Raw genomic sequence first — 72,089 nt, 5'->3', positions numbered from 1 at the left:
GTTTCTCCGTGGATGTAGCCCAAATTTGGTGAACCACATATATTTGTGTCTCTCTTGTTTTATGTGTTTATATTTCTGCAATATTTCTATGTGTTCCATTGCTCTGTAATATATAATTTTCTAACACAATAACCATCATGATGGAATCATGTGGTCTCACTGTTGTTGCCAAACCTATGATGAATTCCATGGAAATGACCTCCCATTTCCACTCTTGAATCGCAAGTAGTTGTAGCAGTCCACTTGGATGTTTACACTCTTCCTTCACACACTGACAATCAAAAAACCTAGCCACAAACTCTGCTACATCCATCTTCAGGTTCGGCCAATAATAAAATATATTCACTGTTTTTAGTGTCTTCTGATAACCTAGGTGAACCGAATATGGTTTCGCATGAAACTCCCTCAAGATCACCTTCTTGTGCTCATTAATATCTAGCACATATATCTTGTCTCTGAACCTAACCAACCCATCTGTTGTAAGGAAATAGTCCACATCTTATGCACCTGCACCTATACCTACACTTGTACCTATACCTATACCTATACCTATACCTATACTTGTACTTGTATATGTACATGTACCTATACCTATACTATCACCTGTACCAGTACTCTGTTGCAACCTGTACATAACATCCATATATCTAACATCCTGTTGACCTGGCTGCAAGATCCTATCCTGTAAGTTTATCACATAGGAGTTCATAGCCGCCAAGTGATTTACCTATATTCGCCTACTAAGAGCATTTGTTCATTTTTCCTTTGATGTACCTGACATAAAAATCGAACTCACTGATCATAGCCAATCACTGAGCTTGCCTACCATTCATATTTGGTTGGTTAAATAGATACCGCAACCCACCATGATCACTCATTAATATAAACCTCCTGCCCAAAATATAGCATATCCACATATTCAATTCAGGTATAATCACATCTAACTCAAGATCATGTGTGGCATAGTTTTTCTCGTGCTCATTCATTTTTTACGACTCATAGCATACCACTCGTTCATCCTCCATAAGGACTCCACCAAGTCCTTTCTTGCAAACATTTTTGCATACTACAAACTCCTTATTAGAAGCTGCAATATTTAACATTGGTGCATGTGTCAACAATTGCTTAATCTGCTCAAAACTAGCTTCACACTCCTTTGTCCATTCGAACTTCTTACCTTTCCTCTATAATGATGTGATAGGAAAAGTAATTTGTGACAAGTTCCTAATGAACCTCCTATAATAGCCTACCAACCCCATGAAATATCTCACCTCATCTACATTCCTGGGAGCTACAACATCAACTTCCACATGACAACATCACTACAATAACAACATCAACTTCCACATGACAACATCACTACAACCATGGTCAACATCATGCAAATGCAATAAGAACGAGGAATGCAAGCGTATGAGACACACATGCAGCCGACATGCATGCATGACCAACACACAACCCATCTAGTCTGAGGGGTGAACCATTCTCTGATACCACTCTGTGGTATCATATATGACCCAAAGAGAGCCAACTCGCTCTGATACCTCTCTGTAACACCCTCCTCCCACATCTACCCAAGTAACTGGCCAGCTAGGGTAAACATGCAATGAGAGGCCACTATGATATGATTTGACCTCCTAAGTCACATTAAGGAAGTGGAATCGATAGAAACACACCATGCAGACATTCAACATCAGCATTAGGACCCTCAGGAACCAATCCAACCTTTATGCCATCCAGCCCCTGGGTCCCACTGAGATTTTGGACCACTTGACCTCTGGACACTATCATGTTATGGGCATGCCTGATCCGGATTTAGACAGGAATGCAATAGATTACAGAGATAACCATAAATACAGAGATGCAATAACCATAAACACATAGATGCAGCGGAAATAATGCTTCATTTAATTAATGGAAAATACTGAAATCTGCTTACAACCAGAAATGGAAAGAAACTAGCTAGGGCGATGGTAGCTTATCTCTGAGAAGAGATGTGCGGCTACATGCCTCTGAACTATTCCGAACTGAGTTACAATGAGGCTCGAAGGCCTATTTATTGTTGAGAAACAATGGAAAACCCTTCACATCCCGAAACCTAACCCTAGAAGATGAAACGCCAAATTGTGGGCCCCGTTTGGGTAAATTGGTACATCAATTTCCCGGGGTCGTAACTTTGGCATACGATCTCCGTTTGACGCGTACAATAGCTCGTTAGAAAGATCTATCCGAGCACTACCACTTTGGGAAGGGCAACATCGGTCTATAGACCCATGTTGCCCCCAGATTCCCAAAAAAAACGTCGTTTAGGGCCTCAAAACAGCTCCGGAAGTTCAGGACCCGAAAAACTGCTAAAAATAGTAAACTGTGCTACAATTTAGGAAACTGAAAAAGCTGAAAGAGACAGTTGTGGGGGTCCAAATGGGATAGGTGGGTGGCCACCAACATCCACCTGGATCATTCCTCCCCCCTTAGGAAGCAATGGTCCCCATTGCGTTGAGTTCCTCCATCTGATGAACTTGTCCTGCAATCTCTGATGTGTCCAGTGATGGTGGGAAGCATGGTCGACGACAGGCCACATTGAACACTCGGTGCAAGCCAAGGAATGGAGGAATGCTGTGCTTCGAAGCATTGTTGCCCGTAGCCTTGGTATTGGTGTACGGACCATGTCGGAGTTGCCTGAGTTTCTGATGGGTTCTGGTAAGGCGTTCTCTCTGCAGATGTAACCAAACTTTGTCGCCCACCTGAAACTTGTGTGGTACCCCTGTGGATGAGGAGAAGTTGTTCCTGTGTTCTGTCATGACCGTATCCCTTTGCTGCTGCTGTTGCATGGAGGAACCCTTTGCAGGGGTCATGGATGTAGCAACGATCTTCCCCTTACTTTGGGAGTGAACCAGACAGATGAATTTCCTGGTCTGTGATATGAGCTTGCTGCCTTTCTTGGTAGTGATCAAGGATGTGGCAGTAGGTGGGGCTACCTATGGTATCCTGTATAATGAATTATTCAAAGAAATAATGACAGCACGAGGCCTTGACTCATACACAGCATGTCGCCTCCACAAGTATGGTTGGCCTAATAATACATCGCAAACATCCAGAGGTGTAACATCACACAATACCTCGTCTGTGAATGGTTTGATACTGTAGGGAAGGCGGCACTGCTGGCGAACTTTGAGATCTCGTCCTTCATGAAGCCACCCAATACTTTACGGCTGTGGGTGTGGTGTAGTCGGTAGGCCCAACCGCTTCACGACCTCTGCTGAAACCAGGTTCTTTTGGCTACCACTGTCGACAATGAATCGCAGCGGTGAACCCTTCACCCACATCTGTGAGTGGAAAAGACGCTCCCCCTCCTCTGGATCTTCGGGCTCATTTTTCTTGATCTTGGCGGTGGCAACAATGGCACTGGGATCCGCATCAATGATCTGCTTCCCTTTGCCATTCCCCTTGTCGGGTTCTGGCTCAGGGTCGGAACATGCATCTGATTCGGAAGCCTTCAACTCGACCACCAGCGACTGCTTGGTCCGACACTCACTTGTGTTATGAGTGGGACTCTTGTGGAACTCACACCACTTTCCTGTGTCCTTCTTCGGCTTCGTGGTGTTGTTCTTTTCTTGTGGCTTCAACGGGTTGTCTTGGGTCAGCCCGTCTTGGCTTTGTCCTTTGGGCTTCGGATTTGCAGATCCAAAGTCTCGCTTCTTCTGTTTGAACTTTTGCTCGATTTTGACCGCGTATCGGTATGCTGTGCCGAGTGAGGAGATGTTCAAGAACACCATCTCTTCCTGAATGTATCTGTGCAAGCAGCCACGGTATTTGAGTACCAGATGCAGCTCAGAATCTTTGATACCCAACTGTGTGCGAAGGGTATGAAAAATGTTTGTGAACTCCGGCACATCTTGGTCTCGTCCCTGCCGCAGTGTGGTCCATTTGATGTATTTGTCCTCATAGCTTCCGACAGGGTAATATTGCTCCTTGATGGCATCCCGAAAGTCATTCCAAGTGGGTGCGGCTGAAAATAGTGAGCCTGTACTTTCATCCTTCTGCTCGCAGTAGGTTTCCCACCAGTCCTTGACGTGTGGGGCTGCTTTGAGAAGAGCGAAAACAATCTTTTCCCGACTTGAAAATTCGTGAACAGAAAAATACCCATCTAGCAGATTTAACCATTTATCTACGGCATCTGCGTCTATTTGTCCCTCGAAGACGGGGATTTCAAAATTAACTTGTACCTTAAACGGTGTGGCGTTTCCAGAGTAGCTGTTGAAAGCCGACGCGTCGCCTCTGGGTAGCCGCTAAAGGATCTGCACAAAGCTATCCATCATCGCGTTCCTTTGCCGCTCGAGTGCTTCTTCGAGCAAGATTTTGATAGGATCTCCCGCCCCCTCGTCTTTCTTCTCATCCGCCATGGGAGGCCGTCGGGATTTGCGAGGCTGGTCTTGCAAAGGTTCGACCAGTTCAAGCCCTAACTCCTTATATCCCGACCTCGTTGGGGACATGCAAAGAAAAACAGAGAAAAAGCAGACCGCTCTGATACCACTGATCCAGATTTAGACAGGAACGCAATAGATTACAGAGATAACCATAAATACAGAGATGCAATAACCATAAACACATAGATGCAGCGGAAATAATGCTTCATTTCATTAATGGAAAATACTGAAATCTGCTTACAACCAGAAATGGAAAGAAACTAGCTAGGGCGATGGTAGCTTATCTCTGAGAAGAGATGTGCGGCTACATGCCTCTGAACTGTTCCGAACTGAGTTACAATGAGGCTCAAAGGCCTATTTATTGTTGAGAAACAATGGAAAACCCTTCACATCCCGAAACCTAACCCTAGAAGATGAAACGCCAAATTGTGGGCCCCGTTTGGGTAAATTGGTACATCAATTTCCCGGGGTCGTAACTTTGGCATACGATCTCCGTTTGACGCGTACAATAGCTCGTTAGAAAGATCTATCCGAGCACTACCACTTTGGGAAGGGAAACATCGGTCTATAGACCCATGTTGCCCCCAGATTCCCAAAAAAACGTCGTTTAGGGCCTCAAAACGGCTCCGGAAGTTCAGGACCCGAAAAACTGCTAAAAATAGTAAACTGTGCTACAATTTAGGAAACTGAAAAAGCTGAAAGAGACAGTTGTGGGGGTCCAAATGGGATAGGTGGGTGGCCACCAACATCCACCTGGATCAATGCCAGTGTCTAGGGACCTCTAGACTCTCTCACAGTCCTACAAGATAGTGTCTAGGGACTATTTTGCATATTTTTGTGCCAGTGTCCTTGGGATTTGAGCCACTTTTTTAGGCCTAGAGCCTAGCTCACTTTCTAGAAATGAATGACATGTTTAGAATAGTAAAATAACAAAGAAATGATAGTACAAATGTAATTACTTGAATAAGACCTTAACTGGACCCCTACTAGCCATGACAAGAATTTTTTCAAACATACCACAAATATGTAATCTGCAGGTGTAAATAACAGATCTGAGCATAGGGGTCTCATAAGTAGCTGTGAATCGCTAAGAGACATTGATTCCTCAACACACTAACTTCCATTTCATCCATTAGATCATAGATACATTGCTCACTCATTGAAAAGTAAAAAACATGATGTGATCCATACATAGCTACTGCCATAAAACACATACATAACCAACATAATATCAATAGGAATACCAATGAAATCACAACCATATGATCCACATATAAAGTAGTATAATACTCATAGAAATATAAGCAGAAATAACCTCATATTGATGATGCAAAATCCAAACCTGGGATGGGACTTCCACGTTCCACCTGACCGTAGAATGGTTGAGCCAAATCTCTTCTCATCCACTCACCCTCATGAAATATTCCAAGCATGAATGTGGGATATCACAAAACACATCAATCAAAACCATCTAGGGCTTCTAGAGGTCAACCACCTCAACCCATCAAATAATTATTCCACCTCATGGTTAGACATCACAAAACCATCATCAAATTGGTCTATATCCAAGCCTTCTAGGGCTCCTGAGCATTTGTTCCAACCAAGGTCCCAGGACTAGTAACTCAACCCGCCAAGGGCTCCAGGGCATTTGTTAAACCAAGGCTACGAGACTAGTAACTCAACTGAAGTTGTTACAGGGCTCTAGAGTGTTTTTCCAACCAAGGCTCTAGTAACTAGTAACTCAACCCAAGCTAAGGAAACATGAGAAACAACCAAAACAAAACAATGAAATAAACCTACAATCTCCATGACTATCTGAAAATGGAAAGGCTAGATAATCCACTGGTAATCTCGACCATCCTTTATGCCAATGACGAATAATAACCAACAAACCACATGCATATGCCATGCATTCCAAAACTAGTGAGGAAAACATACATGAAACTCAACATCTGCAAGAAAAATCCACTATAGTTGTTGATCCCAATGTCCTCTTGTGCTTTCCTACTCTTACTTTTCCTTCTTACTCCAAAAATTCAAGTATGCCACACTCTCCAAGAGTTCTCCAAGAAAACTCTAAGTATCCAAGAATGACAGAGGGAGAGAGAATAATGAGAGAGCTCCAAAATTGAACTGAAAAAAGTTTACCAACTGATCCTCAGAATCCTTTTTATGAATGAGGCCTCGATTTTCTTCGTTTTCCATTATTTTCTTTCATTTTCCTCCTCACATGAAACCTGTGACCTTTCACCTCTCTTTTCTCCTAATTTCCATTATTTTCATAAATAAATGTGCCAAAATACCATTTTGCCCTTCTAAATCCTTAGCCATTTCCTTTCACAATTTCCTTAGCCAATAATAACCAAATGAACACCCACACAAAGATGTCTTTCCCAACATTTAGCTTGGAATAAGTGTCCCATCAACCGTGGTTATTATTTTGCCTTTATTAACCTTTGTTACATGGAATTTTCACCAAGGTTTTTATAGAAGCACATTGGAACATTAAGTACCCCTACAAATCTTCCTTTGTATATTTCATTGTTAAGTAAGAATAAGACTCTCTAGATGAAAAATAGACGACTAAAAATCAAAGTTAAAACCATAACAGATGAGCTGAGACAAAAATAATCTTTTGATAGATTAAATTTTTTGGCCCAAGTTGTAGAGTCCCTAACCATTGGTGTCACAAATATACCTTCTCCAGGGGTCCAAGAAAATATATCCCTTGGAAAAAAACAGAACGACGACATTGTCATGCAAGAAAAGGACCAAAAGGTAGAGATGAAATTGACCAAAAGCACAACTATGCAAACAGAGGAACAAGAATCATAGATGAAACTAACAAAAAGAAACGGTTGTACAAAAGAGGAATAGGAACCAGAGATAAAAGTAACAGAGGATCAGGAACCAAAGATCAAACTGACCAAAGACATTATTTTGCAAACAGAGGATGAGGAACCAAAGGATAAATTAGTCCTGTGTATACCCTCTTATAAGAAACTAATACCTTTCCATTTTCACGAAAACTTGATTCATGACCTTTGCAAGACATGGGAAGAATATATAAACAAAGTTGAAGGAGAACATAAAAACACAGTGGTTGAGTTGTAAAGCAAGATGAATCATATGGAGAATGATAAGAAACTCAGACAAATAATGAACAATGTTCTTAGTTTTAGGGCTCCTTCAACCAATTACAATGTGTACTTGACAGAGAGATTATTGATGTTTAAAAAGAATACTATCATCAATAATAAGCCTTTCCAGGTTGAATACATACATGCTTTCATAGAAGCATATAGGGCTTGAACAAATCTAGAAAAATACTTGCTCTATGAACTATACCAACATATTTTTCTGGTATCTCTTAACAAAAAATGGAATCCGAACTCTGATGTAGGGGATGCCCAATGAGAGCCTTTGTATCGTATTTGAGAAATCAGGCCAGTTGTGTGGAATCTCTTATAATTTATAAACGTAATTCCATGAGCATTATGTGGGTTGGAGGAGAATATGAAATACATGTAGAGGTGATAAAAGAATAGCAATAGTTTGCTAGTTCATTAGAGGTAGCATAGTATATCGCCAGGAATAGTGTAACGACCAAAAGTCGTAAACATAGTGGAAATATTTAAAATACTTCGTAGACAAAGACATCCATCATAGGACAATAATTGTAATTTTATATTGTATAAATAATTGCTATAGGATGATTACAAATGAGAATGAGGGTCATGTATATATAGACAGGTAAGTACCCTTTCATAAACAAGCATGTCTCTAAGACATTTATTTTCATTATTAACTAACTACCCATTAGTTAATTTAGTTATTATGTATTATTATATTTATATTATTATGATTATTATTTATTATCTATTTTTTTAAATCTATTTTTACATAATTTATGTTCATAACATTTCCTTCCCCTTCAAAAATCTTTGTCCTCAAAGCTTGTTGACAAAAGGACTTAAACTCTTGTCTGTCGTGAATGTCTTCTCTTCTTGGGATGGTCATTTTTTTTTATACAGTCTGATAGGATCCTTGGAGTGATATAAAATTGTTTTACTAAGAACGGATTGGACCATCCTAGATTGATCTTCTGCAGAATCAATTTTTGTGATGAATCATTATCGTGGCACTCAATTTTGTAAACTTTAGTATTCCTGGAAACATAAAATTGTGATTTATTTTCTGAGTGATATTGGTACATATATTGATTGTAAATTCTGCTCTTGTCATTCAGATGTTGATACATAGTTCATTTGGTTGGACTTCCCCTTATCATGTTATTGGTTGATTCCTGATTTTCTTCAGGCATTGTTGTTATTGAGTTGGTGACTGAATCATCATTTGGAATGTTCATCATTTGAACATCAACCTCTAAATACATCTTTACTTCAGTAGGATTTGGATTTTCCTGAACTGTGAGATTAGTGGGGTCGATGTTTGTTTCTTATTCCCCAACTTGGAATACTACATCTAGCGATTTTGATGCTTCTTTTGCGACAATTTCTTAGAACCTATTCATAAATGATTTCTTATCATCCTTAAGTTTTTTAATCTGTTTGAGCATATTTTGGTTATGATAAGTTTTGAGACATAAGCATTCCTCATTTTCTAAGTTAACTTTATTTTGGCTTTCAAGCTTCTCGTCTTTTAAACACTTGATTTGTTCTAATAATTTTTTTGTTAAGGTCTTTTAATCATAAATTCGCCTCTTCTTTCTTCGATAGACTTTCGTTGAATTTTTTGTCAAAACTTTCCTTTTATTCTTCTAACTTGTCCTCTTAATTTTACACTTTTTGACTTGTGCAAGAAGTTTCTCATTGTGATTCCTTACATGCCAAATTTCTTCATTGCTTTCTGTTGACTTTTCATGAAACCAATCTTACAAATCTTTATTTTTCTTTCGAATGTTTCATTCTTTTTTTGGAGTTTGGTAATTTCTTCTTTTAACATTTCAATTTGTGTCTAAGTGCTATGGACAATCTTCGACATTTAGGATAAGGTATTATGCGATTTTTATAAATCAATAAACATTGATCTCCTGCTCCACAAAATGGACATTTGGTCCAAAATGTAGAGTTGTGTATGCAATCCATAGTTTCTCTGCTCGTCTTCAAATTAGACTTTATCTTTCATATTGAAATGAGCTTTTAGGGTTTTTAAGGTAACCCCCTTTTTTTTCTTTGACTTTCTCTCTTAATATACCCCCACCAAAAACACTTTTTTTTAATTAATATCTTCTTTTCTAATTTAATTAATTAATTATTTTTAATTAATTAAATTATTATTATTATTAAATAATATTTTAATATATAACTATATTAAATTGTATATAATATAGTTTATATTAATCAATTTTATTAAAACTATATTAAGCTTCTATAATATAGTTTCAATTGATGTCAAGGAGACTAATAATAAAAAAATAGGTGATGTTTTTCTCTTTGATTTAGAATGGTTTTTGCGGACTGACATGATGGTCACGTGCTTGACCACTCTGTTAAATGTGGATATGTTGTGAATTGATGACATGTAGTGGAAAGGACATGGAGAGATGATGGGCGGAAAACAACTTGAGTGGTTCAGCCTTGGACGAATGAGTGGGCAGTGTGACATAGGAGTAAGATAAAATTGTGTTATGCAACTAATAAGAGGTAGCGACAATGACGTGTGGTGGTGTATGGCGGCCATGTGCGATTTGTGACTTCTTGGACGACTGTAGAATTTTGATAAAGGGCGGTGGTCGGCTGGCAGGTTTCGTTTAGCAGCAAGGGATGCAGTGGTGGAGAATGGCCATTGTGGTAGACTGCAACCGTCAGTTTTGGCAACTTCCACGTACTTGATGACAGGAAGAAGGGACGACAGTAGAGGGGTTTTCAATGGTTGTTGTCGTCGTCTATTTGGAAGATTCTACAGCGGCCCACAGCGACTGACAGGTAATTTTTTCTTTTTGATTCTCTTCTATATGTAGATTTGTAACTTTTTAATTGTTTTCTATTTTTATTTTTTATTTATTTATTGAATATTTTTTAAATATAATTTTAAAAAATTAATCTCTAATTTTTTTATATGATTATTTTTAATTGTTTTTTCTTATAATTTTTTTTATTTTCATATATATATATATATATATATTAATTTTAATTTATTTTTAATTGTTTTTTTTTATAATTTTTTTGATTTTCATATATATATATATATATATATTTTAATTTATTTTTTTTTGGATGGCCAAAGGCCTTTGACGAACATCAAAGGGAGAAACTCCAATTTTATTTTTAGCAAAACGTTTTCAGTTTCTTGACAATAAGTTTGGTGCAAGGTTGATTACCAAAAGTTGGATTAAACGTGGCTCTGATACCCCTATAACGACCAAAATTCATATACGCTGCATAAATATTTAAAATACTTCATAGACAAAAACATCTATCGAAGGACAATAATTGTAATTGTATATTGTTTAATGAATTGATATAGGATGATTACAAATGAGAATGAAGGTCCTGTATATATAGATAGGTAAGTACCCTTTCACGAACAAGCATGTCTCTATGACATGAATTTTCATTATTAACTAACTACCCATTAGTTAATTTAATTATTATTTATTATTATATTTATATTATTATGAATATTATTTATTATCTATTTTTACATAATTTATGTTCATAAAAATAGGCAACATACCATTTCATATTGCACAGCCCATATTCAAATATTGGAGACTGTCACACAAGAAGGATGTAAAGCAAGGTGGGATGGCTCGAGAAAACAAACTCGAAATAAAGATCCATTTAACTACCTAAACTTAAATATATCCTTAACAAGGGTTGCTCAGTATATTATTTCCATGGAATAGTGTGGGAATAACTGGATCAGTCTTAGATTTCGCTATCCAATGATCTGGCTACCAACAAGGATATATAAAAAGTCCTATACCCTCAAAAAATAAAAATAGTTTGAATGCTAGAATGAAATTATGGAAATAGGAGGGTACCTTCATCTTGGTGAAGCATGACACAGTGATTATTGTATCAACAATATTGTAATGCCCCACTTAAATCTTATCTTACAAATTGTGTTAATATTTACATTATCTGAAAATATTGAGAAATATTGGTCTAAAATAAATTTATGATTTCCATTATTCAAATTCCCCACTTACCTTCTCAATTTGAATATTGTGTAGGATATGGTCTCCTTCCATTAATTCAAAATATATTTATTCATTCACACACCCCAATGTACCCTCACATTTAATAAGGAGAAGACAAAGTCCTCTCCATCTTATCATCAATATATATATTTATTCATTTCACATTCCCCAATGTACCCTCACATTTAATAAGGAGAAGACAAAGTCCTCTCCATCTTATCATCAATATATATTTATTCATTTCACATTCCCCAATGTACCCTCACATTTACTAAGGAGGAGACATGGTCATCCCCATGTAATTACACTTCACATTCCCAAATGTACTTCCCCATTAAATTCTCAATTTTAAATTCATATCACAATTCCAAATGTACTCTAGCTTGGAAGAGAAGTCAACCAAGGATGGGTGAGAGTTAATGACATTAATGAGAGGTGGTTGAGGAAAGAGGGTATAAAAGGGAAGGGGGAAGGAAGAAGAGGGGGAGTTGGAGTTTTGCTTAGGATTGTCGGGGTTGGTTGTGATTGTTTGGCCTTGTTATGATTTTTGGGAGACCTTGGAAACCTGTGGAGGTTTCTTGGGTTTGAGAGGAGGAAAGTATCATTACCTAGTTTTGCACATTCTTTTTGAGGACACACTATATCTGGTTGGACTTGGGCACGGAGGGCTAGGGAACCTGTGGAGGTTTCCTGGGCTAGGAATTTATTTCCTAGTTGGTTGGGAGGTAAATCCGGTTGGGTCGGCCAGAAGGAGCGTTCAGCTGGAGCTATAAGACAAAGGTATCATCATCAACCGCCGGAACAGGTATTTTCCATGGATTACTCTTGTTAAGTTGATATCAATGGAATGCACACCATAATTTTTGTTGATTATAATGTAAATGACAAAATTTTATTTGTTTAAAAGCCCTGTAAGTAAGTAAGTTATCACCTCTTGTCGTATTTAATTCAGAAAAATTAGATCCATTACCAGACCTTAGGATAGGGCTCTTACACATGGTATCAGAGCTTTGGTTCAAAATCTGGACCCAAGGCCCTTTAAACCTACAATTTATACTTTTAACAAGTCTCCACTGCTCATTTTGGGCATGAATGCGCCGAAAATCACACGAGCTAGTAGTAGTGAATACCACTACCTGTAGCTAGAGCAGCCCATATGAGAAAGCCCATTTTGTATGCATATAATTTAGTACTTAGCTTGTGGTGGAAATCCTACATGTTTTTGAAAACTAACTCCCTTCATTTCACTCACATTGAAAACAATAAGCATAATTTAATAACTCTTCACGCTAAGTATCTTAGCGGTCATAAGATATCCAAGCTTCCCTAAATATCCAACTGAAATTCCAATGGCATTACCATTTTTCCACAGCAGCCGAACGAACAATTTTTCCATCATTTTCTCTTCTAGCCCTGTCTTATGCAGCTTGAGACATCTTTATCAAAATCAGGTATAAATATCTGTCTCTTGCTTTCGTCATATGGAAGTTCAAAAACTATTTAGCAAAAAGACTTAATCAAAAGAGTTGCATGGCTCAACCTTGCAGGGCCAAGGTCATTCTTTGTCCTCTCCTTTTATCTTTTCTGGGCTTTCTGCTATCGCGCCTCTGGCGGGTTTCCTTCTGCATACATTGCAGATTTGGCGTTCAATTCGCGTCAAAGTAGTCGACTATGTTTCCCCATCGCTTTCTGTTTAGTAGCCATGGTTATATGAAGCAAATTTGAACTGAATCCGAGCATCATGGTAGGAATATCTGTGGCAGACTTCACCTATGTAGTTGCCTAATATAGCAGATACCTTGAATTTCGCCTATATGCAAGTTTAGATTGATACTCGCGGAAACTTCAGTAAGAAAATCTGCACAACTCTTCATTTATTTTAAGAATTTCTCAATTTCTTCAAAGCATCAAAATCAAGATTTAACAGCCGACCTCATGACCGGTGAGTTTGGAGGCAAAATGCTACGAGACAACCACGGCTGAACTGTTGTGGACGCGAAACCCTTTTGCTCTGCTCCAGGAAAAGGGCGCAGGGAACCAAAGCCTGTCTGCTGAGAGTATAAACCAAGGTGGGTGGAGACATTTTCCTCATTTACCGGTTTCGATCCTTTGACATCCTCTTTCCCGTTACCAAGGTAAACGTTTTTTTTTCCACGGCCTACGGCAGCGTTGCCGATTCTTTTCTCGTTCAAATGTTTGCTAAAAAGGCTAAAAGCCTGCGAAAAATTCATTTTATTAACCTCAGCAGGGGCGGATGCAGTGGGACTAGTCATTTGCTCAATAGTGAGAGGTTCTTGTTTTGCCTGTGCAGTGACGGGATTTTCATCCGTTTGAAACTCGTTTTTCACAGAGCCCTTCTCGATCCCCAGGAAATCCATCGCTACGAAGAGGGCTATATATTGGTGGATCCCTGGTGGGAGAAGGGGGCGCTGAGCGAGAACCTGCTATGGTAGCGGCAGTTCTAGCTCCACCAAATTCATCATTATTCGAAGGAAGCAACTCTAGTAACCTTCTTTAATCCTATGATTTTACGAACACGCCGAGTCGAATAAATGTGTGTTGTGAATTAGTCAATGTTTATCCATAACCAAGCCCGCTAAATGTATTTTCACTATAACTGAAGTTTGACATATCATATATTTTGGATGTCTAAAAAGACAGGCGTTAATCACAATTTCCTTTAGTCAAAACCTCCATAGAACTATAAATAAAGCAACAGATTATCTTTACAATCTGTTTAATAGAAGCAATTTGCCGAAATATTCAATCCACTGAAAACAATGACCCTATTTTTTCTCTTGTTTTTACAGCCATACCACGCATACTTATTGACAGGCCACAAAGCAGGATTCTTTCTTGAAAATTGACGGCCCTCTGGGGTACCAAGAGTTGTATTGAAACTTGCTGTCAGTTTATTTTCAATTCTTTTCGTTATTTGTCAATTTGAAAACCACTGAGCCCCACATTTCCTTGAGAAACTAAAAATGGCCCTCTCAGGTACTCCCGCGTTAGGTCACGTCTTCTGAGCCAACATGACTGATTCTGGCAGCAGAACAAAAATTTCCGAACAATGCACTGTATCAGTTACAGACATCTGAGCTAACTATGGACAGAATAGAGATGTTTCACTTGTAGTTGGTTTCAAGACTTAAGCTTCTCTGAGCGTCTATTAGCCATCACGTCAGTTCCTTACAGATCCTAATTATTCCAAGCTATAGCACATTTGCACAATTATCTTTGGGGGCAAACCAGCTGAGAGGCAGGCTCCACCTCTATCATTGTGAGATTTATGCACAATAAAGAAAGATATAGGGGGTTTGAGAAGTATTTTTGGACAGATTTAGTCCAGCATCCCACACTCGTGTTTCTCATGACTCAGAAGTTAGAACTAGTACTGTACCCTATATATTTAGATTAATGAGGAGACTTAGTCTTACAGATATGGCTTACAATGTTTCCGACATTTTGAGTCAAGACTTTTGTATGTTAAAAACCGATCTGGAAATTATGGCAAGTTGTCTCCAGTGCCCCCACACCGAACGATTTGGATAGATGTTGGAGGGGATGGAGCACCTTTGGCCAATCTGATGTCTGTCCCTGGATGAGTTGTCCAGCAGGTAAAACATTTAAAACTTATCTTTGATCAGTTGTCCATGGAAAATTTAATCCGGTCCCAGGCTACGTAGGTGGTACTTTTATGGTGTCTCCAGTTGTCGTTGATGGATACCGTCATATTATTTGTAGGTTATGTTTGTTCTTTCAATTTTGGCAAGAGAGAAATGGCATTTGGCATAGGAGATTCATTGACAGGTCCATCAATATCTGACAGAACTTTAGGCTGTGTAGACATCCATTTGCCAACCATCTCTTCCCGCAGAGCCCCAGTATAATGTTTCCATCTGTGTGAGTAGTTGGTATATTTTGTTTTTATTAGAAATTACTGATCGGTCCACTTGGCGGTCATTCAATAACATTTGTTTAGGAGATGTGTGTAGGAGGTTAGTGGAAAGGTGGCAACTTTATTGATTTGTTTACAATTCCACCAAACCAGTGGCCAATCATTTAATGCCTGGATAATTGGATCTCAAGGAATCAACTTTGTCAAAACAAAAAAACTTGGCCCTATTGAAATTTTTTTCTTGGTCAAAATACCATAATTAACGTGGAAATTTTTTTGTGTCCTTATACACTATTATTTTAAGAAGAACCAGTCCAAGTCTCCACTTGTGTAGCTTGCATAAGACATATTATTTCAGTATGAAGGGCTAGAGGATGAGTAGATACCTTCCTGGTGATGGAAAACGCTGGAAAAATTGATACTAATACCACCCATATTGTGCACCTCAAGTTTAAAGCATAGTTCAACATAAAATGCTCATCCCGTCATCGAAGCCGAAAGAATGTGATATAGCATGTCTTTGCACAGTATAAGAAGTGCGGTTGAGGATTTTAAAAAGTAATATTTTTTTTTCTTGACTTTCAATTTATTTCAAGAACTGATTTAAAAGACTCTGTTTGATTGACTTATGTCATTGCACCTTCATTGGAACCTCCATCTAATCTCATCATAAATGAGTCACCTAAAGCTGAGGTTCTCCTCTGACTCAATCTCCTACAAATGACACAATTGACAAATCCTGTTAGACTGTAGAATGTGATGATCTCTCTCAATCTGGAGCTTGTGCAAGCAAATATTCAATTGACGAAGAGGAATCCTCAGGCTATGCTAGGCTCTTGGTTTCTACATCAACCTATACACAATTATATAGTTTTGTATGCAGTGTTGGCACAAGTAAACTATAGTGAATTCCTGACCATATATGAAAAAACTACTGAATCAACTTTGCTTGAACTACTGTCACGATTTACATAAGTTACATGTCGTTGTTATCTCAATTCACAATTAATTAATTCATTACTTTTCTTGGAATCTATTCTCAATCTGAAATTTAAACGTGGAAGACATGAGACGTGTTGGAATTGTCCAACTCAGAATGATTATAGTCTCCTTCATTTTTGTCTGCAAACAATGTTTAGTGTGTGTGAGATCAAAATAACAAGGGTTCTTTTCTCAGATTCAGGGCCAGATTTTGCAGCATATTACTTTCAGTTTCCAATACATTAATCCTTTGCTTTTGGTGCACTGGCAGGTTTATGATTTTAGCATGTTGAGAGAAGCAATTGTGCTCATTTTCGTGCACCTTTTTCAGTTTTTTTTTTTGTCACCAAAAACAACAAACTCCTGTTGGATTGTATGATATCTTCTTGCCTTCTCAGGATTTTGTTGAATTCCTGAATGTCTCTGTTATCCATATTTGGTGCCTCCAAGAAGTGAAGAAAACAAGAGGTGGCAGAATCAACGAGATGGTCACTGTTTAGCTGCGCAGGGGAGGAGCCTTCATGTACCCTGCACTCTGCATGATACTTAAGTCAGAATAAAACCCAAAACCCAGATTTGCTTCACTGTGTGATCCAATGGCGTCAATTCTAATGAACAAATTAAAAGAACTAAACAAACCAAAAGATGAGACTTGAAGAGAAATGAGTGACTTCTGGTGGAGGAGCAATAGATGCCACCACCAGAATTCATACCTACAAACAATGTTCCCATATATGCAACCAGAAATAACAGAGAGCCAAAGATAGACCAAATCCCTAGCAATCTTTACCATAACTCCTAGAGGGGATGAACCAAGAAATAGATGAATATTGAAAGAGAACCAGTTGAATGAGGAGGATAGGCTTAAGAATCAGAGAAAGGTTCCCAGAATAGTAACCAGTTCCACCACCTCAATATTCCAGACCTTCCACTGATGCCACATTCCAATGACAATTTGGAAAAATGCTGCCAAAACCATCAAACATTCCAAGTACAGGGATGGTATTTAATAGAGGAGCTACCACCATCATGCCCAAACTGCCTAAACATTCAATTCCGAAGGTTTGATTCTCTGTTGCCCCATAGGACCTATGAGATTTCATACTGAGCCCTTCATCTTCTGAAGCCGAGTTGTTACTGCGTGTTCTGTTGGTACTTGGGGGCATCCTTGGAGCTCCCATATTGATACAAGAGAAATAATGCACTGATTTGTGATGCTTGTGAGAGTTGAATGCTAAATGTTTTATGTGCCCTTCCATATGAATTCCTTATGGGATTAGATAATTATAATGACCCCCATTTTTTTATGTACACCCCTTTACTAAGTTCTGCGGCCTTGTTAGCACAGTGATCAACTTCAGAATTTAGACCACATTTCACATGGGGAGATACAACTTTGTTGAGACAGCTTACCTCTTATTTGTTCAACCAATGGTGACTGGAATTTTATTGTTAGATGGAGTGATTTTACCTAGCATAAGATTTATCATCATGGAATTCTCAATGATTTCCAAATTCCAATGACTTAACATTTGCTTCCTTGGCTAGAAGAATGTCATGCAATAGTGCATATGCATGAGCCTAATTGTTTGAGACTTGGCCAAGACCCTAAAATCTAAGGTGGCTACTCTTTTTCCTCCAGGATCATAGAGGATCCCTCCCTGACCTGCCATCCTTGATTTTATATTTTTTTTAATGACTAGAAATCCTTAGTTTTCAGTGAGTCACACCTCAAAGTAAGATGTCATTTCTATAAGAAAGCACAACATGACATTTACATAAGAGGCCTTTATGTCATTTGCTCATATGTAAAAAAAAAAAGTGTTTCCTAAAATGCATATATTATAGCAAATGGCACACTTGATGTCATATGATTCAGAATATGTGAATAACCACCAAACTTTTAGAACATAAGCATTCTTATTAACATAAATAGGGGACAAATATTTTGTTCTTCTCATCTTTCATCCATTTTCATTCTTCTCATCTTTCATCCATTTTCACTGAGTTGAAGTTGAATATTCACTATCCATGTATGAAATGCTTGAAATTGCTACAGAATTTTGATTTCGGTTGCTTGAAGAGCTAAATTTGACATTGGGAAAATCTAAATTATTGCATTGATATAACTGTCTTGATGTCATCATGTTAATTTGTATCGCTACAAGAGGAAATCGTGGAGCCTCACTAAGGTCAGAGGAACCACATAAATTAACAGTATCCATATTTCTTTTGGTTATCACATAAGCCCCAATTTCTGCAAGCAGAAATATTGGGCACCCATTCACATTAGCTGAAACTAACAAAGGTGATTGTTGGTTTACAAGACTTGAATCAAATGATATCAGTGGGTAGCAATTCTGTAGAGAGTCAGGATTGGGTGCCAAATATTTTCTAGCATCAGCATTTGGTGGCTCATGTCACTTGATACCTCTGCATGCACAGAAACACTAAACCACTTGATCAGAGGCGTGGAAAGAACCTGCAGTTACAAAGAAGCAGTAAAACGGAAACTGTTAGAAAAAAAAAAAATTAACAACAGACATGTAAACATGTATCAAGAACAAAATGACAATTCCACACTAAATTGATCTAGGTTATAAATCTTATAATATCACTGTATCGAGGTAGGATTACAGCTAGGTTATCAACCTGCATAAACGCCAGTGTATCATGTTGCAGCTTGAGAAAATTGGGAAAAGAAAATGAGTGACACGCAGACCCTACATAAATAATTTTCATATATGCATAATTATTAGATCATATTGACAAAGAAACTTCATAAAACAATATAGAACAGTAGCTATAATAACAGAAAAATAGGAATCAGGCCCCTATAATGTTGTTGCTTTGTGATGGGTACCCTCTCATTCCAATTCTGCATGTCCTTATCCACTAATCTAGGAAGTTCATTATCACCAAGTGAAGTGAAAAATTGCACAAAACAAAATCTGCAAATGCTCTTTCTGGAGGAAGATCCTTGAATCCCTTGTTTTCTTCGTTGACTTGCATCTGCAAACAAACTACAAGCACAGCTGACCCCGTGCAGGATAGAACTCCTGAAAGAAAAGCATTGAAAGGAAATGATCCAACTATTGCCATGTAGACAACCTGCACAACTGCCGTGAGAACTGCATAGACCACATACAGATCGATGATCTTCAACTTGGTAGGAGTTGCAGAGTATGCAGATCGAAGGGATGCAACGAGAACTTGTGCATCCTTAGTTGTTGAGGTTCCCATTTAACATATAATGCAAGTTTTCAATTCTAATGCATTTCAAAGTACATATGATGGTACATACTACAGAACAATATGGATTTTGGACATAATAAGTCGATTTGAATTAGAATTGTCAAGTCAACCTAACTCATGTTTGACTTGGGAGTTTGAGTCCTCATTGCAACTCAAATTGATGAGTTTGACTTAGGATCGAATCATATTTAGAATCAATTCGACTCTGCTTAATTTCCTCATAGAATGGAATTAGACATAGTCTTTCACTTGTAGTCAAGGAGGATGGTGACACTTCACAAAAAAAAAAAAAAAACAGGATACTTTTTCCATATTGATGACCTGAGCTGCAGGTAAATTTGGGTTTCTAGCTGGACTAGAAGAGATATTATTTCAAACTTCCAAACCATTTGCCAGGTAACACTTTAATAGCTCTTAGTGTAATCAGCGATGGAAGGAACGATGTACATTGATTAAATGAGCAGAGCCATGACTCCATGGACCACTAATTGGCCTGACCACCCATTATGTCTTGATCTGAACATGTTATTGGCTCAATGTCAAACAACTTCCCTGAGACTATAAAATTAATCGACATTGGCATGATCTGTTCACTTCATGGCATCCAAATCGTCATAACTTATGGAAGATGAGCAAGAACATAAGTTATTGTTGACAGACCCAAGAATTTTAGTGCCAGATTGAAAATTTTGGAAAGCTCCTCCTTCCCTACTATATACATGCAATTCTTGCTATGACATTAGATACGTTGTTCCATTATTATGCTTCACTAATTGAGTGTTTCTGATGAAATTAATTATGTAGTTAATTGATATTTTCATTTTTAATATTTATGTTGGTTTCGCTATATTAGCTATGTCTTTAGTTGCCACTAAAAGCAATAATAAAATGGCAGAATTTTATGGATACATAGTATAAAGTAATGGTGGTTCGTGATGAGTCCTGACATGGAGAAAGGTATACTTGCAAGTATGAAATTCCAGGAGAGTGTGAACGTATATTGAATATTCATTTTCTCAAGGGGGTTGCATGTGGAGTGGGTCTAACCCTTAATTACCCTGAATTAGCAAGTTGTTTCCGTGTTTACGGCAACTGTCCAACTGTGAAGCAATCAGTGCATGCACAATCAATTTACAGCACTAATCGTTTTTCACTGCTACCACAACCAATGACTGATGATAGCCACTTGTTTGACATTCTTTGTGGTTGAGACGCAAACACTCTGTTTCCATAGTTTAATTGCATATTATGGCACATATGCATTATAATAAAGGTTAGAATTTGTATGATTATCTCAGTGGTTGTTCAACACAGATATGTTTCATATATTTAATATAAGAGCTTTCATGGGCCAAGACTTATCTGTTTTCCTTGCTGTCTGCAACACACATATACAGCAGCAATGAAAGTGCCCTAAGGTATGATTGTAAAACTCTTCTAGTTTGTCAGGATTTTGTCTTTGTATTATATTTGGCCAGATTGCAGATAAGATAAGATAAGTAAATTAATGTCCACAAAATGATACATGCCCTGTGAATAAAATGTGGGAGTGCAAAAGCAACTCCTAGGTAACACTGGAAGCAAGATAAAGAAAGCTTTCCTCAGCTTGCAAATGATTAAAACTCTTTCAAAGACCCATCCAATTGTGCCATATTGTTGGGAAATCACAGTTTTATGATAGTTGGAAACAAATGCTGATTTGAGGAACCGTCTAAAGATTTGGGATTTTAAAATGGAAGCTTATTTAGTCAATAAAGGACCAGTGAAAATATTAGAACACACTCTTACCCTAAATAAATAAATAAATAAGAAGCCGTGAAAAATAATGTGTCTCTAGTTTTGGATAAAAGGACCCTCAACTTTCTTCACAACTTTTGTGGTCACTGGCCACTTGTGAAAGGAGTAGGCACCTTTAGAGATACAGTGCCATTTGGAAGGGAAGTACTAATAGCAGCAGGGCGAAGGCAATTATTCCATTCATTTAATTATTTCTCATTGTCTGGTCATATTGTGAGCTGCATTATATATCATGAAATTGTATTAGTACTAGTAAACAATGATTAAATATATAATAAATTTGAACCTTTTGGCATTTAGAGGACATTTCTCTCAATTTACAAAAAAAATAAAGTATGAAAATCATGTTGGAAATAGTTTCTGAAGTTTTGAGTCGTTTATTTCCAAGATTAACTAAATGGGTTTGGAAGATGAAAAACCATCAAATTGGAAGAGTGGGACTTTTATACTCACTAAGGTTTTAAAGAAATTATATGCATAAAACTTATACTAACACCTTCTAGTGAAATTGATAGTGCACTAATCTGTTGCTTGCCATTATTTTGGTTTGGTACCACCTTATAGGATATCTGGGTTCAAATGCTATTTTCCATGATAGATAGTTGAATCTATTTCAACTCTAATTGTTATTGAAGGGTTCCACAAGGATGTCACATGAGCATTTATGATGCCCCTTTTAACGTAGATAGCCACCTATGTTAAGATTCTATTTTGCAGTTCCATGTTGTTGTTTATGAACATTATACACATTTGGTTGGACACGTGAAAATCAATTGATGGATTTGGTATTGATGATGGAAATGTTGGATGTATGACCAGATGTGTGACTTACTTGGTTACAATTTATCTAATGCATGACTTGTCAGAGTTATTGTTGCATTGTATAGGCTTATATAGATATGATTTATCTAATCAATGACTTAGTGAAATTATGATCTATCTGATGTAAGATTTATTTCCAGTATGAACAACAAAAATTGACACGTGGACACTGGGCTTAATAAACATGATGTTTAAGATCATGTATCTATATCCATTTTGTGGTTGTATATATGCATGGATGAGAACTAAACTACAGGTTGGAAAGAACCATATGATAACCAAGATCTACTATTCCATTGAGGAAGGTCGAGACGACCAATGAGGAAAGGTACGATGTACATTGTTCTATTACATTTGGTATCCACTTGATGTGCACTCTTATGACATGAGTAAAATGCAAATGACAGGTGGCAAGATGACCTGACTGGATTATTCGATGACAAGTCCAACCAGCTCTGTAGTGTGCTCCGTGCTCTGAAGGAGGGGTGGAGGTGTTTCCCACCGTGTATCCTCCGAAACCTGGAATCGTGGGGAGGACAGCTGAACACTCCCCCTAGACGTGTGATGACGATTGCCAGATGCCTGCTGGGGAAAGTTCGGTCGAGGTATTCGACGCTTCCACCATGTCGGTTTTATCAGTGGTTAGTATGGCCGTTGCCACTGATAGAGCAGCAGAGGATGGATAGGGTGGGAACGGAAGTAGGTCAAGATGGATAGGAGGAAATAGATCAGTTGGAGACTCTTGATGGGAAGTAATGTCATTGTCTGACTTATCAAATTTTAATGCTATAACTCTCTCTGGTTTGCTATGCTTTCAAACTCCTTGTATCTTTTCATTCTAACTTCGGGACGAAGTTTTCTGAAGGAGGGGTGTATGTAATGCCCCACTTAAATCTTATCCTACAAATTGTGTTAATATTTACATTATCTGAAAATATTGAGAAATATTGGTCTAAAATAAATTTATGATTTCCATTATTCAAATTCCCCACTTACCTTCTCAATTTGAATATTGTGTAGGATATGGTCTCCTTCCATTAATTCAAAATATATTTATTCATTCACACACCCCAATGTACCCTCACATTTAATAAGGAGAAGACAAAGTCCTCTCCATCTTATCATCAATATATATATTTATTCATTTCACATTCCCCAATGTACCCTCACATTTAATAAGGAGAAGACAAAGTCCTCTCCATCTTATCATCAATATATATTTATTCATTTCACATTCCCCAATGTACCCTCACATTTACTAAGGAGGAGACATGGTCCTCCCCATGTAATTACACTTCACATTCGCAAATGTACTTCCCCATTAAATTCTCAATTTTAAATTCATATCACAATTCCAAATGTACTCTAGCTTGGAAGAGAAGTCAACCAAGGATGGGTGAGAGTTAATGACATTAATGAGAGGTGGTTGAGGAAAGAGGGTATAAAAGGGAAGGGGGAAGGAAGAAGAGGGGGAGTTGGAGTTTTGCTTAGGATTGTGGGGGTTGGTTGTGATTGTTTGGCCTTGTTATGATTTTTGGGAGACCTTGGAAACCTGTGGAGGTTCCTTGGGTTTGAGAGGAGGAAAGTATCATTACCTAGTTTTGCACATTCTTTTTGAGGACACACTATATCTGGTTGGACTTGGGCACGGAGGGCTAGGGAACCTGTGGAGGTTTCCTGGGCTAGGAATTTATTTCCTAGTTGGCTGGGAGGTAAATCCGGTTGGGTCGGCCAGAAGGAGCGTTCAGCTGGAGCTATAAGACAAAGGTATCATCATCAACCGCCGGAACATGTATTTTCCATGGATTACTCTTGTTAAGTTGATATCAATGGAATGCACACCACAATTTTTGTTGATTATAATGTAAATGACAAAATTTTATTTGTTTAAAAGCCCTGTAAGTAAGTAAGTTATCACCTCTTGTCGTATTTAATTCAGAAAAATTAGATCCATTACCAGACCTTAGGATAGGGCTCTTACAAATATTCATGAAAATCCTCCTACATTCTCAGATTCAGATTCACCCCTATGTTCTTGTTGATATTCACTCCCTCGCCGTTGTTGACATGCTCCCACTCACCATTGTTGACACACTAGCTCACCATTGTTGACACATTGGCTAACCGTTGCTGACACTCATGGAAAATCACAGTCAACAAACACATAATATTTGATGTACTAATATATATTATTCTTCAATAATAGATCAGCATTTAGTAGTTATAAAAAACTGGTAAAATTGTGTTTTACATGTTTAGTTATAATTTCAATACATTTCCTCTACAAATTTGGTTACATTTCCGTTGTTTTTATTCCAATTTATATATCATATTCATGTTTACACACCAATTTATGCAAGCATAATGCAAGTATGGAAAACCCCATGAAAGCTATCTTCCATAACATACAAAATAATTGATGTATTGAAATACTGAGAGAAAATGCATGGAGTTATTTACTGACCTTAAATGACAATTCAGAAAAATTAGACAAATCAACAAACATATCCTCACCACCTATCAAACATACATGAACATATTCAATAAAACAATAATACATCAAATACATGTAATACACTAATAATTATTAAAACCAAATTGAAAAGAAATGCATCTCAAAAAACCTGGAAAGCCATGCATTGTTGGAGCTAGGGTGACCTCGCTTGTTGAGTTGTTCAAACTCAAATAGTTCATCTTCATCTATAGTGATATTCAAGTCAATTTCCAATTTTGAATTTTGTTTGCTTGTTTTTCTTTTCTTTTTGAGGCTCATGAAACTTTTCTTCCTCTTCAAAGATGACTCAAAAGCACCCAACCCACGCATGAATTCATAATACATAATATGAAGATTTTTGGTATCATCCAAGATTTTTTTAACCAAAGAAATCAACTCTTCAGCCTTGGTCAAAGTAGTAGGAGGAATTTTTCGAACTAGGTCTATGTAGCCAAATAATTCCTCTTTGGCCAACTCAAGTCCTTCAACATTTACATCAACATTGTGACTATCCATGGAAAATGTGTTTGCATCTTCACCAAGATCTGATATTGCCTCTATATTTATCTCAAGAGGTTCATTGTATGAATCAGTTGTTCTTTGATGATTTAGTAATTGGTTTGAAGCCATTGAACAGGAAGACAACCAACCCACCTTTATGGCATGCTTTCAAATGTTGCCACGAATAGACCATGGGCAATCACAAGTTAAGAAATTTGTGCGATGACAAGTGACAAGATATTGTTTATTAGGTTTAGATTGACCGCTCACCCCAAAAGTATGAGACACTTGCTATGAGGGCTGCAATCACTATCTGGAATTCTTTTTTATTTTTCCATTGATGATTCAAATTGTTTCTCTTTCCTGTAATTATTCAAAAATCCTTCCTTTTTTAGAATTTCCTTAAACCGATAACATGGTTCAACATTTGTTAGAAGAACATATATCAACCAATCCATCCTACGAGAACATTTATTTCTTCTATCAGATAGAAAGTTTGTCTTTAGGTAATAGTGATATGACTCCACAACATTGTTTGTCTCTTGATTTGCATGGGGAAAATCTCAACAACCTTTTCCCACTTCCCTACTTGCATAAAAGTTGGGTTAATGAATATATTTCATTCATACAAAAACCAGAAAGAGAAATGTAAGAAAGAGTTTTTCAACTTACAAATGTTGTCACCAACAACATAATTCTTCTGGAAACTTCTCCTCATTAGCAAATTTGTTGAAGAAAACATTAATTACATTTCTCACTTTAACACTGGAACAATAAGTCAAAATTAAACCCAAATCACTAAACATCAATTTTTCTATTTCTGGACTACTGGTCAATCGATTCACATTTTTTAGCCATGCTCGACGTACGTTCCAAACACACAAGATAACATTGCACCTTTTGATTCTCCTACCACATTCAATTCATTTCAAGCATGATATTTTTGTAATAAATACAACTTGTACTGTAAAATAAGAATATTGAAGTTACTTAAAACACTGATTTTAGCCAATGCATCATCAACCATGAAGGTATTAACTTTCCAACTATGATCAACTTGGTGACACCTATGCATGAGGTGATCCAACCATAGTGAAATTTCCTGTGATGTATTATGTGATGCCACCACCCATGCAACTATCACCCCACTTTGTTTCTCATCAAATACCACGAGTGTGTACAACTGATACTATCACATTCAAAAAACATTTGAAGTCAACTTCAGCTCATTAATTATTATCAATCATTACTAATCAAATTATTATACTAGATCAATCATTATTAATACGCTCACCCCATATTTATTCATGTTGAATGTTGAATCCATGGATATTAGGCTATTATTCGATAGCTTCACCATGGTCTCCAACATCCACTTCATCTAAATTCCAACTATAAAAGGGATCTCTCCACCATTAGGATTTTGATAAAAGAAAAAATCATCTAGATGTTTTCTATACCAAAGGTTCACACTCATTTCATCCTTCTTATGCAACTGATACTTTCCTTTCATTAGAGGATTATATATGTTAACAACATATCTCCTACACAAAAATAAATCCCTATATTGAGTTGAAACATCCATTTCAACATATTTTTTAACATGCATTTTGCAAACCAATTCAACTCTCTTCCAAGAAGAAACAACTCTCTACATAGGAAACCATGTCCCTTGATAACTTTGGTTGATGCAGGGACCTAAAATGACCCGAAGTGTCTTGTTGGCCATTACAAGGTCATTTCTTGGCTATCTACATGCTCATACATGTTATATGTTATTATCGTTATCTCAAGGATTTTAACCATAACTTTTACAATGAAATGGCATTGGAAACCCCTCTTTTTCACAAATGGGGATCTTCACTTCATTTCATCTTGTCCTCTTCTATCGTCGGGCCATATGAACAAGCATAGCTGCATAAAAATGTTTGAAAAGTCAATACATATGAATCCATGAAAAATGATCGAGCACTATTAATACCAAAATCTAAACAACACATCTCTAAAAAACTTACACTTCATATAGCAAGGAAGTAGTAGGCCTTGAGTCTAGGCATTTATTTTGTACTCTGGTGAAAGAACATGGAGCATCCAAGTCCATTTCCTCTCCTCTAATAAAGTCTCCAATTATAGTTGAAGGGATTTTTTCAATCCAATCAATCTCCATGTGTTTTCCATGTACTTCAGACCAATCTAAATCCGTTCTATAAAAGATGAGATTTTCTTTAGGGTCTTGCACCAGAAGGGCAATGATTGTTTCCCATTTGACTTTCTTTACCATTTTCTGACCAATGAGTTGCTGCAACGGTAACCTAGAATGTGCTACAATAGTGACCCAACGAGTTGCCACGATGGTGACCTAGCGAGTTTCCACAACTGTAAGGACTCCCAACTATAAACCATCGTGTTGCCACAATGGTAAACCATCGATTTGTCTCAACGGTCAACTAGTGAGTTACCGCAATGGTAAAAAATTAATTTTCCGCAATGGTTAACCAAGTTTAACAAGTGAGTTTCCATAATGACTGACCAACAAGTTACCGCAATGGTTGATGAGCGAGTTAACCTGCATTTTTTTGCAATCAATTTTGGTGCACTCCTAACCTTGACAAACAAGAACCAGCTATGTGCAACCCTGAACAACCAGTGGTGTGCAACCCAGAACAACTTTTCCTTTATATAATAGTTTGAATAAATTGGGTTTTAGTAACATGGAGAATTCCTGGTTTTACAAATTGGTTTTTGGTAATGTGGAGGATGAAGGTTTTTAAAATTTGGGTTTTGAACATCACCATCAAAAACAACAAAAAACAAACATTATGCTTATTAACCAGACTTGGAATCTGGGCAGGTTTTGACATTTCCTATTTTGAACTTACAATATGAGCGACGTTCAGGTATAAACGTCTATTGTGATTTTTGCATGTTATTTACAGAATCTAGGATCCGTTCGTGTTGAACATTGAACCAATATTTGAAATCCGATCAACACAAGTGGTTTCATTTTTCTCCGTTTGAGGGTGCATGCCTATTAACCAGACCTGGAATCTGCAACTCGCAAAATTTCCTATTTTTCACTTCGCTACTCGCGTTGAACATTGGACCGATATTTGAACATTGGACTCATATTTGTAGGCGTTTCAATTTTCTCCATTTGAGGGTGCAAGGGCTTTAAAATGATCTTGGATCGAATGGAACTTAGACTAACGAAGGTGAGAATTCAGGATGTGCGGTTGTGTGAGTTAGGTGAATTTTCATGTCATCTGACGAACTCGCATGAAAACGAGAACTCCGCCAACGGAATATCCGGATGACAAGCGAGGAAACGAAAATTGGAAGCGGATCTCTTAATGTGAATGTTTGGGAAAGACCTGCATGTTGTTAACATTAGGGAGGGATGGGACCTGGTCACTGGAAAGGCCTCACTTGTGGTGAGGAGGCGCAAAACCCAAAGGGTGTTTCGTCAATCCGTTATCTTACTTCGATAATCATACTTTCATTTATCCTTCTCTTACATTAGGCTTACAGAACAAACACTCATAAAAGCTTTATTTTGAAAGATGGAAAATATATTTTTGCATACATCTTTTGTATAATGCTACGATCTACAATACATTTATTTTTTTTTGTTTAATGTTAAAAAATGATTAACAGTGCAAGATTCAAAGCAAAATATTTAGCAAAAGTCTGCATCTTATACTATTATGTAATTCCACATAATGTATAGATTTTTTCTTGTAATAATTATATTTCTATTAGCTATTTAGTTATGGTTTTTTTTCCTATTAACTATTTAATTATGTTGTTTCACTTAAATATCATAAATGTTAATTCATTATAAATATTAAAACCATTATGATATAATATATTTTAGGTGACCAAAATTTAAAAATTCATAAAAATTAAATAAATTACAAATTTATTTTAAATTATTATTATTAACAAATAATAAAAAGAATTAATATATAAATTAGACACATATATTTGAAAAAATATGAAATAAGATTCTTAGTTATGGAGATTGAGTCACACTTTATGTTAAAAAAAAATCATAACTCACTTCATATTTAAATATTTTTTAAATTAATTAATTTAATTAAAATTAAAAAATTATATAATTATTATGAATATCAATCTCAATCTTTAATTTATATTTATTTATCAATATCAGCCAATACTCAAACAAATTGTGTCCAACGTGGTGCCTAGGCAAAGGCGCTTCTTCAAGATTTTCTAGATTCCGGCTTTGTAGGGTTGATCATTGAATCTACTTAGCTGCAGGCATGGCTTAGGGAAGCTCATCCCCGATCTAGGATGACTGGTGTTCATGGGATGGGAGGAGTTGGAAAGACGCCATTGCTTAAACTGCTCTACAACAATTACAAAGAGGTGAGTGGTATTTTTGATGTGGTAATTTGGCTTAGGGTTTCTCAACAGTATCATATTGAAAAGTTGCAGGGTGTCATTGCCGAGATACTGAATCTGCATGGAAGTCCTGACAATGATAAGAGGAATATGGAATTGTTTGAAGTGCTAGGAGAGAAGAAATTTATTCTGATACTGGACGATATGTGGCATCCAATTGATCTCATTAATGAAGTTGGTGTCAAATTTGGGGATCATAATTGTAGCAAAGTATTAATCTCCAGTTGCATCATATATGTGATTGCATCATATATGTGATTGGAACAATAGGGGAAAGTGAGTGCTATTCCTTGAGGATACAACCCCTGTCAACAGAGGAAAGGTGTGTCTTCTTCAAAAGAGAAGCCTTTGCAAATGGGGTTGTTCCAAAGGAGAGCATGGAAGATATTGTTAACAAAATTGCCTTCCAGTGTTGAGGATTGCCATTGGCTCTCAATGTAGTCGTCGTAGCAATGAGGTTGAAACAGACTGATGATGATTAGAAGTGTGCTTTGAATTTAATGATAAATGTAGATCCTTCCTTCCGAACCAGACACAACACCATTGATGTAGATGTCTATCAGCAACTTAGATGGAGTCATAATGATTTAGTTGTACTAACTTAAAATTCTCTTTCTATCATGTGATGTGTTTCATGAGCATGCATAGATTGATGTGGAGACGCTGGTGAAAATGTGGAGCGCAGAAAATTTAATCACCGAAATGGATGCTGGGCATGAGTACATAAATGCACTGGTAAGTATGTTCTTGTTGGAATTTTTTGTTGGCAATGATGGAAAGTAAGTAAACGTTTATGATGTTCTGCAAGACCTGGAAATTTTTATATGCATAAATGAGGCCCAAATGGTTATTTTCCATAGGTTCACATTTACAAAATTTCCCTAGCAAAGATGAGATCAAGGATTGAAAACGACTATCTGTTGGTTATACTGATATCATGATATCCTGACAGATCTCATTTTCCCAAAACTTGTGAATTTGGTATTAGCCAACAATAAAAGAATTACATAGGTTGTAGAAGGATTTCTCTGAATTGTCAAGTTTCTAGAGGTTTTTGATCTCTCTGAGAGCAAAATATTGACGTTGCCAACGTAAAGGGGGAAATTTAGACAACTTGAGTTTATGAAATTGAGTGGCTGCTCCCAATTGAGGAATTTTCCAAAAAGCACAGGTATTCTTTCTCATATGATATTTTTGAACCTTGAAGACTAAGAATCACTAAATTCATTGGAAGATAGCATCAGAGAGCTGAGAAATATAAAGCATCTCAAATTATAATGATGTGGGGGCCTAATGGTGATTCCTCATGCCTCTCACTCCACTTAAGTTATTGTAGTTCCTTGAAGAGATCGGGAGTGAAGAGATTACCTTGTTTAATGACATTATTTCTATTTGATTGTGAGAGTTTGAAGGACTGGAAATGAAGAGTGGCGATCTTCCAATGTTAGAAAACTTGCAGCTTATTTGCCTGTGGTGTCAGATCATAATGGGACTCTCTAGGTGTGAATCTTTGATCAGGGACTGAGTAATGCCCAGAATTAAATATTTGGTCATATTTGATGTTCATGCTTGAAATTGGGATTAGAAAAGCTAGCTAACATAAGGAAAGGAGTTACACGTCGGGAGTGGGGGTTTTGAATTGTTAGAGAAAATTTGGATCCACAGATTCCCTGAGCTGAGGTAGTTACAGGTTGGGACTAGCGACTTTCCATTGTTAGAGATTGCATATATGGTGTTGTGAGAATTTTGCGAATATAGTGGTACTCATAATGTGTTGAATTATAGATTCAAGCCTAATTTTGAATTATGTAAGATAATGCGGTGTTCATTTAGGAGGAGATTGCCCAAATGAATAGAAAAACTCTCCAACTTGTATCAAATTAACGGGGAGACAGAATAGTGATGAAAATTAATTAGGAAAAGTGAAAATGTTAAGATTAATCTTTCTAATTTATTTTTTCAAGAATAAAAGTAACATTGCAAATATTATGTTATGTATGATATAATTTTTTCCTTAATGTGAGAATTTTTTTTATTGAATGTTATTATAGTTGCGGATAGGTAAGTGTATTGTAATTTTGCATATACTTTTGATTTTTGATTAGTTACATGAAATTTATACCGGACATTTAATAAATATAATTTTTATTATTTTTATTTAAAAGAATTATAATTATAATTATGTCGAATGCATGTTTAGAGATATTTTTTTGAAAACCCATTAATCATTAATATCGATTAACTAATATCATCATTTTCTTAAACATTTTAGTTCTCAAATCTCACCTATTATACTAATGGTTACACAAGGGATAGCTTTTAGTGAAAACGTGTCTAACTAATATCACTATTGTTTTAAACCTTTTAATTCTCGAATCTCACCTATTATACTAATTGTTATACAAGGGATAGCTTTTATTGAAAATGTGTCAATCTTCAATAATGGTCAATCTAACAACACTCTAGTTGTATAAAGACAACCATGCCATCCATGATTCTTCTCCACACTTCACAACAATGGATACTTAATTTCTTGAGCTTCCCTAAAACTCTTATCTAAAAATTGCTTACAACTAGTGTTAATTAAACTGTGTCATCATCCAATGAGCCCGAAAACCCTAGTGGTTTCGTAAGCTATGTAGGCATTTTCCAATATGGCAATTGGTTAAGTTATAGCTACAACTACATTTATGTTTCCTACTTCAATCACTAATTTTTGTTTGCTATCTTCCTCACTGGTCCTAGTTAGATGTCTCATGACGAGCCCTGCACCATCTAATTTGGATGACAAGCATCGTGCTTTGTACCTTCTAATTTGGATGACAAGCATCTTTGATGCCTATACATTAGCATTGCATTTATGGTTGCAATTTTCATAAAACGTAATAAGATGCACTAGAAGGTATTTTTTGCACCTGCTTGTACCTTTTTGGAATACTCACGTCAAAAGCTTCTCACAATCTTGAAGCATGTTTTAATCACTGCCTCCTAAGGTTCTCAAAATCTGGAAACATGTTTTAAATGACTACATCCTAAGGTTCTCAAACCAATTGTGTATATATGCTTATCAAATTTCTAATCATGTAGATAGATTTGTAATTACGTAGACAATTTCAAGGTCAGTCTTTTCCTTATAATTGTATCCACATTTACTTTTAAAGTACGGAGACAACATAAGATGTTTCAAAACTATTGACTTAAGGAGAACATTGTTATTATTTAAACATTGTCAAAACTTTCTGCCTAAACCAATTAGAGTATGCATTTTGTATCAATTACATAATCATGGTGTAAGTATTTTAGCGTCTATAATAACAAAAAAGGGGTGGATAACATTAATGCTAGAATGAAAAAAATTGTCAAAATATTATACAAAAGGTTGTTTCATTTTTTTCCATTAGTTTTTATTTATCAACCACACACCAATTTAGGAATATAATTAATCGAAAAATCTCGCAAATTCAACTACTCCTAAAGAATTAGAACATACTCCTCATAGAGAATTATCTCTACCTAATAAAGACTAATAATCTCAACAACCAACTATAATCAAACACATAAGACAAGTATGAGTTACTTACTCTACTCCCTCTTAACCACTACTTATATTCATTGTCATTTGTTGAGGTCTTCAACATCATCTCCTCTATAAAAAATGCTTCACTATGACTTAAGAACATCCTCAATAGTAAATTCTACCTCCAGTCCAACTTGGTTCTCGCACTTCATAACTGGATCATGCAAAAATCACCAAATTATTGATGTCCATTAAAAGAAACAACCACTTGAGAAAATGCATGGGTAACTAATTGTTGCAACCATTGGTTTACTACGATGTCCTTTGTGCACATGGTTCATTCAATCGACTAATGAACTCCCCCTAAATGTAAAACTTCACCTCTAGAGTCTACAACTAACAATATGGTCCACTCATAGAGAATCTAGCCAACTCATGGCCCACTCCTCCAAGTAGTAAAAAAATTCCCTAAAATAGGCTATTGAACTAAACTGGACAAGTTATCTAATTCATCATAGACACTTGACAAAGGGATATGCATGTCTCTCCAAGTCTTACAGTGATATGCCCTTTAGATGTTACACAGATCCAAGTACATACAACACACTCCATCTCATGTTGATACCAGGTACAAACTTTTCAAGACCACTATATCAAATAAAAAACATGACATATAGACTTTCTATGACTACAATGCATGACTCACATTACAATATTGTCATGAGTATTTTATTATTCAACTCACATAATTTTACATTATTTTCCCACCATCATCCAATTTCTATTGTCGCCACAACAAATATCCTCTACTACCATAATGATTCATTCGGAACTATCACTTGCTTCTCTTGGAAAAAGCTCCAAAGAACTCTTTGTTGTATCTAGGACCTCTTTGTCACCCCCTCCCCCCTCGCCTGACATGCTACAATATCTCAATTCCTCTTCAAAATCTAGCATGTAATCAATCTTAGTTTCTTAAGCAAGAATAATGCAACTTGTTTTCATCTCAAAACCAAGGAAATGTTCATGCTCCTTCCTTCAAATGAATAATCATTGTCTTGTGCTAGTTGGAAACCAATCATACCACTAATACATCATATTAATATGGAACCTATTATAGTCAATGGCTTAACATCAATCCAATCATGAATACTGAGTAATTGACCATCACATGGACCTACTTCCATTTTCTACGATACATGGGTGTCATTTGTTGTACTTATCAGTTCTATAGGAAAGTAGTCTGGATACATGATGTATCCATCTCAGTCTTCCATTTTTTTCTCTTTCCAATGAGGACTTATAGTGCACCACTTGACAAATAGTTCAAGGATCAAAACATGTAGCTAGAACTCATTTCTAGCAATAACAATTCTTACTCAACAAGCTCAAGAATGACTTTTACATTGCACAATATTGCAACAATACAAATTACGAACAAGAGATAATGACACATGGTAGGAATACCATACCTCTCTTATGCAATTATTCACATCATGGACATCTTGGATATCTGTGCTTCTCATATTAGAGAAATTTTGAGGTCTAAAATGGACCTCCTAAGGAATATTATAAAATAATAGTGGAAATAATAAAATAAGATTAGATTACATCATCAAATTTTAGAGGAAAAAAATAATAAACTACTTTTTAAACTCGTATTTTCAACTTATCTCCCCTACGGTTTTACTCAAATTTCAAGAGAGAACTCACCGGATGCAAAATTTAATTCCTCATCCAAGGAGTACCCATGTTTCATACTTTTGATGGACCCTGCTACACAAAAAATGAGAAATACATGAGCAAACGTGATTGCAATCACGATCTCCATGTATTTTTTCTTTTTCATGAAGAAGGGTCCATTAAAAGTATGCAACATGGGTACTCCTTCAATGAGGAATTAAATTATGCATCCAACGATTTCCCCTGCTCGAAATTTGAGTAAAACCGTAAGAAGATAAGTTGAAAATATGGGTCGCAAAAGTTTTTTTTTTTTTTTTTTTTTTTACTCCAAAAATGGTGAATCATCCCCCATGGTTGAAATCAACATCTTAAATCCTATTGGTTCTTATAAAGTTGATTTTGGTTGTGCATTTTTTTTTAGGCCCATTTTATACCTCAAATTTTCTCTAATGCACCTTGAACACACCAAGACAAGTATCCATCATTACTTGAGCATGCCTCTACTTTCTCACCTGTAAAAAATCATTGTGCAAATTGCATTACATGAGTAATTCTTCACTCCTCAGTCACCTGCTAAGAACACACTGAGTAGAGCTACATCTTGAACCTTTAAATTCATGCACATAATTTGTGTCTTCATCTACAACTTTAACATCTTTGTTCAATATTTATCTTAGATATCCATAGCTCACCTATCATTTATTAGAGTAGCTAATTTTAACAAATAACTTTACCTATATTGAATTCATAGGCTCAATAAGGATCAATACATTCATCCAAGATTGCAAAGACATATAAATTATAAAATAAGTCCTCACCATCTTGCCCACATATTTTCATAACTACCAATAGTTTAGTCATCAAATATCAAGCCATCCTTTATTTCAATGGCCACAATAGGTCATCTTCTCTAATTTTGATGATACAAACTTCAACAGGAACGCAACCAATTACAAATATAACCATAAATACAAAGATACAACAGAAATAACACTTCATTTCATTAATATCAAAATACTGAAATATGCTTACAAAAAATGGAAATAAACTAGCTCGGACGATGGTAGCTTATCTCTTAGAAGAGATTTGGTGGCTACATGTCTCCGAATTGTGTTACAAAGAGGCTCAAGGGCCTATTTATTATTGAACAATAAGGGAAAGCCCTAAACAACCAAAATCCTAACCCCGGGAGATGGAACATCAAGAATTTGTGCACCTCATTGGGGTTAGTTGGGTAGCCAAATTCACGAGGTCATAACTTGGTCATATTATCTCTATTTGGTGCATACAATACCTTGTTGGAAAGATCTCTCCAAGTACTATAGGATTTGTGGTAGGTGTTGGCGTTATGGTACATGTGTTCTCCTTGATGGAAACCCACTCACAGGTCAGTTCAGGTTTGATAAAGGGAAATTCGCAGTGTAATAGGTCAATTCAGAGGTAACAGGGAATGGTACAAAAGAACAAGATGATGGGACAAAGGTCTAGAGATCAGAATCAATCAATTGAAGAAAAAGATTTTTTTTAAGTTGTATACGCCATTCACCACGTCCAAATAGTATATACAAGCGGGTTCATAGAACAAAAGGCGTGTATACATATGCACGCACTTTCACAAGAGGAAAAGCACATATGGGATGGAAAATTAAGATTAATGAATACCAAGGATCCATACCATGGTAATAACCCACACTATTGAGCGAAATAACAATTACTTGATCCCATCCAAGAATACCATAGGTTCTAAGTGTTGTTTTGGTCTGAGGTATTGAGAAAGGCTAAAACTAGATAAGGAGGAGAAGATCAAAGGGATAAGGGTGCAAGTAAAAGGGTTTTTCATGAATACATCTATCTGAAGTTTATGTTGTAAAGGTTATGGTTATGATATGATTTGAAATATCTTATGCACTACTGGATAAAATTTTGGATCAGGATCATGAGACCTGAAATGACTTATCATTGTATGATCTGATAATGGATGGGATAGATCTGAATGCTAACACATGTTTTATCCTTTAAATGTTGTGATATGGGTATGTCTGAAGTCTGGAATAGCTGCAAAGTTATAAGTTATTATTTGCAGATCTATACATAGGTTCGCCTTGGTGAAGGTGTGTATACATGCTGGTTCGGCACTTCCAAGTAACATATGCAGACGAAAAGCTTGTTGTTCAAAGATGATTGATCTATCTTATCAATGATGATGTTTTAATGTTATCTATCAATGATGTCTTCATAATATCTGAAATTAAATCTGATTGTATAAGGAAATTGATTCTATTTGATTGATTGAATGAGTGAGAATGGTGATCTTTGCTGCTATCTATTTAGAACTATGTAATTTGACAGTAGATCTTCAGAATGTCACTGATTGATACAGCTTTTGGTTCAGAGGTTTTATGAGTCAGTATATTTAGAGGTATATGCAGGTTGGGTTAAAGGAAGTAGCATATAGATCTAGGTTGTCTTCACTGAAGTAGCGTGTACATTCTGACATATGAATTTTTAGGTTGCAGTTGGTTTTGTTTGTTGATGCAGTGCTTTGGGTTCAACTCTGTGTTCTGGTGATCTCATTGTTTAGATTGACTACTAGTTGATGCAGTTGTATTTGATGGTTTTATTACAGTGGTGATTGAATTTGAGCTTCAATGTTACTGATGGGTCCAATATAGAAATTTGATGAAACGTGCCCTACATATTTTATTGTTGTGTACCAAGAGTATCTAGTTTGAAAATTTATGAAACATGGTCCTTGGAAGAAGAGTGAAGGTAGTAGCCTTCTATAGGTTGGAACCTACATACTGGTAAACATATCAGCCAGTACAAAATCTTAGGGGTTGGAGCTCCCTTCCAGTAGAATATGGAAAACAAGGGAAGGTTAGAGCCTCCAGCAAGTAGATGCTTGTGTACTAGAAAAGTCTACACCAGTACAAACTTGTAAACACTTTTTATTATAAGAAGATTGAAGACTGACAACAACAACAACGGTAGTTTTTTCCCACATTGGGTTTCCACTTGAAAAATCTTGGTGTTCATGTGTGTTTCTTATGTGCGTTGATTTACCCTATTCTTAATGCATCTGTTTACTTCTTAGTAAATGCATCACACTCTGATTTAAGATAAAGAATTAGCTATATATCAAAGTTTATTATATATACATTGGTTTCATTCCTTAAAGGTGTGGACATATGCTGGTTGGCTTATGTAAAATAGTGTATCTAGTTTGAAAAGGAAAATCATTATTATGAAAGTGTAAATACTGACTCCGCCACCCCCCCTAGTATTTTTCCCAACAATTGGTATCAAAGCAAGTCCTTTAGAAGAAGCTTGATCACTTGAAGGGAGATCTCTGAAGATGAACAATCATGAAGGAATGGGATCTATCAGGCCACCAATATTCAACGAAAATAACTTAGCATATTAGAAGATAAGAACCAGAGCCTATCTTCAGTCACTTGGAGCTGATTTTTGGGCAATTGTGGAAGGAGGATACCAATATCTAGCAGCAATCCCCACAGATCCATCAGAAAAGAAAGCATATGAAAACAATGCCAAAGTTTCCAATGCATTATTGGGAAGTATATCAGAATCAGAATTCATCAAATTCATGCAACTCAACATAACCAAAGCAATATGGGACAAAATCATTCATATCTACGAAGGAGACTTCTAGCTAAAACGTGCTAAGCTCCAAACTCTCAGAATTCAGTATGAAACTCTCAAGATGCATATTGATGAAAGTATTGCTAGTTACTTTTTACGAGTAGATGAGATTGTAAATTGTATGAAGAATCTGGGTAAAGAAATAAAGGAGGCCACTTTAGTAGAGAAAATTTTGAGATCTCTATCTTCTAAGTTTGAGTCAAAATTATGTGCCATTGAAGAGAAGCAGGATCTCCAATCTATTATTGTTGTTCAACTTCATGGAATTTTAATTGCCTTTGAAATGAAAAAAGGAGGTCCATCAAATATCAGAGAAGTCACTTTCAAAGCCTCGGCAAAGGGAAAAGAAAAGGAATATTTCAAGGAATCAGAATATATATCAGAAGAAGATGGGGTAAACTTTGTGAAGAAACTTCAAAGGGGTTCCAGAAGATTCAAAGGTTAGCTTCCCTTCAAATGTTTTTCTTGTGGTAGATTTGGTCATTATGTTGCTAAATTTCCTCATAAAGATAATCATGACAAAGGAAAGGAGTCTACAAAATGTAATAGAAAAGAGTTTGTTAATAGAATAAGTTATTATACTCATGAAGATAGTGATGGCTTGTCTAATAGTGATGAAGATGAATCTGAACAAGAAATGAAACTACTCATGGCTTATGACAATGGTGATTTTATGGATGCCTTAGAAGAGGAAGATTTTCTTGAAGAAATCACTCAACTTAAATCTATTTGGAAGAAAAGAATATGGTCATAGACACCTTGACACATCAACTCACTAAAAGAGAAAATCACAATGAAAAATTATAATGTGAAGTAGTGGGTCTAAGAAAAGAACTTGAGAAGACAAAATCTTTGAATCTTAGATTTTCTAAAGGATCAGAAACCTTAGATGAAATCATCAAGGTTCAATGTTCTCCTCTTATAAATACTGGTCTTAGATACATTGGAGAAACATCCCAACCAGAAAAGCCTTCAGCCATCACCAAAAGCTATCTTGATGCAGAAAAAACCAATGAACAATGTGTCAATCCTCAGAAAAATCGTAAAGGTACTCCCCAAGTAAATCATGCTCATTTTACTCCAAGGGATAACATCAATAGAAGAACCAACCAAAAGGCGAACAATACCAAAGGATTTTATGATCACAGAAACTTCTTCTTTAATGGACAATTTTTTTCATGCCATAACTTTGGTCATAAGGTTGCTCAATGTTGCTTACAAAACTATCATGACTAGAGAAGCAAGAAAACAAAGGAGCATGACAGGAATCAAGGAAATCTCTTATAATAAATCTCTCCTCTTGAAGATGAAATTGAATGTTCATTTTGCAATAACTGTGGTCATGAAGAATCTGAATGCATAAGCAAATTCTAGGCAACAATTCAAAAGGAACAAACATCATCAAATTCCAAGGTATGGAAAAGGAAGGAATTCCAGTCAGAAAGATGTGGCATCTAGCTTTGTTTGCAGAAGGAAAAGAAAATCAGTGGTACATTGATAGTGAATGCTCTAAATACATTATAGGTGATAAAGATAAAATCCTTTCATACAAAGATTTAGAAAAGGAAAAGAATGTCTCTTTTGGAAATGACACACCAACTGTCCTTAAGGGTAAAGGTTATGTTTATTTAAAAGAAAAGGTTAAAGCTGGAAATGTTATGTATGTGGATGATTTAAAGCATAACTTTTTTAGTGTTAGTCAAATGTGTGATCAAGGAAATGAAGTTGTGTTTCGAACAAAAGAATGTGTGGTTCATGATCTTGACACAGGAAAGACCATAATCAAAGGTACAAGAACTCCAAGCAATATATATATACTAAAAGGAGGTCAAGGACAATGTTATCTACGAAAAACAAAAGAGAGCTAGTTATGGCACAAAATATTGGGGCATATAAGCTTTTCTAAAATAAGAAAATCACACAGGCTCAATGTTGTTCGAGATCTTCCAGATATCATCATCCTAGAAAATACCATCTACAAACCATGTCAATTCAGTAATCAAACCAGAGTACAATTCAATGCCAAGGAAGGATCAGCAAGTAAGCCCCTTGAACTCATTCATACTAATTTGTGTGGGCCAACAAGTAAAAATTCACCTTGTGGAGAAGAATACTACATTTTATTCATTGATGATTTTTCTAGAATGTATTGGATTGGTTTACTAAAGAATAAAGATGAAGCATTTGAAAAGTTTAAAGTCTTAAAAGCTTTAGTTGAAAATGAATTAGATCTAAAAATCAAATGTCTCATATCTAATCAGGGAGGAGAATTCATATCAGATGAATTTTTTGAATTTTATGAACAACATGGAATAAAGAGACAGTTCTCAATTTCCAGAACTCCTCAACAAAATGGTGTGGTGGAAAGAATGAATAGAACAATTCAAAAAATGGCTCGAGCTATGCTTGATGAATCTGGAACTCCTGACACCTTCTGGGGTGAAGCTGCACATACTGTAGTAAATATTCTCAACAAAGCTCATGTTTGTGTAAATAGTGATCAAACTCCATATGAACTTTGGTATGGTAAGCCTCCTACTGTAAAACACTTCATAGTTTTTGGAAGAAAATGTTTCATCAAAAAGACTAATGAAAAACTTGGTAAGTTTGAACCTAAAGAAGGCGAAGGAATATTCCTCGATTATTCATCTAGAATTAAAGGATGCAAATGTTATAATAAGAGACTTTGAAAAATTATTGAATGCATTGATGTTGTAATCGATGAAGCATGCAGAAATCTAGAATAGGTGGCATTAGCAAAGGAAGATGATAATGATGAAGACAGTGAATGTTTTCCCATATCAAATCGAAATGATATAGAGGACAAAACCAATGGAACATTAGAAGAAGATACATTTGACAGAGAAAAGGCTCCATCCAGGTATGTTCAAAAGAATCATCCAGAATCTCAACTTCTAGGAGAAAAAGGGTTTGGAGTACAAACAAGAAGAACTCCTGTAGGAGCTTCTATTTATCTAGCATCATTATCCTCCATAGAACCACAAAATGTAAATGAAGCTAGCAGAGATGAATGTTGGGTTAAGGCCATGGATGAAGAACTTGACCAAATTGGAAAGAATGATACTTGGGAATTAGTTCATAGACCTCATGATAAAAATGTTACAATAACAAAATGGATATTCAAGAATAAATTGAATGAAAATGGAGAGGTGATTAGAAATAAACAAATGCTTGTTTGTAAAGGGTATGTTCAACAAGAAGGTATAGACTTTGAATAAACTTTTGCACCTGTTGCTAGACTTGAAGCCATAAGAATGTTTCTTGCTCTTTCAAGTTTTCAAAAATTCAAAGTGTATCAAATGGATGTAAAATCTGCATTTCTTAATGGAGATTTAGAAGAATAAGTATATATTGAACAACCAGAAGGATTCATTCTAGGAAATGATGCAAAGCTTGTATGCAAACTCAAAAAGGCTCTATATGGACTGAAACAAGCTCCAAGGGCATGGTATTATCGTCTTGACAAATATCTTAAACAACAAGGTTTCACAAAAGGATTTGCATACAACAATTTATATACAAAAATTAAGAATGATAAACTGCTAATTGTTGTTGTTTATGTTGATGATATCATCTTTGGCAATAATGAAGAATCTATGAGTCAAAACTTTGCTTCTATTATGCAACAAGAATTTGAAATGTATTTACTTGGATAACTAACTTATTTTCTTGGTCTACAAGTAAAACAAACAAAAGATGGCAACTTTCTTTCACAAACTAAATATATTAAGCAGATTCTGAAGAAGTACGGAATGTAAGATTCAAAACCAGTATGTACTCCAATGGTAACAGGATGTAGTCTTAGTTCTAATGATGAATCTCCTACATTGAATCAACCAGCATACAAATCTATGATTGGAAGTCTACTTTATCTAACAAATACCAGCCATATATCATGCATGCAGTAGGAATTGTTGGAAGGTTCCAAGCTAATCCAAAGGAATCACATCTTCAGGCTGTAAAAATAATATTCAAATATCTCCAAGGAACTCAAGACTTTTGTCTATGGTATCCTAAAGATACATATCTCACTCTTCATGCATCTACAGATGCAGATTGGGCTAGAAATGTTGATGAACAAAACAGAACTAGTGGAGGTGCATTCTATATGGGATCACAATTAGTATCTTGGTTCATCAACAAAAAAAGTTTAATTTCATTATCCACAACTAAAGCAGAATATGTGGATGTTGCATATTGTTGCACACAACTACTCTAGATGACACAAATATTACAAGATATTCAAATCACATGTTCTCCACCCATATCCATTCTATGTGATAATAAAAGTGCGATTAGTATTTTGAAAAATTCAATCATGCACTCCAAGACCAAGCACATACCCATTAAGTACCACTTTCTACAAGAACCAGTGCTTGAACAAAAGGTTAAATTGGAGTATGTTCCCTCCAAAGAATAGGTTGTTGATATATTTACCAAACCGCTTCCCAGAGAAGGATTTGAATATCTCAGACAAAAGCTAGGATTTGTTTCTTCCTCATCCTATTGTTAAAACCAGTTTCAAAGGAATGTTTACTATACGCGGGTTTCTTGAAGCAGAGTCACGTGTGAGTTTTTGTGGCTGTAGTAGCATATGTGCTTTTCTGATAGAAACATAGTGGGTCAGATTCAAAATCAGTTTCTGACATTGGTGTTCAATCTGATATTGATGGTTACAGTCTGTTGATATGATTTGTTCATTACTATTTATTTGATTGATGAAGATTCCTTGATGAATAAATTGTTGGCAATGCATAGGTAGCACAGGTTCAAGAGGAGCATGAGCCTTCGAAAACATTATGCATTGTTGGTATCATGGTTGCTAAATTCAGCGATGGTCTCAGATATCCATATCATTTGTTGTAAAGGTCATGTAAAGACTTATGGTGTAATAATATGTCTCTTTCTGTCATAGTCTATTATGAATGAGTCCTTTTGGACATTTGATGTAATTTGTACCCCCATTATGCATGGGAAGGATGATGTAATAATTGCAATTTTTCAATTCATGTATGAACATTTGGTATATCCCCACTTGGTTGGGTGATTGATGTATGTATGAGTCATTGGTGATAAGAAAGTAATACTCACATAGTTGAGTTATAGAGTCATGTTATTATTTTGAAAAATATTTCTGTAGATTCTGCATATGCTCAGGGGGAGCATGAACAGTCCAGTGCATCTCAGTATGTACTAAGGAGGAGAATATCTTGGTCCGCCCTTTCTCTTGATGTCAAAGGGGTAGAGTATCTTGGTGTTTCTTGATATATCTAATAGGTTCTACAACTTGAAGTAATCAACACCAATATGGTTGCCATCAAGTCCAAAGGGGGAGATTGTTGGCATTACGATACATGTGTTGTCCTTGATGGAAATCCACTCACAGGTCAGTCAGATTTGATAAAGGGAAACTCACGTTGTAACAGGCCAATTCAAAGGTAACAGAGAATGTTATAGAATAATAGGATGATGGGACAAAGGACTAAATATCAAAATCAAGCAATTGAAGAAAAAGAATGTGTTAAGATGTATATGCCGGTTCACCTAGTCCAAATAGTGTATACAAGTGGATTCACAAAGTAAAAGGCATGTATATGTATGCATGCACTTTCACAAGAGGAAAAGCACATATGGGATGGAAAATTAAGATTAATGAATACCAAGGATCCATACCATGGTAATAGCCCAAAATATTGAGCAAAATAATGGTTACTTGATCCTCTCCATGAATACCACAGGTTCTAAGTGTTGTTTTGGTCCGAGGTATTGAGCAAGGCTAAAACTATATAAGGAGGAAAAGATCAAAGGGCTAAGGGTGAAAGTAAAATGGTTTTTCATGAATACATCTATCTGAAGTTTATGTTGTAAAGGCCATGGTTATGATATGACCTGAAATATCATGTGCACCATTGGATACAATGTTGGATCAGGATCATGAGACCTTGTGGAGTAGGAAGATTCTCTCTACGGATAGAGGCAATCCCTCTAGCCCAAGGAATTGGGTCTAGCCATAAATAAGACAATCTAACATAAGTTCCCTTAGATTGAAAATGGATGAGATCCTACCTCTTTATTGCTTATCTTTTTTTGATGAAGTTCTTGTGTCTTTACTCCAGCGATCAGCTCCTTAATGTCAATCAAGCACCTGAAACAAATAGAAAAGAAACCAAAGCACACATGATGGCATACAATAGATTCAACCTACTTAAGAGGCTAAGGATTCCTAAGCTACAAAATACCATATGCGATTGATATACGAAACAAAATATCAGTTGTATTATTATGACAAAAAGGAAAGTAAAACCTTCGCCTTAGCGTTGCATGTTTCCTTTGACGTGTCCAGGTTCCAACACCCCTATTAGCATCTCATGATTCACCTCAAACAATAGAATTTCAAGGCTTCTCCCTGTTTGCTCCAAACCAAACAAACTACAAACTTATTCTCCCTTTACAAGTGCAAACTAGAAGGCTAAGGCTATCAATATTTTGCAAATTATTCAAGCTCCTCCATTAGCTAGCTGAGGTTGGAAAAGGAGAAGTTTATATAGCTTGAGAGAGGGGACATGGATCCTTATTATGATGGGAGAGGTATTATCCCTTTTGTTTTGTTCCATTTTAATAGGGGAAATGATCCCAAATAGTCTCTCTCATCTCTATCTCGACTAACCATTTACAAGACTTTTGTTCGCAAAGCATCTACACTTGGAAGCTTCGACTCTATTTTTAAAAAAATTCCAAAAGCGGGTCGACACAGGTAATGGATGGATCCTAGTGCTGATCGATGCTAGGATTAGTACTAAACTTTGCAAATTGGCATGGGGAAGAAACTGAGGGATAGCAACGCCCTTTAAAACTGAGTTTGAAGGAATATTCTTTGGAAATGATGTAAGAGGGAAATGTTATGCAGATAAAGAGTGATGTAAACACATGTCCTTCATGATAGGAAAACACATGAGGTTAATTATATAGTTCTTCCAGGATCGACGAACAAGGAGTACAGGGACAGTGACGAAATGTTGTGTAACAGATGCCCCCTAAAGCGTGAAGGCCGAACAAGAGTGAGGGGTGAAACTCTTTACATGTAGATGCATGGAACCAGAAAATGTCATCAAAAAACCTGAAAGAAAACATAGATACATATACATCACTGAAATCTTTGATAAAAGATACATGAATCGTGGTATGGATGCAGTCATCTAGAAAAAAGATCATGTAAATGGATCCAAGGTATGGGCACAGTCGTCGAGTAAGAAGGATTATATCTAACCCAAGGTATGGTCGCATGTTGGCTTGGTGGGTCATGGCCCAGGTTCAAAGTTAATTGTGCTAAACAAATCCCTACACTACTGGCCCTTTTGGCATCAATCCGCAGAGTGCGGACTGAAGTCTCAGCCGAAGCAATAGGGGGGATGTTAGAACCAAGTTTTTGCACCCAAAGATCAACGTGATGTCATTTTTCCCTAAATTTTCCTTTGTGCAGATCGTTAAGCCCTTAAGGCTTATCGATATAACTTCCTTTAACCAACCTATAGACCTCTGCGAAGTTCTACGACTGGATTTCATGGACCTTGAATAGGTAAGTCAACTACTTACGCACATCGAATATTACTCTTAACGCAGTATTTACTCAGATCTACTTAAGTATTTAATAACTTTAACATGTAATAGTGCAATCTTCACGTAACACTTAACAGTAATTGTGTTCATATAACAATATAAATCAAGCAAAGTCGCGCATCAATACAACATTATTTCATAAACGCATCATCTATCACAGCATAAAGCGCATTCATTCATAACAGAAGTAAATAGACGAAACACATGAATTTCTATAATAATCTTCTTTATTAATACTTAGTTCAGCTTACAAACTCAAGACTTCCCTGCGCACTCAGTTGCAGGGGTCCGCTCACTCAGCTTCGGACTCTACTCTAGGCCTTTGTGCACATAGCTGCAGAGCCTTCCTTCTACTCTAAGACTTCTACGATCTTCCTTCTATTGACCCATTACATTCATCTTCGTCATCGATTACTACCTTAGACTCTCTAAGACGCACCTATTTATACAATCTCATGGTCTGCGGACCATGTGCAGATCTTAAAAAGGCGACTGTACTTACATAAGGAAGGGTAAAACCATTTATAACTCTTTAACTATCTACGCACTTCATGACCACAATTTGTGAAGGCTTTACATTTTATACATCAAAACTTGGGCTTTTTCCCCAAAACTTGACCCAGGGGACCCCATCCCAACATGCCCCCATCACAAAGATCATGACTCGCCCTCGAGTCAGTTGGCTAGTGCAGAGATCTTACTGCAAAGTTCCCCCACCTCCACATATGCAAATGCTACCTCAGTTGTGCTCTATGTGGCTTCCAGCTTGATATGCTCCATCAACTTCTCTGTGGCTGGTCTTGCATTGTCCTGCTTGATCTTCTATTGCGTACTCTGAAAATTCACCACTTTTTCCTAAATATTGGCAGAGACTATGTAGGCCTCATGTAGGCAAGGTCCCAATCTAGCCATGAGGACTGCCTCTTTCTTCTACATTGCTTCCACATGTGTAAGCAGCTGCTTCCTCAGTGACTCGCGCACTGGCATGGGCTTCTTCTTCTTTCGTTCTTAGGTTTGGGGACTTCTCTCACCAGTGTGGGTTTTGGCCTAAGTGACCTCATGTTGTAGGCACAACACCTGGTGACTCCATGCTCACAACCTCTGGAGAATCTCCCTCAGAGGCGACAGTTCCTCCACCAGTACTCATAGTTTCTGTGGGACTTGGTCCTAGCATCTTTTCCAGGAAGAATGTCTGATTTACCTCTGATAACTTGGCAAATGCATGGCTTGCTACTAAATCCTCCCAATATGAGTGATTCATATGCAATCGATAACTCAACATAGAAATTATAAGGATGCAAAGTGTTTTTTTCTAGACGTCCATGCATAATTTATATAGGTGAATTTGAATTCAAAGTCGACCATTCCCCCCAAAATCCATCCATAATTACTGATTTTCCGACAGATATCCAAGGATTTCACTCTTAGATTCAGCCTTAAATGTCATCCCCCCGCTTCTCTTAACCTTCTCCTCACTGTCAAATCATGAACAGTGACTGTAACTGTCACTTTCTGGTTGTGATGCACGGTCTCTCCCCTTATATCACAGCTCCCTTTGCACTTCTTCTAGTACTGTCACATCATTCTTTTTCGCGCAGCCCCCTTGTCCTGTAGCTCTACAAACCGGGCGGTGTATTTTATAGTCCCATGCCTCCTTGTAGCTTCATGGATCGCTAAGACTGTGCTACCGTCATGTAGTCATTAGGTTGGATCCCCTATGTATGGCTTCAATCGACTTCTAATTAACCTTCCCGGAAATGGATCTCCATTCAACTTCGCGAGCTGAAATACTCCACCACATGTAATCTCTTTGATAACATATGGTCCCAGCCAGTGCATTTCAAATTTTCCTAGAAACTTATCAAACTTACTGTCATATAATAAAACCAAATCATTTACCTTGAAGGTGCGCAGTTTGATGTGTCGATCATGCCAAGCTTTTTCACACTAATTTTAAACTTACTGATGGAATCCAAGCAAAACCTATCTTCCTCGAGCTCTATTAGCTGCGCAAACCTTTCTTCTAAGGCTCTGTGGTCCGCCATTCCTGGGAAAGTCACTATGCATAGGCTAGGCATGATATACTCCATAGGCATTACATATTTTATGTCATAGACCAATCGAAAAGGTATCTATCCTGTGAGATTTTTGCAAGTAGTTCTGTATGCCCATAACATTGTTGGTACACACATGTCCCAATAATGCTACTGCATGTTAAAAACCTTTATCAGTGCATTATCCAATATCTTATTAAAATATTCAACCATTCCATTCGCCTGAGGATGATATGGCGTACTCTTCTAATGATAAACCTAGAACTCTTCTGTCAACTCGCTGATCTTTTCATTGAGAAAATTCCTACCGCGATCGCTCATAAATAACTTAGGGCAACCAAACCTGTTCAACACATATTCAAATAAAAATTTTGCTGATGTTGCCCCTGTACAGTCCTTCACAGGTTGTGCCTCCACACATCTGGTCAAATATTCAGTCGCGGTGATGATATACCGCGCACTCGTCTTCTTGTCTGGAGGTTCAATCAGTCCTACAAAATCAATTTCCCACTTCTCAAATGGCTACAATAACACCTACAGATTCAAAGGAAGCTCATCCCTCCATGATGGCCTACCTATTCTCTGACATGCATCGCATGCCCTACAATATGCTTTAGAATCCTTATGCAGCGTCGGCGACCACAATCCAGCATGCAAAATCTTCTGTGCTATCGCTTTTCTTGCATAATGCCCTCCCGCAGCTCCTCCATGAGCTTCAGTGAGGATACTGTTTTGTTCAAAGTTGGGCACATAGTGTTGAAGTATCTCATGTGATCCCATCTTGTACAAATACCTTAAAATAACTAAAAAGTTTGTTGCTTGCACCACCAATTCTTTCTTCTGCTAACTGGTGTATCCTTCTAGATCCATCCCAGTAGTTAGAAAGTGGATAATATTCGCAAAGTGATTATCTGCAACATGGACAATGGAGAGATGTGCGCCAAGCAACCTTTCCTCCAAATTGGTAGGCTCCTCTCCTATTTAAATGCGTGACAGATGGTTTGGTCCCAAGTTCAATCTTCCTAACTTCACAATCACCTCAAAATAATATTCTTGAAACAAAAACAACCATATGCATATTTACCACCCCAACACAGGCTTGTTGACTAGATACTTTAATGTAGAATGGTCTGTGTACATCTTGAAATGTATGCATAGTAAGTAATGTCTAAATTTTTGGAATGCTTACATCATAGCCAACCCTTTGCGTTTTGTTGTCGAATAGTTCTTTTCCACTTTTGACAACTTCCTGTTTGCAAACGCTACAGGGTGGTCCATCTCCCCTTCATCAGCCTATGTCAGCGCTGCTCCTAGTGCAATACATGAAGCATCCACATGCACATGAAATTCCTTCTTCCAATCTGGGAAGACTAGCATCGGCACGATGACCATTTTCTCCTTCAATACATCCATACTCCACTAACATTCTTCATCCCAACAGAATGTAGCGTCCTTTTTTAAAAGTTTCTCCATAGGCATGGTAATATGAACATAACTCTTTATGCACTTCTGATAGTATCCAGTATGACCCAATGTTGTATAACTGTTTAACACTTCTTGGCGCCACCAAATTAACTATTACCATGACTCAGGAAGATTCCAAAAGGGATGCAGAACAAGAATTTCTTCAGGTTCAATGCAATCTGGTACCTTCGGCATGTATCCAACATCAAGTGAAAACTAGCTACATGGTGCTTTACCAACCCAAACACTGTCCAATCATCAAAATATACCTCCAAAATTTTTTGAATGAACTCTTTGAACATCGCGATGACTACACGTGAGAATATCGCGGGCACATTCTTAAGTCCAAAAGGAATTACTTTATACTAGAAACATCCCCACTCTGTCGCGAAGGTGGTATTACTCTTATCTTTTGGTGCAATCATAATCTGATGGTATCTAGAGAACCCATCAGTGAATGAATATGCTTCCTGTCCTCCAACATTATCCAGTACTTCATCTATAAATGGCGTTGGAAAAGGATCATGAATGTAGGCATCTTTGAGCTTCTTGAGATCTACGCAAATTCGTATCTCTCCCTTTTGTTTCTTGTCTTGGACTGCCATTGGCCTTACCCAATCTAACTCCTACACTGGTTCAATAATGCCTGCCTCAAGCATCTTATCCAATTCTAAGTGGACCTTTTCGTTATACTTGGGATTAAGGTGATATGGCCTCTACTTAATCGGCTTCGCGTCCAACTTCAAGGTAATCTTCATCACACCTAAGTCCCCTATGATACCTTTCAGGTCTAAAAATGATGTAGGGAACAAATCCTGATATTCATGGAGCAACACAATGACTTTATATATTGTGGCATCATCCCAGTAGTCCCCAATATTCACAAACTTTGGCTCCGCTTCTATGCCAATGTTTACTTGTCTAGTTTTCAGTGGCATGGTGATAACTAGATTCTCTATCTACGGTCCCTCAACTTCACAGTGGCCTTCTGCTTCTGGGATTAATATTCCTTGGATCCTCATCCTCCTCTTCGGAATTCACATTATAGCGCTCCAGCACATGGCGCAGATGGGTGCTCCAATCTGGTTGAATCAATTCTAAAGGATCCCGCGGTATTCTGAAGATTGTTGCCTTAAACTCTTGCAGTGTCTCGTCGATGCTTTCAAACCCATCCTCAAAGTTGAAGGTCATCAAAAATCCTTCCCTTATGATATACCACTCTGCAGTGTCATGGCGGAGCTTCGTTTCTAGGTAGAAGTTTATAGGAATGATATCCAAAGTGTGACAGAATATATACACCCACTTTGGCTACGACTCTATTCCATAGACCTCAATCCATTTTTCTAAATGATCGTGCAGATCATTCCTCCCATCATATTTCTCTATTATCTGAACTTTTTGGCAACCAAACTGCAATCTCATCATTCTTTTGTACTCGTTCCATTCATCACAATTTTTGTTTTGCGTACCCCACCACCATGCAAGCGTAGTGCGCAGCGCCAAATCCAATGCTTGGAAGCGATGCTTCTCAGGTACTTCCTTTTAAAATGCATCCGAAAATTTATCTACATCAGTTATACCATCATAATAAGGAAAACTTCTTACCTCAGATGATACACAGCACAACGATTTAGTCATCATATTACAACGCAGCGTAAATACTTTGTGCAACCTATTCTGCCAATGTTCCAATTCCTCATCTGATTCTGATATATAGGAACATTTGTGGTCCCATGCAATTCATCCATCAGCTGTCGGATTAACCCAATCTTGATCTCACACTATTATTTTATAGATCTGGCCCAAATCATCATCGCTTTACTCATAGTCGCAGACTGGTTCAGTATACCGCAGTCCTTCTGTAGGATCCAATGGTACTACTACACAGAGTGATTTCCTTTCAAATGACATCATCCACTTCTTCAAATTGATTATCCCATTCATGTCAATAGCCCAATCAATTCCAAGGAGCATGGGGTATGGATTTTTGTCATCAACAATCTCTATCACTTCAAAATTGGCCAATGTGCTCTCACATTCGATATCTGTGGTCACTCCATGCAATCTCCCCATAGGGATAATCTTCTGTTGATTTGCCATCATTAATTGAATTAGAGTCCACTGTAGTGTAGGTCTCCCCATTATTTCCCATTTCTGTTTAGGCAAAACATTTGCATCTGACCCAAGATCCAAAATAAGTTGGTCCATTTCATACTCTCCTATTTGCACAGTGAGTCTCATCTCGCTCCCTATTCTCGTCTTATGTTTGCTTATCTTTTTGACTGCATGGTGCCCTTTAGAAGCAATATCTTTACTAGCACACTTATTTATCAATTTTTTTAGCCCTTTCATAGCCTTGCTATCATGTAGCAACTTCATACAAGTTTCCAAAAACATGGTGTTATCAGGAAATCTAGTGTCCACACGGAGCTTCTAGTCCCACTAAGACTGGTAGCTATCTTATAAACAAACAAGTTAAATCCACTTTCGTTTTCCTTTATGAGAGATAGATAAGAGAGGAATAGAAGGCACCAACCTCAGTCTTGCGCTTGGTTCCTTGTTCGATTCTTCTCCCTTCTGACAGATCTTTGTCGCTTCGCCTTTGTCTACCCAGCTTCAGAAAGCACCTATGGATTCAAAGTAGCATAATACTATCCAAGAACAGAGATTTACGATCATAAACAATATAGGACCAGATATACATTGACCACATAAAAGCATATAATATCAGATATACAAGAATGTGGAGGAAAACTTGAACAACTTTATTGATATCAAGAAAATCAAAGAGGATTACAACCAGTTGTTCTGACCCAACATCATCCCCTCAGCATAGAAGCCCTTCTTCACCTCAAGAAAAGCTTAGATCACCCAACACTATGATTTTCACCAAGAAACTAAAAACACTTCCTTATACTTCCTTACAAAATACCAAATTCCAGCCTCTTGGATCTCTATGATGAGGTATCCATATATATATGTTTGCAGGGGGTGAGTTAGCTGTTGGGTTCTTGATTAGTGTCCTCTCTCTGATAGTTCTAGGTTCCACTTGGAGATTCATGATCTCTTACTCATCCCTGGGTGAGTTCAGAGAGGCAAGTGTCATTGGAGAAGTTTCTGGAAGATTCCCTGAGTATCCACCTTGCAAACTGTCTCTGCCATTTGTCCATTCTCGCTCATCGCACCCTACATAAGGGCTTTCCAGTATGCATCACACCCTTTACATGGAGCAGGTGGGATGCATCGCACCCTTTGCACTAAGCAACCTGTATAGTCCAGTTTTGACCAGTTCTGAGCAGTTTCTCATGGAGAACTTTTGGGAGAAGATGTAATCAGCTGACCTTGTTCTTTTAGGGTGTGAAGCAACACTTTTACGGACTTAGAAGCCCTTGGTTTATGGACATGTATGATTGGGGTGCAGTGCCCAAAAATGTCTATAATAGTTGCCCACTAAAGCATGAGGTCATTAATCGTTTGATGTCGGGTGAAATGATTTATCATGAGGATCTGAAGTTTTTCGAGCTGGGAGGCGACCTGTAATAAGATACAATACAATACATTATCTTCATAATATTTTCATTATTTGGCTGAGGCGGGCATTCCCATGCTCAGCTTTATACATTCATTTTCATGTACATAGGACAGACAACCGTCTGTGTAGCAGACTGATGTTTCGGATAGAGCCATCATCCTTTGATTTGGATGATTATTTGTTCGACAAGGATGTACATTTGATGTCTTTATATCCTTGAATGTATCACAACCTGGATGGATGAAACTAGATCCGGGGTCTTTATACTCGTTCAATCTTCACTCGGAGTACAAGTCGATCCATGTGAAAGATGTTCTGAAGTCGAACATGGAAATACATCGCCTGATTACCAGCCAATGATGTAAGTTGTTAACAGGTGCGAGAGGAATCACCGATAATGATGATGACCCTCAAGGTATGGCATTACAATTCACGTGGTGTGAAAAAGGACTTGGAGTCGAACACCACGTAAAATCTTTTGGTCGAAGGCCATTGATGTAAACCTGTCGCCGGAAGTGAGAAACTTGCCATTGAGGCATGCAAGCTTCAAAGTATTAAAAGGTTTTTTCCTAGGTCGACTTCTCAGATAATGAGCTGATGTCGACGAGAAGCGACCTGTCGTAGGATGGCGTTAATGAATCCCACATCTACGACACGGAACGGAGCAAATGACTTTGGAGGTGAAAACGATCTGATGATATAAGGTTCAGGAAGGCGGTCATGAAAGAATGGAGCGTGAATGTATTGCAGTGGATGAGACATAGGTGAATTCTCTGAGTGACTTCACTTGAACATACCGGCGACACTGACATGGATTGGTAGCATTAACCCCAAATATGGATGGTGTGATGGATCAATGGTGATATGACCGGTGAACGGAATAACCCAACCCGATTCGGATGTGGAGTGAAATGTCATGTTCAAGAGCGACTTGCTACCAACAAAGCTTCTTCAAGTTTTCTTCCCAATTTTCCCCAATCATTGCTAACCAGTACCTCTTTATTTTTATCAAGCTTGAGGAGGATAACATATGCTTGTTCTATAATCCGCCCTTCGGGCGAACCCGTCGGTATGTTTTAACGAGCCTAGCGACAATGAAACTCGATCCCGTCTATACGATGAGTTTGTCGCTATTGATTTTAACGAGTTTAACGACAATGATAACTCGGTCCATTTTCAATTTTAGAGAGTCTGAAAAGAGGCAGAAAGGAAACTCCAACATTTCTTTTTCGTCATATATAGTCCCTTTAGTCCAAAAAAGTATAAAACAATACGAAAGGGATGAATTTTCGATAGTTTTAATGAGCCGAACAAAACAAGCGCTTGATCTTTTTGTGTAATAATCCCTCAGGTCCAAAAAGATTAAAATCTAGAGGAGGGATAGCGCTTACGGTCGCTTTAACGAGATGGAGGGGCAAATTGCTCTGCAATATTTTCATATTTTACGAGTCAGTTGAAAAGAGCTTAAAGGAGACTCGTTTTTCGAGGAACAAGTGATAATTTGGGTAGCAGCTGATTCCAGGTAAGGTTTGGAATTTTCCAATCACAGCAATGTCACAAGGATGGCTAACAGAATCACTCTTCGCAGATGTTCCTCAAAAGGGGTAAACAATCAAATGGAGGCTTATGATCGACAAGACAGGATGGAGGTGATGATGAGAACACGACCAAGGCTTAAAAGCTGATGATAATGCATTCATAATGGTTATTTACCAGGGGATCGGTTCATTTTTTAGTGAGCTTAAAATCTTGAGGAAACATTTGCTCATTGCTTAGTTTTAATTTTTAACGAGCTTGAACTTCACCTAAAAACTGCTCGTGCCAGTCATATAATAAAGATGTCTCATCTATCTCTTTATATGCTTTGCATCCTTTCTTTATGCAAGCTAGGAAAGACTAATCCTACAAGTTTAGAGGGTTGAAGAATCTAGAAACTAAGAAAATAAATGATCGATCTTCGCTTGCATGCAAAAAGGGTCGCATGCCCCCAGGTATAGCGAAAGATTTCCAGGCTACCATATAGAAGTTTTCTCGCATTTGCAAGATAGTTTCCATCCGCACCGCAGACGGGAACCCTTCCTAGCTTAGTCCATTTGGACACAGGTTCCATTCCCTAACCATGATGATGGAATCTTATTCCGGTCTAATTCCCTCTTCCTATATAGACGGGTATCGGACTGGTCAGTTTCCTTCGTGGAAACCTACACTATACCTAGAGTTTTCCAGCCATAGCAGGCCAGGGTGCATTCCCCCTAGGTTTCAGTCATGTCCTCCTGAATTACTCATGATTTTCAGGTGGACGGACCGAAGATTGATGAGACATTCCTTGCGTGAAAATACCATTTAGGGATGGCATTTGATTATTTGCTATGTGTGAGCCGGGGAACGAAAGCTAGTCTACGAGTTGGACCACTCGGCCTTCGTGCGGAAAACACATTACTCTAAAGAGTGAGGAGACAATGGCTCCCATGCAATAAATATAGTCGCGCCCAAGGAGAAAATTATAATCTAGAGGTCCTTGGACTACCATTACGTTTATGTGTACGATTTTCCTTCTCAACGTTATTGGCACATCGGGAAGGATCCCTAACGGTCCACTGGTTCCTTTATCAAAGCCTGTTAGATTTCTCATCTCAGGCAGAAGCGTTTGCAAACCAAGCGATTTCCAAGCAGTCGAGGAAAGGATACTCACAGAAGCCCCTTCATCTATGATGGTACCATCCATGACCATTCTGTATATTTGAGTGATGATTTGGAATGGTACACTAACCGGTAAACGGGGTCTGCCTAGAATATTCCAATCGAAGGAAACAACTAGGTTGCTTGGAGGTGGGACCGAATAAACGGCCGGATATGACCCTGACAAACTTCCTTCCTGCTGTAAAGGAATGGGGAGATTTCCCCCATGTTCATCGGAGTCTATGTTTACAAAAATAATTTGAACGGTGTCGTTCCCATTCTTCTCGGTGACTGTATCATCCGAAGATGAACCTTCTGAAGGCACGACCAGGTCAGCTGCTGCCTTGACCTTTTGACTTTCGTATGGTGCGGATTCAGAAGATTTATCTTCGACGATATATGCTTCGACCAACCTCAATGGCGTGTCGGTTGATTTTTCAACCGGTGATGGACTTGGCAAGAGTTTCTTATATCCAGGAGGAAGCCGTAGCGGTGAAGCCGGACAGTTATCCAAAACTCTTTTAGCCTCGTCTACGAAGGGACAATGGTGGATGGCATAATCACCTTCACATAGCTTACAAAGAAATTTGCATTTCCTTCTCTGTCCAAATACTTCACTTTCACTGGTCGAAGGTGTATTTTCAACATGATCTTCGGAGGTTGACGACACCGGATTGTGCAAACGAGGAGACCAGTGCCTTAAAATCCGGGGGATGCAAGGACAATCTCGATGATAGTGGTCTCCCTTGCAAATGATGCATGGAGATTTAGGTCTCGACGGTGTGGTGTGTGGATTTTCGCTAGATGATGCATGGTTGCCCCCTTTTGCTTTTGGCTCCTTCTTCTTCTTTTCTTTCTTCTCCTTCCACTTCTTCTTCTTCTCAGTTACCTGATTTTTAGCTTTACCAGCTTCATCAAGCGAAGAAGAAGGAGGGGAGGGAGAAATGGACGAAGTAGAAGGTTGGGGGGTAACTCTAGCGTCATCTAGTTGCTGACTCGATTGTTCAGGAATTACGGTGTTCTGAATGACAGAGGTCGAGAAGAGCCATATGGCCAAGCCAATCGTCAATCCTGGTAATGACAATGTGGCCATATGAGGTGCACCAACATCTCCCCAAGAGGAGAAGGGACTAGGATTTCCTCCAAGGGGAAATCCTTGGTTGGTGGACTCCATTTTCTCAACCTAAGACCAACGCGAGAATAGTGATGTTATTCCGATTAAAATAAATTTTAGACGCTTTGACACAACTTGTTTTTTCAGTTTTTAAGAGTCGAGAAAGAACAAAATATGACTCTAGTTGCCTTCGATTTTTAATGAGCTTGAAGTGACAAGTGCTCAGATGGACCTTTTCCTTTAAGGAGTCTGAAAAGGAACGAAAGAGACTGCTCTGGAAATCTAGATAGAGGGATTACCAAACCAATCACAAAACTGCAGAATACTTTTTATGGTACGGCAGTCAATCTTCGCAAATGTTGTGTTCAGTGCATTGTGATCGATAGGGCGGCAGACACAGCTTCCTATAGATAAAGGATATAGCCTATTGTGGTCTCCCAATATGTACTCGACGGTACGTGGGAGCACAAGTCCGTACTGGCACTTGTCATCTCAAAGAGGAGGAATCACCCAACCAACAATGAAAGCGGCAGTTACCAGGTTTTACGACGCCGGAATACATCTTTAGCCTAGACTTCTAGATGTTGTGCGTTAGGTTCCAAATCATTTTTAGGTTCATTAAATTTATTTTACAGTTGATCTTGCTTAAATATTTTCCTTTCAGGTTCACCGCGTGATGTAGATGTACAATTCCTATAATGCAATCTAAGATGATAGACAATCGTTTAATCTTCTTTATGCAATGAAAATCCTAGCTACTAAGGAAAGAGGACTGAGATTCTTTCAACAAAGAGCATCAAGCACACACTAAATGCACTGTCCTAAATCAACAATCAGTCTAAGTGCAAATGCACATGCATGTATTTGTTTTCCACTTTCTTAATATGTGAATGATAAAAAGAAAGCTAAGCACATATTTAAATTATTTTTCAAAGAGACCTTACTAACAAGTTTCTTTTCAAGATAAAATGAAGAAAATGACGACACTTTGCGATTTTGAATTGGAAACTCGCTTTCGACACCTGAAAAATTACTAATTCAAATCAAATATAATAGTAATTGTATAATCGACTATCAAGAACAATCAGGTTCTCTTCTATGACTGAAAACGACACTTACGACACTTTCAAATCAAGAAACGACAGTACAATCATGCTACTTCTTTGTAAAAGAGAACTGCAAATGGCACAAAAATACACAAAATGCTCACAGTTCTTTGCACAATGGAGGCGGAACAATGGAAAGGAAGAGGGTTTCCACAATGGTATACTGATCACAGACAGTAAAACTCTTGAATAGATCTGAAAAGAATGAAGAAAAACCAAAGTCCGCATGCAAACTTAGCCTTCTCTGATCATCGCACCCTTTACACAGAGAATCCAGTATGCATCCCACCTACTGCACACGGGAGGTGCGATGCATACAGACTATATAGAAGACAGGGTGCGATGGTACAGTGTGAGACTTTCACCTGGTTCTTTATCATAGTTTGCAGTTCATTTTAGGGGTTTAAGCTGAGCAAGTGAGGTTCAGTAAACACAAATCACAGGGGTTGATCTAAGGAGGTTACTAGAGCCACCACCAGGGAAATTAGGATGTTTGCAAATTGATTGTTCAGTTTATAAACAAAACCTGGAGATAGACTGAAGCGGTGTTTATCTACTTTTCACTTGCATATAAAATGCAGTTCGAAGGCTAGCTGGCTTGAATTCAAGCTTCGTCTATGATTTTATAAAACAAACAAATCTAAACAAGAAAACAAACTAAACGCTCCCCAGTAGAGACGCAATTTTTTTATCGAGAAATCTAGTGTCCACACGGAGCTACTAGTCCCACTAAGACTGGTAGCTATCTTAGAAACAAACAAGTTAAATCCACTTTCGTTTTCCTTTATGAGAGATAGATAAGAGAGGAATAGAAGGAACCAACCTCAGTCTTGTGCTTGGTTCCTTGTTTGATTCTTCTCCCTTCTGACAGATCGTTGTCACTTCGCCTCTGTCTACCCAGCTTCAGAAAGTACCTGTGGAGTCAAAGTAGCATAATACTATCCAAGAACAGAGATCTACGATCATAAACAATATAGGACCAGATATACATTGACCACATAAAAGCATATAATATCAGATATACAAGAATATGGAGGAACACTTGAATAACTTTATTGATATCAAGAAAAGCAAAGAGGATTACAACCAATTGTTCTGACCCAGCGTCATCCCCTCAACATAGAAGCCCTTCTTCACGTCATGAAAAGCTTAGATCACCCAACACTATGATTTTCACCAAGAAACTAACAGCACTTCCTTACAAAATACCAAATTCCAGCCTCTTGGATCTCTGTGATGAGTGATCCATATATAGATGTTTGCAGGGGGGTGAGTCAGCTGTTGGGTTCTTGATTAGTGTCCTCTCTCTGATAGTTCTAGGTTCCACTTGGAGATTCATGATCTCTTACTCATCCCTGGGAGAATTCAGAGAGGCAAGTGTCATTGGAGAAGTTTTTGGAAGATTCCCTGAGTATCCACCTTGCAAACTGTCTTTGCCATTTGTCCATTCTCGCTCATCGCACCCTACAGAAGGGCTTTCCAGTATGCATCGCACCCTTTACATGGAGCAGGTGGGATGCATCGCACCCTTTGCATTGAACAACTTGTATGGTCCAGTTTTGACCAATTATGAGTAGTTTCTCATGGAGAACTTCTGGGAGAAGATGTAATCAGCTGACCTTGTTCTTTTAGGGTGTGAAGCAACACTTTTAGGGACTTAGAAGCCCTTGGTTTTATGGACATGTATGATTGGGGCGCAGTGCCCAAAAATGTCAATAACACATGGTAAGCATGGAGGGGTCAAGCTCTTCAAGTAGCTTGTCCTGACTCTCTAAGGTAGAGACCTCAACAAAGCTCTTCTTCGCTTCCATGAACATTTCCTTCGCGTGCTCTAGATCAAACCCAACCTCCTTTTCTGGAGCCTTGTGAACCCACTCACTTTCTTCAGGTTTCTTTCTTTTATCATCACCGGTCATCATCCCGCTTCACAATACAATATTCACATTGGGATCATCTTCGCAAGGCTCGGCCCTCATCATCTATAAATTCTAGGTAGGTTGTTGATGTTGTGCCTTTTTGTCCTGCATCTTAGCCATCCATATAGGGCATTCTTCTATCACATGATCAAACTGAGTACAATACTCGCATGACACGCATGTCTAGCTCATACACTCCCATGCATAGTGCCCTGTTACTCAGCAATTATAGCAAATAACTTGTCCTTTACCTCTACCAGGTCCTCCTCCTCCTCAACCTCATTTGCAGCCCTGATATCCTCCGCGTGCCCCCCCAACGCCTTGATTCGGAGGATGAGTTTTTACTTGCATTCGACACACGAGAATTTTTTCCATCATTAATTCATAGCTATGGCAGTTACGCTCATCATGGCCCAACGATTTACAGAAATTTCAGAATAATTGTTGCAACGTTTGTACAAACTTTTGCAGCAAGTGACAATTATCTGTTACATGTTTCCCAGATACCTGACAAATAGCGGACCATAGCGCGGGCCTTGTACTTGGTCCTGCTGGAGCTTCCTGCCTCAGAGGCATGGGCCCTCCTGCTGTCATATAATTCGTGAAAACAGGGAAATGATCCTTATCATGCCCCTAGTTTTTACACTTAAGGCACCAAACTTCTTCGTGTACCTTCAGTCGACCTACTTTCTCTTTTTTCAAGCTCTAAAACTCTAAGTAGGAATTCTGCAACTCCACATGAATCTGTTGAACTCCCAACATCGCATCCTAGATAGATGTCTCATGTAATCTCATTGCGATCTCTAGTGCTTCCTATCTTTTGTTGTGACAAAGCAATCCTTAAGTAAGGCAAGAATGCAACTATAAACCAATTGCAGTGTTGACTGTCTGTGAGATTCATTTTGGCTTCACGGATTCTGCACTTCAGTCTCTGATCCAACTCTCAGGGTTTTTCACCGATCCTCATCACGATTTCCTTGAACCCCACTACTGATTGTGTTTCAGACTTAGGCCTATCGAATTCCTTATTCAGAGCAATCTGAGTATCTACTAATGATGCCAACATATTATCAGTGTAGTACTTAATGTACCATGTCAATGTGTGATCTTGTAGAGTAGTAACCAATTGTATCTTCTTCATAGGATCATCTGTAATATTATGTGTTGTCCATATAACCTTCGCAATGAACCATAACTGATCTGGGTCCTCATTTCCCAAGCCCTTGAAAATAGGCAGCTTCATAGTATTCGACATGTTGAATGATGGTGGAGGTGGTGGTGGTGTGGGTGAAGGCGTATGTTGTGGAGGTGAAGGTGGAGGGGGTGTGGTTTGATGAGGTATTCGCAGAAAACCCTATCTTATCAATTGTACAACATTTCACTATGAGGCCTGTACCACTCCCTCGTCGTCACTCGAAGGAGGTTCTATCAATGGGTTGTATTTAGGACTTGCTATCTCCTGATTTCTAAAGATTCGTCCACTTCGCGTAGATCCAAACATCAAGGCAGTGGCATAACCTACTTTCCACACAAGAGAATTTTAATCCAAGTATTCAAAGATCTCAAATACTTACCTCGCGGTCCCTTGAAGAAGCGTTGATTTGATTCATTGTAGCTGACAGAGGTATCGACCACGAATTCTGTCAAAAATCCTCCTATGACCCAATCAAGCTAGTGATCAATAGCATGTGCGATCTTATCTTCAGAAGCCTCCAACCTTCGCACTAGCTCCGGGGTCCACACTATCAGACCATTAAGCCTCCACCTTCCTTAGTCGTCTACCAATTTAGCGATCCACTCATATAGTTCGATCAGGAAGGTGCAGAAGAAGATCTCATGTATTTCTGTGTATAGGTATTTGTCCAACCACTCTCCTTTAGTCAGTTGCAGATTTCTGTTTTCTTGAGCCGCAAATTTGTGGATCTTTCTATCCAACTGCTTCTCAATTTCTTTCTTTGTTGGATTCCAGTTATGCGACATCACACATCTCTTTATGCAGATCTCGGTCTTGGCAATGGAACCATTTGTTGACTTGTTGGGTCCTGACCTAGGTTCAAAGTTGATTGCGCCAAACAAATTCCTACACTACCAGCCCTTTCAGCATCAATCCGCAGAGCGCAGACTAAAGTCTCACCCGAAGCAGTATGGGGGGATGATGGAACCAAGTTTCCGCACCCAAATATCAACGTGATGTCACTTTCCCCTAAATTTTCCTTCCTGCAGATCAATAAGCCCTTAAGGCTTATCAATATAACTTCCTTTAACCAACCTCTAGACCTTTGCGAAGGTCTACGACTAGCTTTCTCGGACCTTGAATAGGTAAGTTGACTACTTACGCGCATCAAAGATTACTCTTAACCCAGTATTTACTTAGATCTGGTTAAGTATTTAATAACTTTAACATGCAATAGTGAAATCTTCGCATAACACTTAACAATAATTTCATTCATATAACAATATAAATCAAACAAAGTCGCGCATCCATCAAAGCATAAAGTGCATTCGTTCATAACAGAAGTAAATAGATGAAACACATGAATTTCTATAATAATCTTCTTTATTAATACTCAGTTCAGCTTACAGACTCAAGACTTCCCTGCGCACTCAGTTGCAGACTCTACTATAGGCCTCTATGCACACAACTGCAGATCCTTTCTTCTACACTAAGACTTCGATGATCTTCCTTCTATTGACCCATTACATTCAACTTCATCATCGATTATTGCCTTAAACTCTCTAAGATGCACCTATTTAAGTGGAACATGGGTAGATCTTAAAAATTCGACTCATCTTATATAAAGAAGGGTAAAACCCTTTATAACTCTTTAACTATCTACACACTTTGCGACCACAATTTTTGGAGGCTTTACATCTATACATCAATACTTGAGCTTTTTCCCCAAAACTTGACCTAAGGGACCCCATCCCAACATCGCAACCATCCAATAATGAGAAGGATCACATATAACAAACTCATGGTATGGTTGCAACCATCCATCTGAAAGAGACATGTGTATAGGCATGATCATGTCACATCGCCTAGCAACCTGGACTTTTGTAATCTAGGCCCAGGGTCTTGCGCTCCAACACGACCTAATCAAAGTAAAAATTCTAACATGTGAATAGATGTGTCGAAGTCGAACACGCTAGAAAGTCACTTGATTATCGATCAATGATGTGAACCATTAACAAGCGCGAGAGAAACCACCAATAATGACAATGGCTCTCAAGGTACCAGCAACACAATTCACGGAGTGTGAATAAGGAACTGAATTCAAACACTCATGAATTCACTCGATCGAAATCCAATGATGAGAACCTATCATTGAGTGTGAAGAACTTGCCTTTAGGGCATGCAAGGTCTAAGGTACTGGAAGTGAGTCTCTCAGCCAACTTCTTCGATAATGAGCTGGAGTCGACAGGAAGTGACCTTGTCAAAGGAGGGCCATGGTGTATCGCACATCATCGATGCGAGACAAGGGGATGCAACAATTATGGATGATATATAGAATCAGGAATGAGTGTAAACTACAGAAGGATTAACTCTTGAACATATCAATGACACAACTCCAGAGTTTGGCAGCTTTTTGGATCCATAGGATCAGAGGTCATGATGACATGGAAAAGATAAAATGGAAAGGAAAAAAGTGTAGGACCCAAACCCAGGAAGGTCAATGATGAAGTGCGGATATCCCAAACTGACACGAAGCAAAAGAGTGTCATTTTCAAGAGTGACAAGCTGTCGACACAACTGGTAAAAAATTTCTGTTTTCCCCCACCATTCCTAGCAGGTACCCCAATTATTTTTTATCACAAGATTGAAGGGGATAGCATATGCTTGTAATATAATTCCATCATTTGGATGGATCCTACCTAGTAATATTAATGAGCCCTGGGATGGAGAAGTTCACGTCTGTCATGGTGACAAATCCAATGTCATTAAATTTTAACGAGTCTGACAAAGGAAAAACTCAGTATCTTTTTCATGTTTATAGAGTTTGAAAATGACATGGAAAATAAAACTCCAAAAGGTCCCTTTTCATAAAGTTGTCTCTCGAGCTCGAAAAGGTAGAAAAAATTACTCGAGAGAACCTCTTGGCCATGTCAGCCAAGGAGTACCTTTTTTCGTAAATAGTTTATCCTAGCTCGAAAAAGGGGTAAACATATATTAGGTAAATGATGTTTTGGAACCATTTATGAGGTCAAAACGACAAGAGATCGGAAATTTTTTTGTGTTTTGAGATTTGGAAAAGAGCTTAAAGAAGACTCCCCATTTTTATTTACTTTAACGAGTCAAAAAGGGAAAAATACTCAGCAATCTTTTCATTTTCATTTTTTACGAGTCGGGAAAAGAGCTTAAATACGACTCTAGTTTTGCATCATCACTGGCAAACCATCATCTGTCGCTGCACAAGAAGCAAACACATTATCCATTTCTAAGGAAAAATGGTGAAAAATACTTTTAAAACCCTAAAACACAGTCAAAATCTTATAAAAAGGGGAAACAAGTAAAACATTTTACCATTTACCTTTTTACCTCATTGAAGCAATTTTTTACCCACTTTTGCCCTAGATCTTTAGGAGCGGATTGTTGTAGATCTAGGAAGGCGATTGTCGAACCATTCATTACAGGTAAGAGCCATGGCCCTATTCTTCACATTGATACTTGTTTTTTGAACATTTCACTTTCTCTGCGGGGGATTTGAGGGGATTTTTACAAAAAAAAATCACCAACGGTTGGCGTGGGATCCGGGCACGAGACCACTCCGATCTTCAACTTTTAACACAGGGTCTCACGCTGTCAATGCTCCTATTTTAAAAACAGTTGCACCAGTGCATAGAAATGAAATTTTTTTATTTCCTCCCAAATTCAAAGCTTTAAATCGGAATTTCCCTTTCAAGAACTGATGTTAATTTAAATGTGGGGTGTTTGCAGGAAAATCAAGGCGAGAAAATGGTGGTTGAGTGGAAAGAACGTGAACATGAAAGAATATTAAATGGCCTTGGAGGATCCAAACTATCTTGATGCATTGAGGAATTGTGGGCTCGTCAAGTTATTTTTGACACCAGGCCTACAGGCTTAACTTGAACTACTATAGTACTTGATCAGTCTATGGGATATCAGACAGGAGGTATCCATGATTCATGATCAAGAGATGGAGTTGTAGACTTCAAATATATATTTCATTACTAGACTGTCTCGCAGAGGGGAACCAGTCCAACTGTATGGAGGCAAGCCTATTGGGGTGAGCATAAACACGCTTCTTGCCTAACATTGCCCAAAATATCTAAAATCTACAAGTGGCAAGATCAATATTATGAAAATAATGATCTTCTATTGAAGGTGGTACTTTTGACCATCAACCAAATAGCTAGGGCTCAAGCACTACATGAGTCCAACAAATCTCGCTTCCAATATGTTGTGGATTGTATGGTGTCCACTGTCTTCAATTGGGCGGAAGCAATGAAATTAAACATGAAGTAGAAGCTATCCAAATGAAAAGAAGGGAATTTGAGGCAACTTTGATATGGCTCTATCCTAGTATCCTTCTTGGAACGAATCGCATTGTTCAATTATCATATGGCAGAGGTGAGCCTCCTGGTACCACGATATCCAAGGATGGTTTGATGAAGCCAGTTGATGCCCAAATCTGGATGGTGCCAAAAAATTTCTTACAAGCATGCCTTCTATGTGTGGCTTAGACAACAAATGTTTAGCATGGAGGATTGGTTGTACAGTGGGACAGACTTCCGCAGTGATCATGACATGCCACCCCCAAAGGGAGAGGACTTTGATGATGGAGGTGAGAAAAACAATTTTACTTTGTAATTGCAGATGTTGGACCAGAGAGACTAGCATGGATGTCCCCAATAGCGAGACGTGTGACTCGACAATTCGAGGTTGCTCCTTACCAGGAAGGAGTTGACAACGAAGAGGAGATCGCTCAAAATCTTAGTAACTTGACGAGAGGGATTCCAGAGTATGCACAGATAAAGGACATTCCTTGCCGTTATGAGTGGCACACGGTGAGAGTGTTAGATTGGATCTGTCGATTACTGATTCGTGTAATGCGAGTAGTAACATGCTATCATGAGCATCACGCAGAGTAGTCTATAGTTAGCATTTATAGTTTTGAGGCTTGCGAGCCACAAATGTACCTGGAACGCATATATTATTTTTTGGATTTTAATGTATTACTCAAACATTATCGATATATATATGTTGTATTTCATGTTTACTATGATACAATGTTTTTTCACATATTTCATAATTGTATGTCTAAAACATAATTAGCCAATGCATCTGTTAATGTATTCATATGCTTATGAATGTGATGATATGTAATATAATCAAAATTTATTTCCAAGAGATGAATACACAAATACATTCTTAATAACTGAGGGTTTCTGATAGAATATTTCACATTGAGTTGAAGAACAACAAGTTGTGAATCAAGGTTTACAACCATTTCTTGAATGTCAAGAGTGATATCTTCTACCAAGAGTTTGAGAACTGCGCTATATTCAACAATGTTATTAGTTGTTGAACCCAAAAAAATACCTTGAAGATCAATCAACTCACCATGAGGGTCATAAATACCCATGTTGTAGATGATAAATTTCAGGTACTATGGCAAGCAGCATCAGTGAAACCGACATAAGGAGTCACAGACATCTACAAAGCAAGTGAAGACATAATAAGCAAGAAAGTTGCTTGAAAAACACACACCAAACCAAACTGCACAAAAATGAATGACACACTTATGTACATAAGTAACTATGCGAGATGATTCACACATAATAATTTTTGAGGTACATCACATTGCGGGGCTTGTCCAAGGGGTTACCCTCATAATCAATTAGCTCATAGGCCCCTTTTTGTAATACACGCTTGATAATACAGGGCCCATGACACGGGGTCAAATTTTCCTGTCCCTTGCTTATCATTAGCTTGGTCATATAGCAAGACCAAATCACCCTCAGAAAAATCACGAGGAGAGATCAATTGATCAAAATGGGATTTAACCCGCTTTTTCTCTGTTTCAATAACTAAAGCAGTGAAACGACGGGTTTCATCTAGTCATTCCAAATATAGGAGATACTCCTCTTAAGGTGAGGTATCGAGTAATTCAACAACCAATTTGAGTGAAGGAATTTCACATTCAATCATTAGGGTAGCTTCCAGACCATAGACTAGCTGAAAAGGTGTGAATCCAGTTGCGTCTTTAGGTGAGTTTCAGTAGGCCCGCAAAGTTGAAAAACGAATGAGATGCCAATTGGGTTTGTGCATCCAAATGGTGCGCTGAATCATAGTAACTAAAAGTTTGTTTACCACTTCAATTTGGCCATTGGACTGAGGGTAGTAAGGAGTTGAGCCATCATGCCGTAAGTCAAATTTAGAAGTTAGCTCAGCCATCATATAATTGCAAAAATGGGAGCCATGATCGGTGAAAATGGCTTGAGGCACTCCAAACCTAGAAATAACATGATTGAAGAGAAATTACGCAACCGTTTTACCGTCAAATGAAAATGTAGGCATCACTTCGGCCCATTTGGTGACGTAATCTATGGCAATGATAATATAACCATGCCCCCTGGCCAAATGAGGGTTACATATCATAAAATCAATGCCCCATTTGGCAAAGGGACCAACAGTAATAATGGGGTGAAGGAGAGCGGGTGGGGCATGCATTTTCCACTAATAAATCTGGCACTCGTGGCATTTGTGGACAACAAGAATGCAATATTTAAAGATGGAGGGCTAGAAATAGCCAGCGCAGAGGGTATTTTGAGCAGTCGCGTAGCCAAACAGATGACCACCACATGCACTAGAATGGAAATCATTTAAGACTCTTTCAGCCTCATCAAGAGTTAAACATCGACGAAGAATCAAATCAACACCAACATGGTATAAAGTATCCCCAATGATGTGGTAAGGTTTGGATTGATGCCGAATGTGTTGGACAACTGGAACAGTAGCCAATAAAAAAGAGAGCCTCATCAGGGAGCTTCTCATCAGCACCAGTAGGTAAAGAAGCAGAGGGAAAAGAGCAAATCAACTCAGAAAACACAAGTGATTTCTTTGATTTGGTAGTATTGAATACCAAATCAAATTACTGGAGGATGAAAATCCACTTGGAATATTTTCCCCCAAGTAATGGACGAGTCAGAATATAAGTCATCGGGTTGCAATCAAAAATCACGGTTGTACTGTGGAGGAGAATATAATGTCGAAAGTGTTGAACAACTGGAACAGTAGCCAAAGCCAATTTCTCAACATGAGCATAACAAGTCTCAGTATCGAGGAGATTTCGGCTAAGGTAATAAATGACATGTTCATGACCTTCGTCGTCATCTTGCACCAGTACCATAGCAATAGTGCTAGAAGCTGCAGCTAGAAAGAGGAAATAATCACGATGATAGTTTGGAGGGTGTAATAAAGGATCATTAATGAGGATAACTTTCAAGTCATCAAAATACTTTTGGGAAATCTCATCCCAAATAAATGGAGTTCCTTACTTAAGTAATCGAGTAAACCCTGTAGCTATCTCAACATAGTTAGGCATAATACCATCCATCAAAACAATAAAACCGAGAAGTCGTTCGGACCCAACACAGAAGATACACTTATACGAGTTAAGCCAAATGTTATAGTGTCTAAAATGAAGAAATATTTGTCGAAGATGATCGGGATGGTCATGGCACTTAAGTGAATGAGCGGGAAGATCATCCAGATAAGGTTGAATGATGTTTTTAATGTCATGAAAAGCATAATACATTGCTCATTGGAAAGTAGCCCTAGCATTCTTAAGGCCAAAAGGGAGATTTTTATATGCAAAAGTCCCCCATGGACAGATAAAGGTGGTCTTGTGTTGATCAGCCGGTGAAATGTTTATCTGGTTATAACCCAAAAAACTATCCATAAAGAAGAAAATCTCATTCCCAGCACATTCATTTATAATCTGGTCAATAAAAGGAGCGGGAAAATTATATTTCGGATAGGCATGATTAATGTCACGATAATCAACATAGATGTGAATGGTGCCTTGTTTCTTGGTTACTAGTATGATGTTGGACACCCAATCTATCAGAGGTATAGGATAAATAAAACCCGCTTTAAGAATTTTTTCAACCTTTGCCTTAATGGAAACCGTTTTTCTAGGGTTCACAGGACAAAGTCATTGATGAATGGGCTTCGCGTTAGGATAAGTCTGAATTTCATGCATGACTATAATTGGGTCAACGCCAAGCATATCTTCATACGACCATGAAAAAACATCTCGAAACTCTTGAAAAAGGCAAGTATAAATCTTGATCTCATCAGGAGAACAAGTTACCCCAATATGAACGTGTTCAATGATATTGGGTTTAACAGAAATGTCAATAGGCATCATTTGGTTACGATTACCCATGTTCCCTTCTAACCAAACTTCATGGGTCATGATAGGAATCTGAAGTGGTTGGGTTGGGAAACGAGAAGAGAAATTATCAAGACAGGTAGACATGACATTCAGGCCACGTAGAACGAGGAACGATCATGAGTATCATTCCAAGGTGCTTCCTCAAGAGACATAATTTCCATGATACTTTCATTAGTAGGAAATGTCTCGGTTAAGGGATCAGAAGAATCAAGCCAAGGGGATTGATAATACGCGTCAAGAGACGTACTCAAAGTAATGTGAAAAGTAGATGTTGAATTCGAAGCTGAAACAATCTCCACATAATTAATCTTGGTGGGGCTTAACAACATGACATCACCCCATGAATCAACGCGATCAAGAGGGGGAATGAACCACAAATCAGACTTAACCGGTATCATGTTGACCGAGGCAACATTCAGAGTTGGGAGAGGAAAAATACTCATTAAGATGGGATCTTTGAAAAGTCCAGCCCCCACACTCTCATATGGAACACCAGTATGCTTCACGTAAGGAACATGGCCATCCGAGGAGGAAGAGACAAAGAAAGTGAATTGGTCGACCGTGACGATTCTCCCTTGATGAGGAAAATGGAGCACACAAAAAAGAGAGGAGGCTACACAATGCATAGCATGGGTCCAACTCCGCCAGAGTAGAAGATTATAGTTAATATTTGCATCGACAATTTCTACTTCAACATTAACTGTCTTACCTTCCAAGGTAATGGCAAGATTAGGAAGGACACCGATTAGTCTAGAATCGCATCCATCAAAGGCTTCCAATGTGTTAGGTGATTGGTTAAGGGTAGGATAACTGATTTCCTTCCAACAAGACACAGACATGATGTAGGTGGAAGCACCTTCATCAATGAGAGTCCTATGAATCATCTTGTCATTAATTATCACCTGAATGAGAAAGGAAATATGATGGGTTAAGCACGGAACATGGTTTTCCAGATCAAAGGAAATGAGATTGGAATTGAATGGATAAACACCTCCAATGGCTGACAATAATGCTTTCCTCTAAGATGGACAACTTTGAAGGACCTCGAGGGTAGGCATGGCTGATGGGACTTGAGCTAAATCCTCAACAACGTTTTAGTGTTGAGCGGCTCGATCATTTGGATTGTTAGATTGTGTTATATTATTTCTATGACTAGCTCCCCTAGCGAAACTTGGGGGTTAGAGGGGGGGCGGAGCGCCACCTTCATTGGGCTGATGCGCAGTGGGGGAGAGGGGGTCACAGGAGGTTTGAGAGGGATGGTTAGCCCCCCTCTACGGGGTCCGGGGTAGCACCCTAAGAAAAATTGTTTTGGACCCTATATTAGGTGGGCGAACCTACCTATGGTTTTGGGCACGATGGTTTTCGGTCCATGGCATTGAATGCTTCGGCATGTATATATATGTATTGTAACATTGAAAGGAACATAATGAAAAATCAAGCTGGTAGTCCCAGTTTTGGGATCCAGGGGAAATCTCTATGTATATGTATTTTATATGTTATGCTCTCGCATTTTTATTTTTTGTTCTTAGAATTCATATGCAGGTAATTTTTGTACGGGGTTAAAACCTACATGGGTTATATGAGGAATTTCGTAGCACAACTCGAGAGGGTTATCAGATAGAAGAATCAGGACAAGGGAGACATCAACCATCTTCTTCTTCCTCTTTTGTGTTATATTCTGAAGATTTAGTATCATTTGATCCTTTTAGTAATATTCCATCTGATCCTGATAGGACACAAATACTTCCTAGGATTTCTGAACTTTTAGATAGGGGAGTTTTTCTTTGGATTTAGATTCAGCTTTCCTCATTCACTCTTTTGAAACACATCAAGAACCCCCTCTACCACCAGGATCACCTAAAACTGAGTTTGACTTGGGTGTTCATTTACGTGAATACAAACCCACAGATTTCATATCCCCTACCACTTATTCATTTCCTTCCACTTCTGCACAACCTGAAGCTTCTACTTCTGAACAACCTGAAAATACCATCTCTATATATTCAAATCCACTCTTTGAAACAAAAGAGGGTATTCATTCACCGGTCCAAAAGTTAGTTCTTAAGACTCCTTTAAAGTAATTTAGGAGATCCCCTCCTTCTTCACCTTCACATAGTCACACACCCCCTCAATCACCTTCTTCTACCTCTTCTTCTTCTTTTTCATCATCTTCTTCTTCTTCATCCACACAAACACCTTAAATACCACCTTCTACTATGGCATTCCAATCTATTGTATAGGCTAGATATGCAGCTTTAGTCTTACCTGCTAACCTCAATGCATTCCCAGCTGGGTACTTGAAATACCTTCCAAGGTATAATGGAGAAACTGGTCCCTTAGCTGAAGACCATCTTCAATATTTTCTAGACTTTGCAGACAACATGAATATTGGACAAGAAAATGTTTACATGGGATTTTTTGTACAGTCACTTGAAGGAAATGTAAGAATCTGGTTTAGGAAGCTACTTGTAAATTCCATTAGAAATTGGGAAGAGCTTACAAACATATTTAAAAACCAATAGGGTGTAAAGAA

The 72,089-nt window shown here is 37.8% G+C and overlaps 1 protein-coding gene and 1 pseudogene across 1 annotated transcript; one reads left to right on the top strand and one right to left on the bottom strand.

Moving 5' to 3' along the window:
* Positions 1–19,031: 19,031 nt before the first annotated feature.
* Positions 19,032–19,717, bottom strand: LOC149211843 (dolichyl-diphosphooligosaccharide--protein glycosyltransferase subunit DAD1 pseudogene; annotated as a pseudogene).
* Positions 19,718–29,657: 9,940 nt separating this feature from the next.
* LOC149211842 (putative disease resistance protein At1g63360) lies at positions 29,658–65,160 on the top strand. The gene is made up of 3 exons (XM_089388489.1): positions 29,658–29,978; positions 30,417–30,503; positions 65,071–65,160. The coding sequence occupies exons 1-3, from the start codon at positions 29,658–29,660 to the stop codon at positions 65,158–65,160; spliced, it is 498 nt and encodes a 165-aa protein (XP_089244615.1).
* The last annotated feature ends 6,929 nt before the right edge of the window (positions 65,161–72,089 follow it).

This window comes from Pinus tabuliformis, chromosome 1_1 (genome assembly GCF_031772625.1).
Source record: "Pinus tabuliformis cultivar Carrire ecotype Pingquan chromosome 1_1, CPIR1, whole genome shotgun sequence".
Taxonomy (NCBI): domain Eukaryota; kingdom Viridiplantae; phylum Streptophyta; class Pinopsida; order Pinales; family Pinaceae; genus Pinus; species Pinus tabuliformis.
The sequence above is the reverse complement of the archived record's forward strand: the minus strand, read 5'-3'. Positions and strand labels throughout refer to the sequence as shown.

Excerpts from the sequence above, each read along its gene's own strand:
- LOC149211842 (XM_089388489.1), top strand. The coding sequence starts at position 29,658 with ATGACTGGTGTTCATGGGATGGGAGGAGTTGGAAAGACGCCATTGCTT. Across the intron at positions 29,979-30,416 it reads GGGATCATAATTGTAGCAAA|ATTGATGTGGAGACGCTGGT; the intron begins GTATTAATCTCC and ends GAGCATGCATAG. Across the intron at positions 30,504-65,070 it reads ATGAGTACATAAATGCACTG|GAAAATCAAGGCGAGAAAAT; the intron begins GTAAGTATGTTC and ends GGGTGTTTGCAG.